Source organism: Mustelus asterias, unplaced genomic scaffold (assembly GCF_964213995.1).
Source record: "Mustelus asterias unplaced genomic scaffold, sMusAst1.hap1.1 HAP1_SCAFFOLD_2233, whole genome shotgun sequence".
Taxonomy (NCBI): Eukaryota; Metazoa; Chordata; class Chondrichthyes; order Carcharhiniformes; family Triakidae; genus Mustelus; species Mustelus asterias.
The window spans coordinates 1-61606 of NW_027592178.1; the positions used below are offsets into that span (position 1 = coordinate 1).

The window sequence follows — 61606 nt, forward strand, 5'->3', positions numbered from 1 at the left end:
AAACCCCTCCTTATCTCTGTAACCTCTTCCAGCCCCTACAATCCTCCCTATCTCTGTAACCTCCTCCAGCCCCCTAAACTCTTCCCTATCTCTGTAACTGCCTCCAGCCCGTACACCTCCTCCCTATCTCTGTGACCTCCCCCAGCCCTACACCCCCTCCCTATCTCTCTAACCTCCTCCAGCCCCGACAACCCCCCTCCCTATCTCTGTAACCTCCTCCAGCCCCTACAATCCTCCCTAATCTCTGCAACCTTCTCCAGCCCCTACACCCCTCCCTATCTCTGTAACCTCCTCCAGCCCCCTACATCCCTCCCTATCTCTGTAACCTCCTCCAGCCCCTACACCCCTCCCTATCTCATTAACCTCTCCCAGACCCTACACCCCCTCCCTATCTCTGTAACCTCCTCCAACCCCTACACCCCCTCCCTATCTCTGTAACCTCCTCCAGCCCCTACACACCCTCCCTATCTCTGTAACCTCCTCCAACCCCTACACCCCCTCCCTATCTCTGTAACCTCCTCCAACCCCTACACCCCCTCCCTATCTCTGTAACCTCCTCCAGCCCCTACACCCCCTCCCTATCTCTGTAACCTCCTCCATTTCCCCTACACCCCCCTCCCATCTCTGTAACCCCCTCCAGCCCCCCTACACCCCCTCCCTATCTCTGTAACTGCCTCCAGCCCCTACACCCCTCCCTATCTCTGTAACCTCCTCCAGCCCCCTACAACCCTCCCTATCTCTGTAACCTCCTCCAGCCCCTACACCCCCTCCCTATCTCTGTAACCCCCTCCAGCCCCCTACACCCCTTCCCTATCTCTGTAACCTCTCCCAGACCCTACACCCCCTCCCTATCTCTGTAACCTCCTCCAACCCCTACACCCCCTCCCTATCTCTGTAACCTCCTCCAGCCCCTACACCCCCTCCCTATCTCTGTAACCTCCTCCAACCCCTACACCCCCTCCCTATCTCTGTAACCTCCTCCAACCCCTACACCCGCTCCCTATCTCTGTAACCTCCTCCAACCCCTACACCCCCTCCCTATCTCTGTAACCTCCTCCAACCCCTACAACCCTCTCCCTATCTCTGTAACCTCCTCCAGCCCCTACACCCCCTCCTTATCTCTGTAACCTCCTCCAGCCCCTACACCCCCTCCCTATCTCTGTAACCTCCTCCAGCCCCTACACCCCCTCCCTATCTCTGTAACCTCCTCCATCTCCCCTACACCGCCTCCCTATCTCTGTAACCTTCTCCATCTCCCCTACACCTCCCTCCCCATCTCTGTAACCCCCTCCAGCCCCCCTACACCCCCTCCCTATCTCTGTAACTGCCTCCAGCCCCTACACCCCTCCCTATCTCTGTAACCTCCTCCAGCCCCCTACAACCCTCCCTATCTCTGTAACCTCCTCCAGCCCTTAGACCCCTCCCTATCTCTGTAACCTCTCCCAGACCCTACACCCCCTCCCTATCTCTGTAACCTCCTCCAACCCCTACACCCCCTCCCTATCTCTGTAACCTCCTCCAGCCCCTACACCCCCTCCCTATCTCTGTAACCTCCTCCAACCCCTACACCCCCTCCCTATCTCTGTAACCTCCTCCAACCCCTACAACCCTCTCCCTATCTCTATAACCTCCTCCAGCCCCTACACCCCCTCCCTATCTCTGTAACCTCCTCCAGTCCCTACACCCCCTCCCTATCTCTGTAACCTCCTCCAGCCCCTACACCCCCTCCCTATCTCTGTAACCTCCTCCATCTCCCCTACACCGCCTCCCTATCTCTGTAACCTCCTCCAGCCCCTACACCCCCTCCCTATCTCTGTAACCTCCTCCATCTCCCCTACACCCCCTCCCTATCTCTGTAACCTCCTCCAACCCCTACACCCCCTCCCTATCTCTGTAACCTCCTCCAACCCCTACACCCCCTCCCTATCTCTGTAACCTCCTCCAACCCCTACACCCCCTCCCTATCTCTGTAACCTCCTCCAACCCCTACAACCCTCTCCCTATCTCTGTAACCTCCTCCAGCCCCTACACCCCCTCCCTATCTCTGTAACCTCCTCCAGCCCCTACACCCCCTCCCTATCTCTGTAACCTCCTCCAGCCCCCTACACCCCCTCCCTATCTCTGTAACCTCCTCCAGCCCCCTACACCCCCTCCCTATCTCTGTAACCTCCTCCAACCCCTACACCCCCTCCATATCTCTGTAACCTCCTCCAACCCCTACAACCCTCTCCCTATCTCTGTAACCTCCTCCAGACCCTACACCCCCTCCCTATCTCTGTAACCTCCTCCAACCCCTACAACCCTCTCCCTATCTCTGTAACCTCCTCCAGACCCTACACCCCCTCCCTATCTCTGTAACCTCCTCCAGCCCCTACACCCCCTCCCTATCTCTGTAACCTCCTCCATCTCCCCTACACCGCCTCCCTATCTCTGTAACCTCCTCCAGCCCCTACACCCCCTCCCTATCTCTGTAACCTCCTCCAGCCCCTCTACACCCCCTCCCTATCTCTGTAACCTCCTCCAACCCCTACAACCCTCTCCCTATCTCTGTAACCTCCTCCAGACCCTACACCCCCTCCCTATCTCTGTAACCTCCTCCAGCCCCTACACCCCCTCCCTATCTCTGTAACCTCCTCCAGCCCCCTACACCCCCTCCCTATCTCTGTAACCTCCTCCAGCCCCCTACACCCCCTCCCTATCTCTGTAACTGCCTCCAGCACCTACAACCCTCCCTATCATTGTAACCTCTTCCAGACCCGACACCCCCTCCCAATCTCTGTAACCTCCTCCAGCCCCCCTACACCCCCTCCCTATCTCAGTAACCTCCTCCAGCCCCTCTACACCCCCTCTCTATCTCTGTAACCTCCTCCAGCCCCCTACACCTCCGCCCTATCTCTGTAACCTCCTCCAGCCCCTACACCCCTCTCTATCTCTGTAACCTCCTCCAGCCCCTACAATCCTTCCTATCTCTGTAACCTTCTTCAGCCCCGACACCCCCTCCCTATCTCTGTAACCTCCTCCAGCACCTACAACCCTCCCTATCATTGTAACCTCTTCCAGGCCCTACACCCCCTCCCTATCTCTGTAACCTCCTCCAGCCCCTCTACACCCCCTCCCTATCTCTGTAACCTCCTCCAGCCCCTCTACACCCCCTCCCTATCTCTGTAACCTCCTCCAGCCCCTCTACACCCCCTCCCTATCTCTGTAACCTCCTCCAGCCCCTCTACACCCCTCCCTATCTCTGTAATGTCTCCCAGACCCTATAATCCTCCCTCTCTTTGTGTTCTTACCTGGAAGGCTCCCTAGAAACAGCAAGGTGTCTTTCTTGAACCAGGATGTTTTCAGGGCGGCGAAGGCGGTGGCGTCCACGCTCTGATGCCCGCTCTGATCCCCGATTTGCAATGTTGCCTCGCTCTCCGTGATGGTAATGTTGAGGATTTGCCCATTGCACAGCCTGGAGGGCCCACGGATGTCGATGAGCGTGGTGGCTCCCAGGATCAGTTTGAAGTTCTGAGGAGTTAACAGAGACTGGGGTTGGTCAGCGCGGGGGGAAATGGAGAGTGGCCTGCAGGGTTGGAGCTGCAACGCCGAGTGTTGGGACATCCATGGATTAGATCGCCAACTGTGATTGGTCCCAATCTTAGAGATTTCCTCACATGGCTGCCATTGCATCCCCTTTCCTCTGACCCCCACCCCCCACCCTCCCCCCAACCCCACCCCCACCCTCCCCCCAACCCCACCCCCCACCCCCTCCCCAACCCCACCCCCCCACAACCCCACCCAGCACCCGCCATTTTGTATCGCCAACATGCCCACCACCACAGCAACGCAGCTTCCTACTGGCTTAATTGGAAAGCAAATAAAAGCTCCCTTCCCTGATTGGTTAATGTCACTTGGCGGTCATCCCCCTTATGAAAGTTCCGCCCCCTTCATGCAGCGCCTTCCAGACCACAGCGACTCATAGATTCCCTACAGTGCAGATAGGGGCCACTGGGCCCATTGCGTCAGCACCAACTCTCCGACAGGGCATCCCACCCAGGCCCCCTTCCCCGTAACCCCACCTATTTATCCCGCTAATCCCCCCCTAACCCACCCATAGAGTCATAGAGTATTAGTCATAGAGGTTTACATCATGGAAACAGGCCCTTCGGCCCAACTTGTCCATGCCGCCCTTTTTTTTTAAACCCCTAAACTAATCCCAATTGCCCGCGTTTGGCCCATATCCCTCTATACCCATCGTACCCATGTAACTGTCTAAATGCTTTTTAAAAGACAAAATTGTACCCGCCTCTACTACTGCCTCTGGCAGCTCGTTCCAGACACTCATCACCCTCTGTGTGAAAAATTTGTCCCTCTGGACACTTTTGTATCTCTCCCCTCTCACCTTAAACCTATGCCCTCTAGTTTTAGACTCCCCTACCTTTGGGAAAAGATATTGACTATCTAGCTGATCTGTGCCCCTCATTATTTTATAGACCTCTATAAGATCACCCCTCAGCCTCCTACGCTCCAGAGAAAAAAGTCCCAGTCTATCCAGCCTCTCCTTATAACTCAAACCATCAAGACCCGGTAGCATCCTAGTAAATCTTTTCTGCACTCTTTCTAGTTTAATAATATCCTTTCTGTAATAGGGTGACCAGAACTGTACACAGTATTCCAAGTGTGGCCTTACCAATGTCTTGTACAACTTCAACAAGACGTCCCAACTCCTGTATTCAATGTTCTGACCGATGAAACCAAGCATGCCGAATGCCTTCTTCACCACTCTGTCCACCTGTGACTCCACTTTCAAGGAGCTATGAACATCTTTGGACACTAAGGGGCAATTTAGCATGGCCAATCCACCTAACCCGCACATCTTTGGACACGAAAGGGCAATTTAGCATGGCCAATCCACCTAACCTGCACATCTTTGAACACTAAGGGGCAATTTAGCATGGCCAATCCCCCTAACCTGCACATCTTTGGACACTAAGGGGCAATTTGGTATGGCCAATCCCCCTAACCTGCACATCTTTGGACACGAAGGGGCAATTTGGCATGGCCAATCCCCCTAACCTGCACATCTTTGGACACTAAGGGGCAATTTAGCATGGCCAATCCCCCTAACCTGCACATCTTTGGACACGAAGGGGCAATTTGGCATGGCCAATCCCCCTAACCTGCACATCTTTGGACACTAAGGGGCAATTTAGCATGGCCAATCCCCCTAACCTGCACATCTTTGGACACTAAGGGGCAATTTAGCATGGCCAATCCACCTAACCTGCACATCTTTGGACACTAAGGGGCAATTTGGCATGGCTAATACCTAACCTGCACATCTTTGGACACTAAGGGGCAATTTGGCATGGCTAATACCTAACCAATGTGCCACCCTCACTCCCTGAAGTCGACCAACAAGCGAGGGACAGTCTGGGGTACCTCTGCTGTGAGAAGGAGGGTAGTTAGTCCCCTCTACCATTCAATGAGGCTTTCCTCTCCAGGTTTACTGGGAGATGGTGGTGCAGTGGAATTGTCACTGGACTATTAACCCAGAGGTCCATGTTAGTGCTCCAGGGACCCAGGTTCGAATGCCTGGTGGAGTTTAAATTTGGTTGATAAAAACTGGAATTGGAAACCAGGGCGGGATTTTCCAACCACGCTGACTCCAAAGCTGGAAAATCCTGCCCGAGGTCAACAGCATGGTCCATCCCCCCCTCCGCCCGCTACGACTCCCGTGGTGGGTGGGACGGGAAAACTCCACCCCCGACAGTGACAACTATCATCAATTGTCGGAAAAACCCATCTGGGTCACTAATGTCCCTTTAGGGAAGGAAATCTGCCGTCCTTACCCGGTCTGGCAGACATGTGACTCCAGAGCCACAGCCAATGGGGTTGACTCTCAGCTGCCCTCTGAAATGACCGAGTGAGATGCTCATAAGACCATAAGACATAGGAGCAGAATGAGGCCACTCGGCCCATCGAGTCTGCCCCGCCATTCACTCAAGGCTGATATTTTTCTCATCCCCATTCTCCTGCCTTTTCCCCATAACCCCTGATCCCCTTATTAATCAAGAACCTATCTATCTCTGTCTTAAAGACACTCAATGACCCGGCCTCCACAGCCTTCTGAGGCAAAGAGTTCCACAGATTCACCACTCTCTGGCTGAAGAAATTCCTCCTCATCTCTGTTTTAAAGGATCGTCCCTTTAGCCTGAGGTTGTGCCCTCTGGTTCTAGTTTTTCCTACTCGTGGAAACATCCTCTCCATGTCCACTCCATCCAGGCCTCGCAGTATCCTGTAAGTTTCAATAACATCCCCCCCTCATCCTTCTAAACTCCATCGAGTACAGACCCAGAGTCCTCAACCGTTCCTCATACGACAAGCTCTTCATTCCAGGGATCATTCTTGTGAACCTCCTCTGGACCCTTTCCAAGACCAGCGCATCCTTCCTTAGATACGGGGCCCAAAACTGCTCACAATACTCCAAATGGGGTCTGACCAGAGCCTTATACAGCCTCAGAAGTCCATCCCTGCTCTTGTATTCTAGCCCTCTTGACATGAATGCTAACATTGCATTTGCCTTCCTAACTGCTGACTGAACCTGCACGTTAACCTTAAGAGAATCTTGAACAATGACTCCCAACTCCCTTTGTGTTTCTGATTCCCTAAGCACTTCCCCATTTTAGAAAATAGTCTATGCAGTTCAAGGAGCAATAGATAGAACAGTACAGCACAGAACAGGCCCTTCGGCCCACGATGTTGTGCCGAGCTTTATCTGAAACCAAGATCAAGCTATCCCACTCCCTATCATCCTGGTGTGCTCCATGTGCCTATCCAATAACCGCTTAAATGTTCCTAAAGTGTCTGACTCCACTATCACTGCAGGCAGTCCATTCCACACCCCAACCACTCTCTGCGTAAAGAACCTACCTCTGATATCCTTCCTGTATCTCCCACCACGAACCCTATAGTTATACCCCCTTGTAATAGCTCCATCCACCCGAGGAAATAGTCTTTGAAGATAGGCCACACCTGGAGTATTGTGTGTACTTTTGGTGACATTATCTGAGGAAGGATGTCCTTGCTATAGAGGGAGCGCAGCGAAGGTTTACCAGGCTGATTCCTGGGATGGCGGGTCTGTCAAATGAGGAGAGACTAAGTGGGTTAGGATTATATTCACTGGAGTTTGGAAGAGTGAGAGGGGGAATCTCATAGAAACTTATAAAATTCTAGCAGGATTAGACAGGGTAGATTCAGAAAGAATGTTCCCGATGGTGGGGGGAGTCCAGAACTAGGGGTCATAGTTTGAGGATAAGGGGTAAACCTTTTAAGACTGAGGTGAGGAGAAATGTCTTCACCCAGAGGGTGGTGAATGTGTGGAATTCACTCCCACAGAAAGGCCAAAACGTTGTGTGATTTCAAGAAGGAATTAGATATCGCTCTTGGGGCTAAAGGGAGCGAGGGATATGGGGGGAGAGGGATCAGGATATTGGATTTGATGATCAGCCATGATCAGAATGAATGGTGAAGCAGGATCAAAGGGCCGAATGGCCTCCTCCTGCTTCTAGTTTCTCTGTTTCTAAATGCTGGCCCTTTTAGTGGTGCCCACATCCCCCCCGCCGCCCCCGCCCCCCCGCCCCCCCCCCCCCCCCCCCCCCGCCCCCCCCCCCCCCCCCCCGCTGAGAGAGTTTACAGGAAGGGTTACCCACCTCGTGTCTGTCCTGCTGAGTGAAGTGTAGCTTCACAAGGGGGTCGTGGTCTCCTGTCAATAAGGCCATGACTTGGCCACTGTGCTTCCTGGGACGTATCAGCACTGAGAAGCTCAGAGACCAGCTCTGGGGATCCGTGTCGTTGTGGATATCTGCAAACGGCAAATCAGACGCATGTTGTGTTGGGGGGTCTGAGCCAGAAGGCGTGGTAACGACCGCACTGTGCACCCGTACAACCCCGGCCAAGACCTCATGGACACCTCAAAATGTGTCACAGCCGATGTAGGGTTCAGCCTCCCCCACCCCTCCCCCGCCCCCGACCCCCCGCCATGCCCCACACTTTCCCCTGAAGAGTAATCACTGTTGCGGTGTAGAAATTGCGGGAGCCAATTTGTGCACAGCATGATCCCACAAGCAGCAATGGGATCAGGTGCAAAGCATCTGCTTTTATTTTGCGCCGTTGAGGTGAGCGGTAGGTATCAGCCCCAGGACATCCGGGGAGAAGACCAGCTCCCCCCCACCCCCCACTCCCCCACAACCAACACCCCCCACCATCATCCCACTCCCCCCCCATCACTCACCCACTCCCCCACAACCAACACCCCCCCCATACTCCCCCATCACTCTCCCACCCCCCCCACAACCAACACCCCCCACCATCATCCCACTCCCCCCTATCACTCACCCACCCCCCCACAACCAACGCCCCCCACCATCATCCCACTCCCCCCTATCACTCACCCTCTCCCCCACAACCAACACCCCCCACCATCATCCCACTCCCCCCCTATCACTCTCCCACCCCCCCACAACCAACACCCCCCACCATCATCCCACTCCCCCCCACCCCCCACTCCCCCACAAACAACACCCCCCCCACCATCACCCCACTCCCCCCCCATCACTCACCCACCCCCCCACAACCAACGCCCCCCCATACTCCCCCATCACTCTCCCACCCCCCCCACAACCAACACCCCCCACCATCATCCCACTCCCCCCCTATCACTCTCCCACCCCCCCCACAACCAACACCCCCCACCATCATCCCACTCCCCCCCACCCCCCACTCCCCCACAAACAACACCCCCCCACCATCACCCCACTCCCCCCCCATCACTCACCCACCCCCTCACAACCAACGCCCCCCCATACTCCCCCATCACTCTCCCACCCCCCCCCACAACCAACACCCCCCACCATCATCCCACTCCCCCCCATCACTCACCCACCCCCCCACAACCAACGCCCCCCCATACTCTCCCATCACTCTCCCACCCCCCCCACAACCAACAGCACCCCCCCCACCTACACCCCCCCATCACTCTCCCAACCCCCCACAACCAACACCCCCCACCATCACCCCACTCGCCCATCGCTCACCCATTCCCCCCACAACCAACACCCCCCCCACCATCACCCCACTCCCCCATCGCTCTCCCACCCCCCCCCCCACAACCAACAGCAAACCCCCACCTACACCCCCCCATCTCTCTCCCAACCCCCCACAACCAACACCCCCCACCATCACCCCACTCCCCAATCGCTCTCCCACCCCCCACAACCAACACCCCCCCACCATCACCCCACTCCCCCATCGCTCACCCATTCCCCCCACAACCAACGCCCCCCCACCATCACCCCACTCCCCCATCGCTCACCCATTCCCCCCCACAACCAACACCCCCCGCCATCATCCCACTCCCCCATCGCTCACCCATTCCCCCCACAACCAACACCCCCCCACCATCACCCCACTCCCCCATCGCTCACCCATTCCCCCCCAACCCACAGCCCCCCCACCCAACCCCTTTCCTCCCTGTTGGAATATAACCAGTGACAACTTTGTATTGGATGTAATGTGACCAATGGGAGCAGGATGTGAGGGTCAGCTGACCCAGTGAACCATGGAACCAATGACAGAGTGATGTCATAGTCAGCTGACCAGCTGATTCATGACAAATGAGGAACTATGGTGGATTGTGGGGAGCTTGGAGTGGCCCAGAGCGAGGCCCCAAGTTTGGAGTAATGAAGTTTCATTTTTAAACCCTTGCTTTGATTCATAAGTTGGAGTAAGTTTTGTTGTATTTTCATTAGCTTAATTTTGAAGAATTCCTTCTGAAGAAACATTTCCACCCCATCCCTCACATTGGCCTAGTGGTATAATCGCTGGACTATTAATCCAGAAACTCAGCTAATGTTCTGGGGGACCCGGGTTCGAATCCCGCCACGGCAGACGGTGGAATTTGAATTCAATAAAAAATATCTGGAATTAAGAATCTACTGATGACCCATTGTCGGAAAAAGCCATCTGGTTCCTTTAGGGAAGGAAATCTGCCGTCCTTACCCGGTCTGGCCTACATGTGACTCCAGAGCCACAGCCAATGGGGTTGACTCTCAACTGCCCTCCAAGGGCAACTAGGGATGGGCAATAAATGTTGGCCCAGCCCAGTGACGCCCATGTCCCAGGAATGAATTAAAAAACCCATCTCCTTCCAATGGGAGACTCAAGGGGAAGGTTTGGGGGGGGAGATGTGTGGGGTGGTTGGGCGAAGGTGGGGGGCTCTTACCGCTGCATCTGAAGACAGCCATTCCCGTTCCCGAGAAGAAGGATCCGGGCATGATCTTGTCAGGACACTGCAGGTTGGGGTTCTGGGCCACTTTGTCCATGATCCAGGAAGTGTTCTGATGCAGCCAGTTCCAGTTTGTGATACAGGCGTCCAATGGGTGTTTGAGCTGGATGGGATTGAGAGGAAGGTTCGTCACCTCACCCGGGAAGTCCGTCACCCCCACGCCCCCACCCCCCCACCCCCCAACCCCCACCCCGACCCCACTCGCAGAGACCCCCATCTCGGAACTGCCCTGGATCACAAACGCCAGCCTGGGAGAAAATTCACCACCGAGTCCCCAGCGCAGGAGCAGACCATTCACCCACTGCGCCAATTCTAGCTCCGAGTCCCCACTCCCACTCTGCGTTCCCACCACCGCCCCCCCCCGCGCCCCCCCCCCCCCCCCCCCCCCTCCGCCCCCACCCCCTCACAGCTTTGCAAACCTTTCCCCCGTCTCTTATTATCCAATTGCTTTTGGAAAGTTCCGGTTGAATCTGCTTCCGCTGCCCTTTCAGGCAACGCCTTCCCGACCACAACAACCCGCCCGTGTAAATAAAATACTCTCCCCTGTCCCGTCATAGAAACTAGCAGCAGGAGGAGGCCATTCGGCCCTTCCAGCCTGCTCCACCATTCATTATGAATTCACGGCTGATCATCAAATCCAATATCCTGATCCCCCCTTCCCCCCCCCATATCCCTCGATCCCTTTAGCCCCAAGAGCGAAATCTAATTCCTTCCTGAAATCACACAACGTTTTGGCCTCAGCTACTTTCTGTGGGAGTGAATTCCACACATTCACCACCCTCTGGGTGAAGAAATTTCTCCCCACCTCAGTCCCAAAAGGTTTATCCCTTATCCTCAAACTGTGACCCCCTAGTTCTGGACTCCCCCCACCATCGGGAACATTCTTTCTGAATCTACCCTGTCTAATCCTGTTAGAATTTTATACGTTTCTATGAGATCCCCTCTCTTCTAAACTCCAGTGAATACAATCTTAACCAATGCTGTCTGAAATTAGATGTAGCTCTTGGGGCTAAAGGGATCGAGGGATTGGGGGGGAAGGGGGGGGTCAGGATATTAAATTCGATGATCAGCCATGATCAAAATGAATAGCAGAGCAGACTGGGCCCTACATGTTTCCATGTAACTTAGTCTCTCCTCATATGACAGACCTGCCATCCCAGGAATCAGCCTGGTAAACCTTCGCTGCGCTCCCTCTATAGCAAGGACATCCTTCCTCAGATAAGGACACCAGAACTGCACACAATACTCCAGGTGTGGCCTCACCAACGCCCTGTACAATTGCAGCAAAACATCCCTATCCCGATACTCAAATCCTTTCGCTATTTTTCTTTATTCATTGGTGGGACCTGGGCGTCGCCGGCTGGGCCCAGCATTTATTGCCCATCCCTAGTTGCCCCTTGAGAAGGTGGTGATGAGCCGCCATCTTGAATCGCTGCAGTCCGCGTGCTGTGGGTTGACCCACAATGCCGTTAGGGAGGGAATTCCAGGATTTTGACCCAGTGACTAAACATAGAACATAGAACATAGAACAGTACAGCACAGAACAGGCCCTTCGGCCCACGATGTTGTGCCGAGCTTTATCTGAAACCAAGATCAAGCTATCCCACACCCTATCATCCTGGTGTGCTCCATGTGCCTATCCAATAACCGCTTAAATGTTTCTAAAGTGTCTGACTCCACTATCACTGCAGGCAGTCCATTCCACACCCCAACCACTCTCTGCGTAAAGAACCTACCTCTGATATCCGTCCTGTATCTCCCACCACGAACCCTATAGTTATGCCCCCTTGTAATAGCTCCATCCACCCGAGGAAATAGTCTTTGACTGCGAAGGAACGGCCGATATATTTCCAAGTCAGGATGGTGAGTGGCTCGGAGGGGAACTTGCAGGTAGCCCAGGTATCTGCTGCCCTTGTCCTTCTAGATGGAAGTGGTGGTGGGTTTGGAAGGTGCTGCCTAAGGAGCCTTGGTGAGTCGCTGCGGTGCATCTTGTAGATGGGACACACGCTGCTACTGAGCGTCGGTGGTGGAGGGAGTGAGTGTTTGTGGATGGGGGGCCAATCAAGCGGGGCTGCTTTGTCCTGGATGGTGTTGAGCTTCTTCAGTGTTGTTGGAGCCGCACCCATCCAGGCGAGTGGGGAGTGTTCCATCACACTCCTGACTTGTGCCTTGTAGATGGTGGACAGGCTTTGGGGAGTCAGGAGGTGAGTTACTCACCGCAGGATTCCCAGCCTCTGACCTGCTCTGGGAGCCACTGTGTTTATACGGCTGGGTCCAGCTCAGTTTCTGGTCAATGGTGACCCCCAGGATGTTGGCAGTGGGGGGTTCAGTGATGGTAACCCCCAGGATGTTGGCAGTGGGGGGTTCAGTGATGGTAACCCCCAGGATGTTGACAGTGGGGGATTCAGTGATGGTCACCCCCAGGATGTTGACAGAGGGGGGGATTCAGTGATGGTTACACCATTGAATGTCAAGGCTATGAAGGCCAACAGACCACTTGCCTTCTTTACCACCTGCTGAAACTGGATGCTTACTTTGATGCACGGGAACACCAAGATCTCGCTGAGTATCCACCTCTCCGAATTTACACCAATCCTTGCCGTTCCCCCCGCCCCGCCACCACCCCCCCTCGTTGTCTAACGCGCGCCCCAGCTTGATATCGACACAGGTTGTGAAATTAAACCCAAACTGGGCCACCAATGTTGAGCGTACAGACCCGAGGGCCCCACACCGGGGAGACAGAGCTGTGTGTGAGTAACTCACTGGCCTCAGCAAGCTGGACTCATTGATCAGAAGGCCTCCCATGGCGATTCTCATGTCGATCATGTCGGTATCCAGACCCACGCTTGGGAAGATGGCAATGGCCAGAGACACTTTCTGATCCACGGTGAGGGTTATCTCGTTCGCATGGCTCTTCACCTCGATCTGCACAGAGAGAGAGAGAGAGAGAGTGGGTGAGACGGAACACACACAACCACATCCCACATCGTGGCGGCAACAAAGAAGGTGCTAGACCCACAGGAGGAGGCCATTCGGCCCATTCTGTTCAGCGCTGCCCAGTCTTATCCCACCTCCCAGCGACTGCTCTGTAATCCCACAGGTTACTGAATCTCGTGTGGGCGCGCAGATTCCACAGAATGGTCCCAGGGAGGAAGGAGGCCATTCAGCCCATCGTTTCTGAAAGGGCAATGCACCTTGCCTGCTGTCCATTCTGCAGAATCTACAGGTTCTCCCCGTGTCTGCGTGGGTTTCCTCCGGGTGCTCCGGTTTCCTCCCACACTCCAAAGATGTGCGGGTTAGGTGGATTGGCCATGCTAAATTGCCCCTTAGTGTCCAAAGATGTGTAGGTTAGGTGGATTGGCCATGCTAAATTGGCCCTTAGTGTCCAAAGATGTGCGGGTTAGGTGGATTGGCCATGCTAAATTGCCCCTTAGTGTCCAAAGATGTGTAGGTTAGGTGGATTGGCCATGCTAAATTGCCCCTTAGTGTCCAAAGATGTGTAGGTTAGGTGGATTGGCCATGCTAAATTGGCCCTTAGTGTCCAAAGATGTGTAGGTTAGGTGGATTGGCCATGCTAAATTGCCCCTTAGTGTCCAAAGATGTGTAGGTTAGGTGGATTGGCCATGCTAAATTGGCCCTTAGTGTCCAAAGATGTGCGGGTTCGGTGGATTGGCCATGCTAAATTGCCCCTTAGTGTCCAAAGATGTGCAGGTTAGGGGGATTGGCCATGCTAAATTGCCCCTTTGTGTCCAAAGATGTGTAGGTTAGGTGGATTGGCCATGCTAAATTGCCCCTTAGTGTCCAAAGATGTGTAGGTTAGGTGGATTGGCCATGCTAAATTGGCCCTTAGTGTCCAAAGATGTGCGGGTTAGGTGGATTGGCCATGCTAAATTGCCCCTTAGTGTCCAAAGATTTGTAGGTTAGGGGACTTAGTGGGGTAAATACGTGGGGCTACGGGGATAGCCGGGGGCGGGGAGGGGGGGTGGGGGGTGCGGTGGAGGAGTTACAACACAGTTCATCAAAATGATGGGCTGAAAGGGTTAAATTGGAGGTCAGGTTGTACATGCAGGCGATGTTTGTGCTCCCTCGGGTATCAGAGGTGATGGAGTGACTTTACTGAGGTGCTTAAGACGACTAAGATCAGAGCTCAGGGAGAAGTTATGTTGAAGTTTATTTATGAGTCACTGGTAGGCTTACATTAACACTGCAATGAAGTTACTGTGAGAATCCCCTAGTCGCCCACACTCCGGCGCCTGTTCGTGTAACACTAAGGGGCAATTTAGCACGGCCCAATGCACCCTAACCAGTACATCTTTCAGACTGTGGGAGGAAACCGGAGCACCTGGAGGAAACCCACGCAGACACGGGGAGAACGTGCAGACTCCACACAGACAGCGACCCGAGCCGGGAATGGAACCCTGGTCCCTGGCGCTGTGAGGCAGCAGTGCTAACCACTGTGCCACCGTGTCGCTGGGATTGAACCCGGGTCCCTGGCGCTGTGAGGCAGCAGTGCTAACCCACTGTGCCACCGTGCCGCTGGGATTGAACCCGGGTCCCTGGCGCTGTGAGGCAGCAGCGCTAACCCACTGTGCCACCGTGCCGCTGGGATTGAACCCGGGTCCCTGGCGCTGTGAGGCAGCAGTGCCAACCCACTGTGCCACCGTGCCGCTGGGATTGAACCCGGGTCCCTGGCGCTGTGAGGCAGCAGCACTAACCCACTGTGCCACCGTGCCACTGGGATTGAACCCGGGTCCCTGGCGCTGTGAGGCAGCAGTGCTAACCCACTGTGCCACCGTGCCGCTGGGATTGAACCCGGGTCCCTGGCGCTGTGAGGCAGCAGTGCTAACCCACTGTGCCACCGTGCCACTGGGATTGAACCCGGGTCCCTGGCGCTGTGAGGCAGCAGTGCTAACCCATTGTGCGGGGAGATCGCGCAGATGGTGTTAAACTTTGTGGGATTTTCTCGCTCAGAGCGCTGGGGCGCAGTTCATCGATTTGAGGCCGAGATGGATCGATGTTGGTCGGCCAAACAGACGTAGGGGTAAAGGTCGGGGGTCGCAGGTCAGCCGTGGCCTCTCTCTGAGTTAAGGTGAAAGGGGGTGGCGCCTCCCCCAGTGCCACCGCATCCCTCCTCAAGTAAGGAGACCAAATACTAGACACAAAACTCCAGATGTGGTCTCACCAACACCCTACACAACCGTAACAACACTTCTCTCCGTTTATACTCCAGTCCCTTTGCGATAAATGCCTAGATTCCATTTCCTTTTTTTATTGAGTGCTGCACCTGCATACCGACTTTCTGCGATTTGTGTACAAGGACACCCAGATCCCTCCTGCACCGATGCACTTTGGATCTGCTTCCCATTTAGATAATAATTGGCCGTGGGTGGCACAGTGGGCACAGCGGGTTAGCACTGCTGCCTCACAGCGCCTGGGACCCGGGTTCGATTCCCAGCCTCGGGTCACTGTCTGTGCGGAGTCTGCACGTTCTCCCCGTGTCTGCGTGGGTTTCCTCCGGGTGCTCCGGTTTCCCCCCACAGTCCGAAAGACGTGCTGGTGAGGTGTGCGTTGGGCTGTGCTAAATTCTCCCTCGGTGTTACCCGAACAGGCGCCGGAGTGTGGCGACTCGGGGATTTCAGACAGAAGACCATAAGACATAGGAGGCCACTCGGCCCATCGAGTCTGCCCCGCCATTCAATCATGGCTGATATTTTTCTCATCCCCATTCTCCTGTCTTTTCTCCATAACCCCTGATTAATCAAGAACCTATCTATCTCCGTCTTAAAGACACTCAATGACCCGACCTCCTCTGTGGCAATGAATTCCACAGATTCACCACCCTCTGGCTGAAGGAATTCCTCCTCATCTCGGTTCTAAAGGGTCGTCCCTTTAGCCTGAGGTTGTGTCCCTGACGCACCATCAACCGAGCAAAGACTAGTTTGTAGGCAAGAACAAATAGGCTTTTATTCGCAAAAGACTTGGAGCACACCCATGCCGATGAACTGGTCCAGAGACTGAGGCGGAGGGGGGGGGGGGGGGGGTGGGGAGCAGTCGCCTTTATACCTGGACCGGGGGGGAGGAGTCTCGGGTAGGGCCGGCAGGGATGTGTCCAGGCATGTCACATATGCAGGCAATAAGCTAACGGGGGGGCGCGAGGGAACTTACCTTCTTCCACTTCCCGTCACTTAGGATGTCACTGGATGACACGACGAGATGGCAGTGTTCATTCGCGATTTGAATCTCGGGCCTGCCATCCCTGAGCGCCAGGAGAAACCACTTGCTGCCAGCGTTCGCGTCTCCATAAAACACAACTCCCTCCGGGTCGTAGGTTCGCAGATCAAATTCCGACTCAAAGCTGAGGCAGAGGGAGAAAGAAACTGGGAGATTTTATCCAGGCCGAAGACGGGGGTTACGGAGAACCCACACTGAGGCCTCGCTGCAAGGTCCAAACTTATTTCCCATCCCCAATTTTCCATCGGCACCCGGTCCACAACCATTCACCCCCCCTCCGCCACCCACGCACCGTGGCAGCCGTGTGTACCAGAGAATCACAGAATCCCGACAGCGCAGAGGGATTCGGCCCATCGAGTCCGCACCTACTGACGCACCATCAACCGAGCAAAGACTAGTTTGTACGCAAGCACAAATAGGCTTTTATCAGCAAAAGACTTGGAGCTCACCCATGCCGATGAACTGGTCCAGACTGAGGCACGGGGGGGTGGGGAGCAGTCGCCTTTATACCTGGACCAGGGAGGGGGAGGAGTCTCGGGCAGGGCTGGCAGGGGCGTTTCCAGGCATGTCACATATACAGGTAATAAGCTAACAGTGGTTTACCACACACACCACAATCCCACCCAGGCCCTATCCCCGCAACCCCACACATTTACCCTCCTAATCCCCCTCACACTACGGGACAATTTAGCATGGCCAATCCTCCTAACCCACACATCTTTGGACACTAAGGGGCAATTTAGCACGGCCAATCCTCCTAACCCACACATCTTTGGACACTAAGGGACAATTTAGCATGGCCAATCCATCTAACCTACACATCTTTGGACACTAAGGGGCAATTTAGCACGGCCAATCCTCCTAACCCACACATCTTTGGACACTAAGCGGCAATTTAGCATGGCCAATCCACCAAACCTACACATCTTTGGACACTAAGGGGCAATTTAGCATGGCCAATCCACCTAACCTGCACATCTTTGGACACTAAGTGGGAATTTAGCATGGCCAATCCATCTAACCTACACATCTTTGGACACTAAGGGGCAATTTAGCATGGCCAATCCACCTAACCTGCACATCTTTGGACACTAAGTGGGAATTTAGCATGGCCAATCCATCTAACCTACACATATTTGTACACTAAGGGGCAATTTAGCATGGCCAATCCACCGAACCTACACATCTTTGGACACTAAGTGGGAATTTAGCATGGCCAATCCATCTAACCTACACATCTTTGGACACTAAGGGGCAATTTAGCACGGCCAATCCACCTAACCTACACATCCTTGGACTGTGGGCGGAAACCGGAGCACCCGGAGGAAACCCACACAGACACGGGGAGAACGTGCAGACTCCACACAGACAGTGACCCGAGGCCGGGAATCGAACCCGGGTCCCAGGCGCTGTGAGGCAGCAGCGCTAACCCACTGTGCCACCGTGCCGCTGGGATTGAACCCGGGTCCCTGGCGCTTTGAGGCTGCAGTGCTAACCCACTGTGCCACCCACAAGATGCCATCGAGGTGAGTCGCTGCAAGTGCATCTTGTACCATCGATAAGATGCACTGCAGCAACTCACCAAGGCTCCATCGACAGCACCTTCCAAACGCATTGGACGGAACCTTACCGCCATTCACACTGGCGGGATTTCCCATCCTGCCACAGTAAACGGAGATTTGGTTGGGTGGCAAATTCTCCGACCTCACTGCTGCGGGAGAATGGTATGAACGGCCGGTAAGAACTTGCCACCACCTGGACCATGCAGAGGGACAAGGGCAGCAGAAGCCTCGGAGTGTAGCACTCCCTCAGCACTGACCCTCGGACAGTGCGGCACTCCCTCAGCACTGACCCTCTGACAGTGCGGCACTCCCTCAGCACTGACCCTCTGACAGTGCGGCACTCCCTCAGTACTGACCCTCTGACAGTGCAGCACTCCCTCTGCACTGACCCTCTGACAGTGCGGCACTCCCTCAGTACTGACGCTCTGACAGTGCGGCACTCCCTCAGCACTGACCCTCTGACAGTGCGGCACTCCCTCAGCACTGACCCTCTGACAGTGCGGCACTCCCTCAGTACTGACCCTCTGACAGTGCGGCACTCCCTCAGCACTGACCCTCTGACAGTGCGGCACTCCCTCAGCACTGACCCTCTGACAGTGCAGCACTCCCTCAGCACTGACCCTCTGACAGTGCAGCACTCCCTCAGCACTGTCCCTCTGACAGTGCGGCACTCCCTCAGCACTGACCCTCTGACAGTGCAGCACTCCCTCAGCACTGACCCTCTGACAGTGCGGCACTCCCTCAGCACTGACCCTCTGACAGTGCAGCACTCCCTCAGCACTGACCCTCCGACAGAGCGGCACTCCCTCAGCACTGACCCTCTGACAGTGCAGCACTCCCTCAGCACTGACCCTCTCACAGTGCAGCGCTCCCTCAGCACTGACCGTCTGACAGTGCGGCACTCCCTCAGCACTGAACCTCTGACAGAGCGGCACTCCCTCAGTACTGACCCTCTGACAGTGCGGCACTCCCTCAGCACTGACCCTCTGACAGTGCAGCACTCCCTCAGTACTGACCCTCTGACAGTGCGGCACTCCTCAGCACTGAACCTCTGACAGTGCGGCACTCCCTCAGTACTGACCCTCTGACAGTGCGGCACTCCCTCAGCACTGACCCTCTGACAGTGCAGCACTCCCTCAGCACTGACCCTCTGACAGTGCGGCACTCCCTCAGTACTGACCCTCTGACAGTGCAGCACTCCCTCAGCACTGACCCTCTGACAGTGCGGCACTTCCTCAGCACTGACCCTCTGACAGTGCGGCACTCCCTCAGCACTGACCCTCTGACAGCGCGGCACTCCCTCAGCACTGACCCTCTGACAGTGCAGCACTCCCTCAGCACTGACCCTCTGACAGTGCGGCACTCCCTCAGCACTGACCCTCTGACAGTGCAGCACTCCCTCAGCACTGACCCTCTGACAGTGCGGCACTCCCTCAGCACTGACCCTCTGACTCAATGGTAAAATCGGGCCCCTTACCTGAGAACTCTCTCCAGCTGCACCGTTAGCACCTCGGAAGGAATTGGTTCTAACCAGTGTTGAGCCAGTGACAGGAGGTTGGGATTCTTGTTGTTCGACCAGTAGAAGCAGTGATTGTGGATCTGTCGGCGATTCGGGTGAAATCGGGAGAAAAACGCAACACAGAAAAGGAGTCAAAATTGTTAGCTCCACAACGAGCAGATTGAAGGAACATGCAGTACATTTGAGTATTCGTGACACAAAGGGACATGCTGTCGAAACTTTCCACCCCTGCACTCATCAGGACCTTCCACAGGAAACAGATTCCGCTGGGAGCAACGATTTATATTGCAGGGCTGTGAAGGCATCAGGGAGCAGTTAACTGCCAAGCTTAGTTTCAATAGGAAGCAGGCAGGGCAGCGTGGGTAGGTCACGGCATTGCCCTGGTTGCTGAAGTAGGGGTTCAAATCCCCAAAACTAGCCTCAAGTTCCAAAACGGCACAATCAGAGAAGATGCAATTTCAATCGACAAAACACAAAGGTAGCAGCCTTCGACACATCACTCATACCAACCACATCAATCACATCAAACACAACATTATAACTACATTCACATCAAACATCTGATCGCATCAACCTGATTAGATAGAACATCCGATATCAACATCAGACAATATAAAACACCTGATAATATAAAACTGATAATATAAACCTGATAATATAAACCTGATAATATAAACCTGATAATATAAAACTGATAATATAAACCTGATAATATAAACCTGATAATATAAAACTGATAATATAAACCTGATAATATAAAACTGATAATATAAAACTGATAATATAAACCTGATAATATAAAACGAATAATATAAAACTGATCATATAAAACTGATAATATAAAACTGATAATATAAAACTGATAATATAAAACACCTGATAATATAAACCTGATAATATAAACCTGATAATATAAAACTGATAATATAAACCTGATAATATAAAACTGATAATATAAAACTGATAATATAAAACTGATAATATAAAACACCTGATAATATAAAACTGATAATATAAAACTGATAATATAAAACTGATAATATAAAACACCTGATAATATAAACCTGATAATATAAACCTGATAATATAAAACTGATAATATAAAACTGATAATATAAAACTGATAATATAAAACACCTGATAATATAAACCTGATAATATAAACCTGATAATATAAAACGAATAATATAAAACTGATAATATAAAACTGATAATATAAACCTGATAATATAAAACTGATAATATAAAACTGATAATATAAACCTGATAATATAAACCTGATAATATAAACCTGATAATATAAAACTGATAATATAAACCTGATAATATAAAACACCTGATAATATAAACCTGATAATATAAAACTGATAATATAAAACTGATAATATAAACCTGATAATATAAAACTGATAATATAAAACTGATAATATAAAACTGATAATATAAAACTGATAATATAAAACTGATAATATAAACCTGATAATATAAAACTGATAATATAAACCTGATAATATAAACCTGATAATATAAAACTGATAATATAAAACTGATAATATAAACCTGATAATATAAAACTGATAATATAAAACTGATAATATAAAACTGATAATATAAACCTGATAATATAAAACTGATAATATAAACCTGATAATATAAAACACCTGATAATATAAAATTGATAATATAAAACTGATAATATAAAACTGATAATATAAAACACCTGATAATATAAAACTGATAATATAAAACTGATAATATAAAACTGATAATATAAACCTGATAATATAAAACACCTGATAATATAAAACTGATAATATAAAACACCTGATAATATAAAACTGATAATATAAAACTGAGAATATAAACCTGATAATATAAACCTGATAATATAAAACACCTGATAATATAAAACTGATAATATAAAACTGATAATATAAAACTGATAATATAAACCTGATAATATAAAACACCTGATAATATAAAACTGATAATATAAAACTGATAATATAAAACTGATAATATAAACCTGATAATATAAAACACCTGATAATATAAACCTGATAATATAAAACACCTGATAATATAAAACTGATAATATAAAACTGATAATATAAACCTGATAATATAAACCTGATAATATAAAACACCTGATAATATAAAATTGATAATATAAAACTGATAATATAAAACTGATAATATAAAACTGATAATATAAAACACCTGATAATATAAAACTGATAATATAAAACTGATAATATAAACCTGATAATATAAACCTGATAATATAAAACACCTGATAATATAAAACTGATAATATAAAACTGATAATATAAACCTGATAATATAAACCTGATAATATAAAACACCTGATAATATAAAACTGATAATATAAAACTGATAATATAAAACTGATAATATAAACCTGATAATATAAACCTGATAATATAAAACACCTGATAATATAAAACTGATAATATAAAACTGATAATATAAAACTGATAATATAAACCTGATAATATAAAACACCTGATAATATAAAACTGATAATATAAAACTGATAATATAAACCTGATAATATAAACCTGATAATATAAAACACCTGATAATATAAAACTGATAATATAAACCTGATAATATAAAACACCTGATAATATAAAACTGATAATATAAAACTGATAATATAAAACTGATAATATAAAACACCTGATAATATAAAACTGATAATATAAAACTGATAATATAAAACTGATAATATAAACCTGATAATATAAAACACCTGATAATATAAAACTGATAATATAAAACACCTGATAATATAAAACTGATAATATAAAACTGAGAATATAAACCTGATAATATAAACCTGATAATATAAAACACCTGATAATATAAAACTGATAATATAAAACTGATAATATAAAACTGATAATATAAACCTGATAATATAAAACACCTGATAATATAAAACTGATAATATAAAACTGATAATATAAACCTGATAATATAAACCTGATAATATAAAACACCTGATAATATAAAACTGATAATATAAACCTGATAATATAAAACACCTGATAATATAAAACTGATAATATAAACCTGATAATATAAAACTGATAATATAAAACTGATAGTATAAACCTGATAATATAAACCTGATAATATAAAACACCTGATAATATAAAACTGATAATATAAAACTGATAATATAAAACTGATAATATAAAACACCTGATAATATAAAACTGATAATATAAAACTGATAATATAAACCTGATAATATAAAACACCTGATAATATAAAACTGATAATATAAAACTGATAATATAAAACTGATAATATAAACCTGATAATATAAAACTGATAATATAAACCTGATAATATAAACCTGATAATATAAAACTGATAATATAAAACTGATAATATAAACCTGATAATATAAAACTGATAATATAAACCTGATAATATAAACCTGATAATATAAAACTGATAATATAAAACTGATAATATAAAACTGATAATATAAACCTGATAATATAAAACTGATAATATAAACCTGATAATATAAAACTGATAATATAAACCTGATAATATAAAACTGATAATATAAAACACCTGATAATATAAAACTGATAATATAAAACTGATAATATAAACCTGATAATATAAAACTGATAATATAAACCTGATAATATAAAACTGATAATATAAAACACCTGATAATATAAAACTGATAATATAAAACTGATAATATAAACCTGATAATATAAAACTGATAATATAAAACACCTGATAATATAAAACTGATAATATAAAACTGATAATATAAAACTGATAATATAAAACACCTGATAATATAAAACTGATAATATAAAACTGATAATATAAACCTGATAATATAAAACTGATAATATAAACCTGATAATATAAAACTGATAATATAAAACTGATAATATAAACCTGATAATATAAAACTGATAATATAAAACTGATAATATAAAACTGATAATATAAAACTGATAATATAAAACACCTGATAATATAAAACTGATAATATAAAACTGATAATATAAACCTGATAATATAAAACTGATAATATAAACCTGATAATATAAAACTGATAATATAAAACACCTGATAATATAAAACTGATAATATAAAACTGATAATATAAACCTGATAATATAAAACTGATAATATAAACCTGATAATATAAACCTGATAATATAAACCTGATAATATAAAACTGATAATATAAAACACCTGATAATATAAAACTGATAATATAAAACTGATAATATAAACCTGATAATATAAAACTGATAATATAAAACTGATAATATAAAACTGATAATATAAAACTGATAATATAAAACACCTGATAATATAAAACTGATAATATAAACCTGATAATATAAACCTGATAATATAAAACTGATAATATAAACCTGATAATATAAAACTGATAATATAAAACACCTGATAATATAAAACTGATAATATAAAACTGATAATATAAACCTGATAATATAAAACTGATAATATAAACCTGATAATATAAAACTGATAATATAAAACACCTGATAATATAAAACTGATAATATAAAACTGATAATATAAACCTGATAATATAAAACTGATAATATAAAACACCTGATAATATAAAACTGATAATATAAAACTGATAATATAAACCTGATAATATAAAACTGATAATATAAACCTGATAATATAAAACTGATAATATAAAACACCTGATAATATAAAACTGATAATATAAACCTGATAATATAAACCTGATAATATAAACCTGATAATATAAAACTGATAATATAAAACTGATAATATAAACCTGATAATATAAAACACCTGATAATATAAAACTGATAATATAAAACTGATAATATAAACCTGATAATATAAAACTGATAATATAAAACACCTGATAATATAAAACTGATAATATAAAACTGATAATATAAACCTGATAATATAAAACTGATAATATAAACCTGATAATATAAACCTGATAATATAAAACACCTGATAATATAAAACTGATAATATAAAACTGATAATATAAACCTGATAATATAAAACACCTGATAATATAAAACTGATAATATAAACCTGATAATATAAAACACCTGATAATATAAACCTGATAATATAAACCTGATAATATAAAACTGATAATATAAAACTGATAATATAAAACTGATAATATAAACCTGATAATATAAAACTGATAATATAAAACCTGATAATATAAAACTGATAATATAAAACTGATAATATAAACCTGATAATATAAAACTGATAATATAAAACACCTGATAATATAAAACTGATAATATAAAACTGATAATATAAACCTGATAATATAAAACACCTGATAATATAAAACTGATAATATAAACCTGATAATATAAAACACCTGATAATATAAAACTGATAATATAAAACTGATAATATAAACCTGATAATATAAAACACCTGATAATATAAACCTGATAATATAAACCTGATAATATAAAACTGATAATATAAAACACCTGATAATATAAAACTGATAATATAAAACTGATAATATAAACCTGATAATATAAAACACCTGATAATATAAACCTGATAATATAAACCTGATAATATAAAACTGATAATATAAACCTGATAATATAAAACTGATAATATAAACCTGATAATATAAAACTGATAATATAAACCTGATAATATAAGCCTGATAATATAAAACTGATAATATAAAACTGATAATATAAAACTGATAATATAAACCTGATAATATAAAACTGATAATATAAACCTGATAATATAAGCCTGATAATATAAAACTGATAATATAAAACTGATAATATAAAACTGATAATATAAACCTGATAATATAAGCCTGATAATATAAAACTGATAATATAAACCTGATAATATAAACCTGATAATATAAGCCTGATAATATAAAACTGATAATATAAAACTGATAATATAAAACTGATAATATAAAACTAATAATATAAACCTGATAATATAAAACTGATAATATAAAACACCTGATTTTATAAAACTGATAATATAAAACTGATAATATAAACCTGATAATATAAAACTGATAATATAAACCTGATAATATAAAACCTGATAATATAAACCTGATAATATAAAATACCTGATAATATAAAACTGATAATATAAACCTGATAATATAAAACCTGATAATATAAACCTGATAATATAAAATACCTGATAATATAAAACTGATAATATAAACCTGATAATATAAAACACCTGATAATATAAACCTGATAATATAAACCTGATAATATAAACCTGATAATATAAACCTGATAATATAAAACTGATAATATAAACCTGATAATATAAAACTGATAATATAAACCTGATAATATAAAACTGATAATATAAACCTGATAATATAAACCTGATAATATAAAACTGATAATATAAACCTGATAATATAAAACACCTGATAATATAAACCTGATAATATAAACCTGATAATATAAACCTGATAATATAAAACTGATAATATAAACCTGATAATATAAAACTGATAATATAAACCTGATAATATAAAACTGATAATATAAACCTGATAATATAAACCTGATAATATAAACCTGATAATATAAAACTGATAATATAAACCTGATAATATAAACCTGATAATATAAACCTGATAATATAAAACACCTGATAATATAAAACTGATAATATAAACCTGATAATATAAAACACCTGATAATATAAACCTGATAATATAAACCTGATAATATAAACCTGATAATATAAACCTGATAATATAAACCTGATAATATAAACCTGATAATATAAAACTGATAATATAAACCTGATAATATAAAACTGATAATATAAACCTGATAATATAAACCTGATAATATAAACCTGATAATATAAACCTGATAATATAAAACTGATAATATAAACCTGATAATATAAAACTGATAATATAAACCTGATAATATAAACCTGATAATATAAACCTGATAATATAAACCTGATAATATAAACCTGATAATATAAACCTGATAATATAAAACACCTGATAATATAAACCTGATAATATAAACCTGATAATATAAACCTGATAATATAAACCTGATAATATAAAACTGATAATATAAACCTGATAATATAAACCTGATAATATAAACCTGATAATATAAAACTGATAATATAAACCTGATAATATAAACCTGATAATATAAACCTGATAATATAAAACTGATAATATAAACCTGATAATATAAAACTGATAATATAAACCTGATAATATAAAACTGATAATATAAACCTGATAATATAAAACTGATAATATAAAACTAATAATATAAACCTGATAATATAAAACTGATAATATAAAACTGATAATATAAAACCTGATAATATAAACCTGATAATATAAACCTGATAATATAAAACCTGATAATATAAACCTGATAATATAAAACCTGATAATATAAACCTGATAATATAAACCTGATAATATAAAACCTGATAATATATACCTGATAATATAAAACACCTGATAATATAAACCTGATAATATAAAACACCTGATAATATAAACCTGATAATATAAACCTGATAATATAAAACCTGATAATATATACCTGATAATATAAAACACCTGATAATATAAACCTGATAATATAAAACACCTGATAATATAAACCTGATAATATAAACCTGATAATATAAACCTGATAATATAAAACACCTGATAATATAAACCTGATAATATAAAACCTGATAATATAAAACACCTGATAATATAAACCTGATAATATAAACCTGATAATATAAAACCTGATAATATAAAACACCTGATAATATAAACCTGATAATATAAAACACCTGATAATATAAACCTGATAATATAAACCTGATAATATAAACCTGATAATATAAAACACCTGATAATATAAAACCTGATAATATAAACCTGATAATATAAAACCTGATAATATAAACCTGATAATATAAAACCTGATAATATAAACCTGATAATATAAAATACCTGATAATATAAAACTGATAATATAAACCTGATAATATAAACCTGATAATATAAAACTGATAATATAAACCTGATAATATAAAACTGATAATATAAAACACCTGATAATATAAAACTGATAATATAAAACACCTGATAATATAAAACTGATAATATAAAACACCTGATAATATAAAACTGATAATATAAAACTGAGAATATAAACCTGATAATATAAACCTGATAATATAAAACACCTGATAATATAAAACTGATAATATAAAACTGATAATATAAAACTGATAATATAAACCTGATAATATAAAACACCTGATAATATAAAACTGATAATATAAAACTGATAATATAAACCTGATAATATAAACCTGATAATATAAAACACCTGATAATATAAAACTGATAATATAAACCTGATAATATAAAACACCTGATAATATAAAACTGATAATATAAAACTGATAATATAAAACACCTGATAATATAAAACTGATAATATAAAACTGATAATATAAACCTGATAATATAAACCTGATAATATAAAACACCTGATAATATAAAACTGATAATATAAAACTGATAATATAAAACTGATAATATAAAACACCTGATAATATAAAACTGATAATATAAAACTGATAATATAAACCTGATAATATAAAACACCTGATAATATAAAACTGATAATATAAAACTGATAATATAAACCTGATAATATAAAACTGATAATATAAAACACCTGATAATATAAAACTGATAATATAAAACTGATAATATAAACCTGATAATATAAAACTGATAATATAAACCTGATAATATAAACCTGATAATATAAAACTGATAATATAAAACTGATAATATAAAACTGATAATATAAACCTGATAATATAAAACTGATAATATAAACCTGATAATATAAAACTGATAATATAAAACTGATAATATAAAACTGATAATATAAACCTGATAATATAAAACTGATAATATAAAACTGATAATATAAACCTGATAATATAAAACTGATAATATAAAACACCTGATAATATAAAACTGATAATATAAAACTGATAATATAAACCTGATAATATAAAACTGATAATATAAACCTGATAATATAAAACTGATAATATAAAACACCTGATAATATAAAACTGATAATATAAAACTGATAATATAAACCTGATAATATAAAACTGATAATATAAAACTGATAATATAAACCTGATAATATAAACCTGATAATATAAAACACCTGATAATATAAAACTGATAATATAAAACTGATAATATAAACCTGATAATATAAAACTGATAATATAAACCTGATAATATAAAACTGATAATATAAAACACCTGATAATATAAAACTGATAATATAAAACTGATAATATAAACCTGATAATATAAAACTGATAATATAAAACACCTGATAATATAAAACTGATAATATAAAACTGATAATATAAAACTGATAATATAAAACACCTGATAATATAAAACTGATAATATAAAACTGATAATATAAACCTGATAATATAAAACTGATAATATAAACCTGATAATATAAAACTGATAATATAAAACTGATAATATAAACCTGATAATATAAAACTGATAATATAAAACTGATAATATAAAACTGATAATATAAAACTGATAATATAAAACACCTGATAATATAAAACTGATAATATAAAACTGATAATATAAACCTGATAATATAAAACTGATAATATAAACCTGATAATATAAAACTGATAATATAAAACACCTGATAATATAAAACTGATAATATAAAACTGATAATATAAACCTGATAATATAAAACTGATAATATAAAACTGATAATATAAACCTGATAATATAAAACTGATAATATAAAACACCTGATAATATAAAACTGATAATATAAAACTGATAATATAAACCTGATAATATAAAACTGATAATATAAACCTGATAATATAAAACTGATAATATAAACCTGATAATATAAAACTGATAATATAAAACTGATAATATAAAACTGATAATATAAAACACCTGATAATATAAAACTGATAATATAAAACTGATAATATAAACCTGATAATATAAAACTGATAATATAAAACTGATAATATAAAACTGATAATATAAAACTGATAATATAAAACACCTGATAATATAAAACTGATAATATAAACCTGATAATATAAACCTGATAATATAAAACTGATAATATAAACCTGATAATATAAAACTGATAATATAAAACACCTGATAATATAAAACTGATAATATAAAACTGATAATATAAACCTGATAATATAAAACTGATAATATAAACCTGATAATATAAAACTGATAATATAAAACACCTGATAATATAAAACTGATAATATAAAACTGATAATATAAACCTGATAATATAAAACTGATAATATAAAACACCTGATAATATAAAACTGATAATATAAAACTGATAATATAAACCTGATAATATAAAACTGATAATATAAACCTGATAATATAAAACTGATAATATAAAACACCTGATAATATAAAACTGATAATATAAACCTGATAATATAAACCTGATAATATAAACCTGATAATATAAAACTGATAATATAAAACTGATAATATAAACCTGATAATATAAAACACCTGATAATATAAAACTGATAATATAAAACTGATAATATAAACCTGATAATATAAAACTGATAATATAAACCTGATAATATAAAACACCTGATAATATAAAACTGATAATATAAAACTGATAATATAAAACTGATAATATAAACCTGATAATATAAAACTGATAATATAAACCTGATAATATAAAACTGATAATATAAACCTGATAATATAAAACTGATAATATAAAACTGATAATATAAACCTGATAATATAAAACTGATAATATAAACCTGATAATATAAAACTGATAATATAAAACACCTGATAATATAAAACTGATAATATAAACCTGATAATATAAACCTGATAATATAAACCTGATAATATAAAACTGATAATATAAAACTGATAATATAAACCTGATAATATAAAACACCTGATAATATAAAACTGATAATATAAAACTGATAATATAAACCTGATAATATAAAACTGATAATATAAACCTGATAATATAAACCTGATAATATAAAACACCTGATAATATAAAACTGATAATATAAAACTGATAATATAAACCTGATAATATAAAACACCTGATAATATAAAACTGATAATATAAACCTGATAATATAAAACACCTGATAATATAAACCTGATAATATAAACCTGATAATATAAAACCTGATAATATAAAACTGATAATATAAAACTGATAATATAAACCTGATAATATAAAACTGATAATATAAAACACCTGATAATATAAAACTGATAATATAAAACTGATAATATAAACCTGATAATATAAAACACCTGATAATATAAAACTGATAATATAAACCTGATAATATAAAACACCTGATAATATAAAACTGATAATATAAAACTGATAATATAAACCTGATAATATAAAACACCTGATAATATAAACCTGATAATATAAACCTGATAATATAAAACTGATAATATAAAACACCTGATAATATAAAACTGATAATATAAAACTGATAATATAAACCTGATAATATAAAACACCTGATAATATAAACCTGATAATATAAACCTGATAATATAAAACTGATAATATAAACCTGATAATATAAAACTGATAATATAAACCTGATAATATAAAACTGATAATATAAACCTGATAATATAAGCCTGATAATATAAAACTGATAATATAAAACTGATAATATAAAACTGATAATATAAACCTGATAATATAAAACTGATAATATAAACCTGATAATATAAGCCTGATAATATAAAACTGATAATATAAAACTGATAATATAAAACTGATAATATAAACCTGATAATATAAGCCTGATAATATAAAACTGATAATATAAACCTGATAATATAAACCTGATAATATAAGCCTGATAATATAAAATACCTGATAATATAAAACTGATAATATAAAACTGATAATATAAAACTGATAATATAAAACTAATAATATAAACCTGATAATATAAAACTGATAATATAAAACACCTGATAATATAAAACTGATAATATAAAACTGATAATATAAACCTGATAATATAAAACTGATAATATAAACCTGATAATATAAAACCTGATAATATAAACCTGATAATATAAAATACCTGATAATATAAAACTGATAATATAAACCTGATAATATAAACCTGATAATATAAACCTGATAATATAAACCTGATAATATAAACCTGATAATATAAACCTGATAATATAAAACACCTGATAATATAAACCTGATAATATAAACCTGATAATATAAACCTGATAATATAAACCTGATAATATAAACCTGATAATATAAACCTGATAATATAAACCTGATAATATAAACCTGATAATATAAACCTGATAATATAAACCTGATAATATAAACCTGATAATATAAACCTGATAATATAAACCTGATAATATAAACCTGATAATATAAAACACCTGATAATATAAACCTGATAATATAAACCTGATAATATAAACCTGATAATATAAACCTGATAATATAAACCTGATAATATAAACCTGATAATATAAACCTGATAATATAAACCTGATAATATAAACCTGATAATATAAACCTGATAATATAAAACTGATAATATAAACCTGATAATATAAAACTGATAATATAAACCTGATAATATAAAACTGATAATATAAACCTGATAATATAAACCTGATAATATAAACCTGATAATATAAACCTGATAATATAAAACTGATAATATAAACCTGATAATATAAACCTGATAATATAAACCTGATAATATAAAACTGATAATATAAAACTGATAATATAAACCTGATAATATAAACCTGATAATATAAACCTGATAATATAAAACTGATAATATAAACCTGATAATATAAAACACCTGATAATATAAACCTGATAATATAAACCTGATAATATAAACCTGATAATATAAAACTGATAATATAAACCTGATAATATAAAACTGATAATATAAACCTGATAATATAAAACTGATAATATAAACCTGATAATATAAACCTGATAATATAAACCTGATAATATAAAACTGATAATATAAACCTGATAATATAAAACTGATAATATAAACCTGATAATATAAAACTGATAATATAAACCTGATAATATAAAACTGATAATATAAAACTAATAATATAAACCTGATAATATAAAACTGATAATATAAAACTGATAATATAAAACCTGATAATATAAACCTGATAATATAAACCTGATAATATAAAACCTGATAATATAAACCTGATAATATAAAACCTGATAATATAAACCTGATAATATAAAACACCTGATAATATAAACCTGATAATATAAACCTGATAATATAAAACCTGATAATATAAAACACCTGATAATATAAAACCTGATAATATAAAACCTGATAATATAAAACCTGATAATATAAAACACCTGATAATATAAACCTGATAATATAAAACACCTGATAATATAAACCTGATAATATAAACCTGATAATATAAAACCTGATAATATAAAACCTGATAATATAAAACCTGATAATATAAAACCTGATAATATAAAACCTGATAATATAAAACACCTGATAATATAAAACACCTGATAATATAAACCTGATAATATAAAACACCTGATAATATAAACCTGATAATATAAACCTGATAATATAAAACACCTGATAATATAAAACCTGATAATATAAACCTGATAATATAAAACACCTGATAATATAAACCTGATAATATAAAACTGATAATATAAACCTGATAATATAAAATACCTGATAATATAAAACCTGATAATATAAAACCTGATAATATAAAACCTGATAATATAAACCTGATAATATAAAACACCTGATAATATAAAACCTGATAATATAAAACCTGATAATATAAAACCTGATAATATAAAACACCTGATAATATAAACCTGATAATATAAAACACCTGATAATATAAACCTGATAATATAAACCTGATAATATAAAACCTGATAATATAAAACCTGATAATATAAAACACCTGATAATATAAAACACCTGATAATATAAACCTGATAATATAAAACACCTGATAATATAAACCTGATAATATAAACCTGATAATATAAAACACCTGATAATATAAAACCTGATAATATAAACCTGATAATATAAAACACCTGATAATATAAACCTGATAATATAAAACTGATAATATAAACCTGATAATATAAAATACCTGATAATATAAAACTGATAATATAAACCTGATAATATAAACCTGATAATATAAACCTGATAATATAAAACCTGATAATATAAACCTGATAATATAAAATACCTGATAATATAAAACTGATAATATAAACCTGATAATATAAACCTGATAATATAAACCTGATAATATAAAACTGATAATATAAAACTGATAATATAAACCTGATAATATAAAACTGATAATATAAAACTGATAATATAAACCTGATAATATAAAACTGATAATATAAACCTGATAATATAAAACTGATAATATAAACCTGATAATATAAACCTGATAATATAAACCTGATAATATAAAACTGATAATATAAAACTGATAATATAAACCTGATAATATAAAACTGATAATATAAAACTGATAATATAAACCTGATAATATAAACCTGATAATATAAAACTGATAATATAAAACTGATAATATAAACCTGATAATATAAAACTGATAATATAAAACTGATAATATAAAACTGATAATATAAACCTGAAAATATAAAACTGATAATATAAAATTGATCATATAAAACTGATAATATAAAACTGATAATATAAAACTGAAAATATAAAACTGATAATATAAAACTGATAATATAAAATTGATCATATAAAACTGATAATATAAAACTGATAATATAAAATTGATCATATAAAACTGATAATATAAAACTGATAATATAAAACTGATAATATAAAATTGATCATATAAAACTGATAATATAAAACTGATAATATAAAACTGAAAATATAAAACTGATAATATAAACCTGATAATATAAAACTGATAATATAAAACTGATAATATAAACCTGATAATATAAAACTGATAATATAAACCTGATAATATAAAACTGATAATATAAACCTGATAATATAAACCTGATAATATAAAACACCTGATAATATAAAACTGATAATATAAACCTGATAATATAAACCTGATAATATAAAACTGATAATATAAACCTGATAATATAAACCTGATAATATAAAACACCTGATAATATAAAACTGATAATATAAACCTGATAATATAAACCTGATAATATAAAACTGATAATATAAACCTGATCATATCAACCTGATAATATAAACCTGATAATATAAACCTGATAATATAAACCTGATAATATAAAACTGATAATATAAAACTAATAATATAAAACACCTGATAATATAAAACTGATAATATAAAACTGATAATATAAAACTGATAATATAAAATTGATCATATAAACCTGATAATATAAAACTGATAATATAAAACTAATAATATAAAACACCTGATAATATAAAACTGATAATATAAAACTGATAATATAAAACTGAAAATATAAAACTGATAATATAAACCTGATAATATAAAACTGATAATATAAAACTGATAATATAAAACTGATCATATAAAACTGATAATATAAAACTGATAATATAAAACTGATAATATAAACCTGATAATATAAAACTGATAATATAAAACTGATCATATAAAACTGATAATATAAAACCGATAATATAAAACTGATAATATAAACCTGATAATATAAAACTGATAATATAAACCTGATAATATAAAACTGATAATATAAAACACCTGATAATATAAAACGAATAATATAAAACTGATCATATCAACCTGATAATATAAAACGAATAATATAAAACTGATCATATAAAACTGATAATATAAAACTGATAATATAAACCTGATAATATAAAACTGATAATATAAACCTGATAATATAAAACTGATAATATAAAATTGATCATATAAAACTAATAATATAAAACACCTGATAATATAAAACTGATAATATAAAACTGATAATATAAAACTGAAAATATAAAACTGATAATATAAACCTGATAATATAAAACTGATAATATAAAACTGATAATATAAACCTGATAATATAAAACTGATAATATAAAACTGATAATATAAAACTGATAATATAAACCTGATAATATAAACCTGATAATATAAAACTGATAATATAAACCTGATAATATAAAACTGATAATATAAAATTGATCATATAAAACTAATAATATAAAACACCTGATAATATAAAACTGATAATATAAAACTGATAATATAAACCTGATAATATAAACCTGATAATATAAAACTGATAATATAAAACTGATAATATAAACCTGATAATATAAAACTGATAATATAAAACTGATAATATAAACCTGATAATATAAACCTGATAATATAAAACTGATAATATAAAACTGATAATATAAACCTGATAATATAAAACTGATAATATAAAACTGATAATATAAAACTGATAATATAAACCTGAAAATATAAAACTGATAATATAAAACTGATAATATAAAACTGATAATATAAACCTGAAAATATAAAACTGATAATATAAAACTGATAATATAAACCTGATAATATAAAACTGATAATATAAACCTGAAAATATAAAACTGATAATATAAACCTGATAATATAAAACTGATAATATAAACCTGATAATATAAAACTGATAATATAAAACACCTGATAATATAAAACGAATAATATAAAACTGATCATATAAAACTGATAATATAAAACTGATAATATAAACCTGATAATATAAAACTGATAATATAAAATTGATCATATAAAACTGATAATATAAAACTGATAATATAAAACTGAAAATATAAAACTGATAATATAAACCTGATAATATAAAACTGATAATATAAAACTGATAATATAAACCTGATAATATAAAACTGATAATATAAACCTGATAATATAAAACTGATAATATAAACCTGATAATATAAACCTGATAATATAAAACACCTGATAATATAAAACTGATAATATAAACCTGATAATATAAACCTGATAATATAAAACTGATAATATAAAACTGATCATATCAACCTGATAATATAAACCTGATAATATAAACCTGATAATATAAACCTGATAATATAAAACTGATAATATAAAACTAATAATATAAAACACCTGATAATATAAAACTGATAATATAAAACTGATAATATAAAACTGATAATATAAAATTGATCATATAAACCTGATAATATAAAACTGATAATATAAAACTAATAATATAAAACACCTGATAATATAAAACTGATAATATAAAACTGATAATATAAAACTGAAAATATAAAACTGATAATATAAACCTGATAATATAAAACTGATAATATAAAACTGATAATATAAAACTGATCATATAAAACTGATAATATAAAACTGATAATATAAAACTGATAATATAAAACTGATAATATAAAACTGATCATATAAAACTGATAATATAAAACCGATAATATAAAACTGATAATATAAACCTGATAATATAAAACTGATAATATAAACCTGATAATATAAAACTGATAATATAAAACACCTGATAATATAAAACGAATAATATAAAACTGATCATATCAACCTGATAATATAAAACGAATAATATAAAACTGATCATATAAAACTGATAATATAAAACTGATAATATAAACCTGATAATATAAAACTGATAATATAAACCTGATAATATAAAACTGATAATATAAAATTGATCATATAAAACTAATAATATAAAACACCTGATAATATAAAACTGATAATATAAAACTGATAATATAAAACTGAAAATATAAAACTGATAATATAAACCTGATAATATAAAACTGATAATATAAAACTGATAATATAAAACTGATAATATAAACCTGATAATATAAAACTGATAATATAAAACTGATAATATAAAACTGATAATATAAACCTGATAATATAAACCTGATAATATAAAACTGATAATATAAACCTGATAATATAAAACTGATAATATAAAATTGATCATATAAAACTAATAATATAAAACACCTGATAATATAAAACTGATAATATAAAACTGATAATATAAAACTGAAAATATAAAACTGATAATATAAACCTGATAATATAAAACTGATAATATAAAACTGATAATATAAAACTGATCATATAAAACTGATAATATAAAACTGATAATATAAAACTGATAATATAAACCTGATAATATAAAACTAATAATATAAAACACCTGATAATATAAAACTGATAATATAAAACTGATAATATAAAACTGATAATATAAAATTGATCATATAAAACTAATAATATAAAACACCTGATAATATAAAACTGATAATATAAAACTGATAATATAAAACTGAAAATATAAAACTGATAATATAAACCTGATAATATAAAACTGATAATATAAAACTGATAATATAAAACTGATCATATAAAACTGATAATATAAAACTGATAATATAAACCTGATAATATAAAACTGATAATATAAAACTGATAATATAAAACACCTGATAATATAAAACTGATAATATAAACCTGATAATATAAAACTGATAATATAAAACTGATCATATAAAACTGATAATATAAAACCGATAATATAAAACTGATAATATAAACCTGATAATATAAAACTGATAATATAAACCTGATAATATAAAACTGATAATATAAAACTAATAATATAAAACACCTGATAATATAAAACTGATAATATAAAACTGATAATATAAACCTGATAATATAAACCTGATAATATAAACCTGATCATATAAACCTGATAATATAAACCTGATCATATAAACCTGATAATATAAACCTGATAATATAAAACTGATAATATAAAACTGATAATATAAAACTGATCATATAAAACACCTGATAATATAAAACTGATAATATAAACCTGATCATATAAACCTGATAATATAAACCTGATCATATAAACCTGATAATATAAACCTGATAATATAAACCTGATAATATAAACCTGATAATATAAAACTGATAATATAAAACTGATAATATAAAACTGATCATATAAAACACCTGATAATATAAAACTGATAATATAAACCTGATAATATAAACCTGATCATATAAACCTGATAATATAAAACTGATAATATAAACCTGATAATATAAACCTGATCATATAAAACACCTGATAATATAAACCTGATAATATAAACCTGATAATATAAACCTGATAATATAAACCTGATAATATAAAACTGATAATATAAAACTGATAATATAAAACTGATAATATAAAACTGATAATATAAAACTGATAATATAAAACTGATCATATAAAACACCTGATAATATAAACCTGATAATATAAACCTGATAATATAAACCTGATAATATAAAACTGATAATATAAAACTGATAATATAAACCTGATAATATAAACCTGATAATATAAACCTGATAATATAAACCTGATAATATAAACCTGATAATATAAAACTGATAATATAAACCTGATAATATAAAACTGATAATATAAAACTGATCATATAAAACACCTGATAATATAAACCTGATAATATAAACCTGATCATATAAACCTGATAATATAAACCTGATAATATAAAACTGATAATATAAACCTGATAATATAAAACTGATAATATAAAACTGATAATATAAAACTGTTCATATAAAACACCTGATAATATAAACCTGATAATATAAAACTGATAATATAAACCTGATAATATAAAACTGATAATATAAACCTGATAATATAAACCTGATAATATAAACCTGATAATATAAAACTGATAATATAAACCTGATAATATAAAACTGATAATATAAACCTGATAATATAAAACTGATAATATAAACCTGATAATATAAACCTGATAATATAAACCTGATAATATAAAACTGATAATATAAACCTGATAATATAAAACTGATAATATAAACCTGATAATATAAACCTGATAATATAAACCTGATAATATAAAACTGATAATATAAACCTGATAATATAAACCTGATAATATAAACCTGATAATATAAACCTGATAATATAAACCTGATAATATAAACCTGATAATATAAACCTGATAATATAAAACTGATAATATAAACCTGATAATATAAACCTGATAATATAAAACTGATAATATAAAACTGATAATATAAACCTGATAATATAAAACTGATAATATAAAACTGATAATATAAAACTGTTCATATAAAACACCTGATAATATAAACCTGATAATATAAAACTGATAATATAAACCTGATAATATAAACCTGATAATATAAACCTGATAATATAAAACTGATAATATAAACCTGATAATATAAACCTGATAATATAAACCTGATAATATAAACCTGATAATATAAAACTGATAATATAAAACTGATAATATAAACCTGATAATATAAACCTGATAATATAAACCTGATAATATAAAACTGATAATATAAAACTGATAATATAAACCTGATAATATAAAACTGATAATATAAACCTGATAATATAAACCTGATAATATAAAACTGATAATATAAAACCTGATAATATAAACCTGATAATATAAACCTGATAATATAAAACTGATAATATAAACCTGATAATATAAAACTGATAATATAAACCTGATAATATAAAACTGATAATATAAACCTGATAATATAAAACTGATAATATAAACCTGATAATATAAAACTGATAATATAAACCTGATAATATAAACCTGATAATATAAAACTGATAATATAAACCTGATAATATAAAACTGATAATATAAACCTGATAATATAAAACTGATAATATAAAACTGATAATATAAAACTGTTCATATAAAACACCTGATAATATAAACCTGATAATATAAAACTGATAATATAAACCTGATAATATAAAACTGATAATATAAACCTGATAATATAAAACTGATAATATAAAACCTGATAATATAAACCTGATAATATAAACCTGATAATATAAACCTGATAATATAAACCTGATAATATAAACCTGATAATATAAACCTGATAATATAAACCTGATAATATAAAACCTGATAATATAAAACTGATAATATAAACCTGATAATATAAAACTGATAATATAAAACTGATAATATAAAACTGATAATATAAACCTGATAATATAAAACACCTGATAATATAAAACTGATAATATAAAACACCTGATAATATAAAACTGATAATATAAACCTGATAATATGAACCTTATGATATGAAACCGTTTCCTCGGGCTTTGTGCTCACCAGAATTTACACTGATAAAGATCTTTTTTAGGCCAAGAGTTTGCTTTGGATTGCAGAATGATTTTGTCACTCGAACCCTTCACTCACAGTGTTGCGAGCAGGGGGTGGCGAGGGCTCCTCGAACCTTGACTGATGCACAAGTTACTGCTGCAGGCCGCTGTTGCGCATTACCTGCTCTGATTGCATGAATCCTCTTCGTTGGTACAGGTTTAAGTCTCCGATGGCAGCCACATGGACAGCGAGTAAAGTCAGCAGACTGAAGCAGAACATTGTCGGCGCGGATGGTGAGAGGGTGAGAAGTGGCAGACTCCGGGATTCAGACCTAGCTGTCCCGATGATGGGCGGAAAAAGCTGGCAAATGTATGGGGCTTCTTGGCAGCTGGGTTTTATATGGGTCTGCTATCCATTGAAGTGATTTCTCAAGCACACCAGTGCAGGAACAGTAAACTTTGTTCCAATAAACTTCAGTCTCTACTTATTAATGCCGCTGATTGGTACAGGGGCTGTTATTGAACAGGGGAAGTGTGTGGGAAGCCAAAATTGCCAAATCCAAAACCAGTTCCAATCCCTCCAAACACTGTGGCCGTTCTCAGGCTTATCAGAGATCGCTTCACACAGAGAGGACTGGCAAGAATCAGAAGTCACAACCCAGCCTGATCCACCCAGGATTCCAAACACCAAGGAGCTGAACTCGGGGTCGATTGCAATCTGCCTGGGCCTCCCGTTGGGATTCTGTCTGGTTAGCAGAGAGGAAGCAAAGAGTTGGCATAAATGGGTCTTTTTTCTGATTGGCAGGCAGTGACTAGTGGGGTTCCTCAGGGGTCTGTGCTCGGACCCCAACTGCCCACATTATATATTAATGATCTGGAAGAGGGAACTGAATGTATCATCTCCAAATTTGCAGATGATACAAAGTTGGGTGGGAGGGTGAGCTGTGAGGAGGATACAGAGATGCTTCAGCGTGATTCGGACAGGCTGAGTGTGTGGGTATCTGCAGGGCAGATGCAGCGTAATGTGGATAAATGTGAGGTTATCCACTTTGGTAGCAATAATAGGAAGATAGATTATTACTCGAATGGGTGTAAATTGAGAGAGGCGGATACTCAACGAGACCTTGGAGTCCTCGTGCATCAGTCGCTGAAAGTAAGCGTGCAGGTACAGCAGGCAGTAAAGAAGGCAAATGGTATGTTGGCCTTCATAGCGAGAGGATTTGAGTACAGGGATAGGGATGTTTTGCTGCAATTGTACAGGGTGTTGGTGAGGCCACATCTGGAGTATTGTGTACAGTTTTGGTGTCCTTGGGCCCGATTTCGCCATCAAGTTGCGCCCGTTTCCGGGCGCGAAAACGTGGTAAAGTCGGGCGTGAGGCGAGTAGCGCGATCCATGCCCGCCTCTGCGCCCATTCCCCCTTTACCAATGGCCGAAAATGGCGGCGATCGGGACTGCGCCCAAAAAATGGCATTGAAATTGAATTAACGGGCAGCACATCCAACTTTATCGACACTTCCCCCTTTACCACCGCGTCCAGATTCGGCACGAAGCAGACCTGTTCGGCAAAGTTCCGATTCGAACGCTCCAGCTTCTGAGGAGGGAAGTTCAGAGCTCCCGGCGGAAGATCGGTGGTGGGGTGGTGGGGGGAGTGGGGGGGAGGAGGTGGGTCAGTTGGCTTTCTGCTGGGGACGGGGAGGGAAGAGTGAACAATGAGGTGGGAACTAAAACATCAGTTTCAGAGAAACATGGGAATTAGGAGCAGAAGTAGGCCATTCAACCCTTCAAGCCTGCTACCCCATTCATGGCTGATCTCTCCCTGATCTCAAGTCCACCTCCCCAACTGTTCCCCATATCCCTTTAACCCGTTCCTTGAATCAGAAATTTACCTATTCCCGACAGTGGCAGCGGGGACTTGCGTCCCCCTCACATCACGGTGGCAAGCTATTCCCGCCAGACGCCAATCTGGAAAACCATTCCGCCTCTTGTTGGTAGAACACAGGCGAAGGCCTATTGGTTCTCCGGCCCCCTTTCCCGCTCCCCGACTGGGGGTTCAGGACGCCCGAGATCACATCAGGGTCCAGGACCCACAGGGACACCATGGTGGGGAATTACCTGAAGGAGGCCTACACAGATTGGGTCCCCCAAACCAAGAGTGTGGACATTGGAATAAGCAGCAGTGGGCGAGGGGGGAGGGAAGGGAGGGGGGAGAGTGGGTGGTGGGGGGGGGGGGCGCACGGGCAATGGGGGAGCATCTTCCAGTCTCAGAGTATTCCAAGAGGCCCGTCTTCCATCTTCAACGTTGGCCCATTGAATTCTGGACGTGTTTCCAATATGGCCGCCCAATCCGCCTCCACCCCACCAGCTGAAATGTTGGGAAACTTCCAAGTGCATATCTAATGAGGATGGCTTCACATGACACACGCAAATTGCTACCCCATTCCCCCTCCCCAAGGGGGGAAACATTCTCCCGTCCTGGGCACGGCCACAGGACTTTGACTGGAGTTCTCCCACCTTTCACACCCAATTATCATCAGCGAGAACAGGGAATTTAGTGCACAGCCAGTGCTGAGGGAGTGCCGCACTGTCAGAGGGTCAGTGCTGAGGGAGTGCCGCACTGTCAGAGGGTCAGTGCAGAGGGAGTGCCGCACTGTCAGAGGGTCAGTGCTGAGGAAGTGCCGCACTGTCAGAGGGTCAGTGCTGAGGGAGTGCCGCACTGTCAGAGGGTCAGTGCTGAGGGAGTGCCGCACTGTCAGAGGGTCAGTGCTGAGGGAGCGCCGCACTGTCAGAGGGTCAGTGCTGAGGGAGTGCCGCACTGTCAGAGGGTCAGTGCTGAGGGAGTGCCACACTGTCAGAGGGTCAGTGCTGAGGGAGCACCGCACTGTCAGAGGGTCAGTGCTGAGGGAGCACCGCACTGTCAGAGGGTCAATGCTGAGGGAGCGCTGCACTGTCAGAGGGTCAGTACTGAGGGAGTGTCGCACTGTCAGAGGGTCAGTAGTGAGGGAGTGCCGCACTGTCAGAGGGTCAGTGCTGAGGGAGCGCCGCACTGTCAGAGGGTCAGTGCTGAGGGAGCGCCGCACTGTCAGAGGGTCAGTGCTGAGGGAGCGCCGCACTGTCAGAGGGTCAGTGCTGAGGGAGTGCCGCACTGTCAGAGGGTCAGTGCTGAGGGAGTGCCGCACTGTCAGAGGGTCAGTACTGAGGGAGTGCCGCACTGTCAGAGGGTCAGTGCTGAGGGAGTGCCGCACTGTCAGAGGGTCAGTGCTGAGGGAGTGCCGCACTGTCAGAGGGTCAGTGCTGAGGGAGTGCCGCACTGTCAGAGGGTCAGTAGTGAGGGAGTGCCGCACTGTCAGAGGGTCAGTACTGAGGGAGTGCCGCACTGTCAGAGGGTCAGTAGTGAGGGAGTGCTGCACTGTCAGAGGATCAGTGCTGAGGGAGTGCTGCACTGTCAGAGGGTCAGTGCTGAGGGAGTACCGCACTGTCAGAGGGTCAGTGCTGAGGGAGTGCCACACTGTCAGAGGGTCAGTACTGAGGGAGTGCCGCACTGTCAGAGGGTCAGTGCTGAGGGAGTGCCGCACTGTTAGAGGGTCAGTGCTGAGGGAGTGCCGCACTGTCAGAGAGTTAGTGCTGAGGGAGTGCCGCACTGTCAGAGGGTCAGTGCTGAGGGAGTGCCGCACTGTCAGAGGGTCAGTGCTGAGGGAGTGCTGCACTGTCAGGGGGTCAGTGCTGAGGGAGTGCCGCACTGTCAGAGGGTCAGTGCTGAGAGAGTGCCGCACTGTCAGAGGGTCAGTGCTGAGAGAGTGCCGCACTGTCAGAGGGTCAGTGCTGAGGGAGTGCCGCACTGTCAGAGGGTCAGTACTGAGGGAGTGCCGCACTGTCAGAGGGTCAGTGCTGAGGGAGTGCCGCACTGTCAGAGGGTCAGTGCTGAGGGAGTGCCGCACTGTCAGAGGGTCAGTAGTGAGGGAGTGCCACATGGGGGAATTGGCTCGACATCCAGCAACACTGGAACAGACGATGGGGTCATTCTCAGGGGGCTATTTGTGGGATCTTGCTGTGCAAGAAATCATCTGCTGGGTTACCACAATTTAGAAAGTGTCCTGGCGGCTCTGAGGCTGCCTGCGGGGGAGGTGGGAGGTGTGGGGGGTGGGAGGTGCAGGGGGGAGGGGAGGGGGGGGTGGGGGGCGATGACTGGGGAGTTCGGGGGGAGGCGTCCTCAGGTTGGTGACAGGGCGTCAGTCAAACGCAAAGTTCTTTTTAACCATTCCTGAGGCGGTGGGAGCTGAGGGGAAACAGGAAATCCCCAGCGATGATTACCCAGTGCCCCTTATCCCCAACCCCCCCGCCCCTACCCTCCCTCTCCCCCCTCCCCACCCCATCCCCTTGGCCCCGGCAGCGATTGGGGAAAGAGTTGAGGCGCGAGCTTCTGCCCACAGATGGGATCGAATCTCCGTCGGGTCAGTGGACGGTTCACTCGGCGAGTTGTTGTCGGAAATTCTTCGCATCCTTGACTAAGTGCAGAGTTAGCAAGGACCTCTCTCCACTGCCCACGAGTCCAGCGAGCAGGTACAAGGGTGAGAGAGCGAGCAAATACTTTTCCTATTAATAAATGATTTCCATCCTGGGTTGGATCTAAATGTGGGTACAATTCTCAGGGGTGGAGGGAGAGGGGGGGGCGGGTGGCCTCAGATGGCCAGCGCTGGTGGCGGAGTGGCCATAGCCCTCCCCCCTCCCTCTGTCTCGTAGCCCAGAGACCCCAAAGCTCGGGGGGGGGGGGGGGGGGGGGGGGGGGGGGGAGTGGGGGAGGGGGCACAGGTTCAAATGCCACCGTAGCAGTTGGTGAATGTCAATTAATAAAACTGGAATTATTACCGTAAAACTCTCACCCAGATCCTATCTCCATAACCCCACACATTTACCCTAGCTAGTCCCCCGACACTAAGGGACAATTTAGCACGGCCAATCCCCCTAACCTGCACATCTTTGGACACTAATGGATAATTTAGCATGGCCAATCCACCTAACCTACACATCTTTGGACACTAAGGGACAATTTAGCATGGCCAATCCACCTAACCTGCACATCTTTGGACACTAATGGATAATTTAGCATGGCCAATCCTCCTAACCTGCACATCTTTGGACACTAATGGATAATTTAGCATGGCCAATCCACCTAACCTACACATCTTTGGACACTAAGGGACAATTTAGCATGGCCAATCCCCCTAACCTGCACATCTTTGGACACTAAGGGACAATTTAGCATGGCCAATCCCCCTAACCTGCACATCTTTGGACACTAAGGGGCAATTTAGCATGGCCAATCCACCTAACCTGCACATCTTTGGACACTAAGGGGCAATTTAGCATGGCCAATCCCCCTAACCTGCACATCTTTGGACACTAAGGGACAATTTAGCATGGCCAATCCCCCTAACCTGCACATCTTTGGACACTAAGGGGCAATTTAGCATGGCCAATCCACCTAACCTGCACATCTTTGGACACTAAGGGGCAATTTAGCATGGCCAATCCACCTAACCTGCACATCTTTGGACACTAAGGGGCAATTTAGCATGGCCAATCCACCTAACCTGCACATCTTTGGACACTAAGGGACAATTTAGCATGGCCAATCCACCTAACCTGCACATCTTTGGACACTAAGGGGCAATTTAGCATGGCCAACCCTAACCTACACATCTTTGGATACTAAGGGGCAATTTAGCACGACCAATTCCCCTACCCTGCACATCTTTGAACTGTGGGAGGAAACCGGAGCACCCGGAGGAATCCCACGCAGACACGGGGAGAACGTGCAGACTCCACACAGACAGTGACCCAAGGCTGGGATTGAACCCGGGTCCCTGGCGCTGTGAGGCAGCAGCGCTAACCCACTGTGCCACCGTGCCTCTGTGCCCGCCCCCAAAAAATAAAGCACAGAAGGAGGCCATTTGGCCGACCTTGTCCTTTCCAAGCCCACCTTCCTGCACCCGACGCGGAGCCATGAACTGAAAGCACTGAGGATGATGCAGTATAATTTGGATAAGTGTGAGGTTATTCACTTTGGAAGCAAAAACAAGGCGGCAGATTCCTACCTGAATGGGTGTAAATTGGGAGAGGGGAGTGTGCAGAGGGACCTGGGTGTCCTTGTGCACCAGTCGCTGAAGGTAAGCATGCAGGTGCAGCAGGCGGTAAAGAAGGCAATGGAATGTTGGCCTTCATTGCGAGAGGTTTCGAGTACAGGAGCAGGGATGTGTTGTTGCGATTATACAGGGTCTTGGTGAGGCCACACCGAGAGTATTGTGTGCAGTTTAGGTCTCCTTTTCTGAGGAAGGATGTTCTTGCTCTGGAGGGAGTGCAGCGAAGGTTTACCAGGCTGATTCCGGGGATGGCGGGACTGATGTACGAGGAGAGATTGACTAGGTTAGGATTGTTTTCACTGGAGTTCAGACGAATGAGGGGGGTTCTCATAGAGACTTATAAAATTCTAACAGGACTAGACAGGGTAGATGCAGGGAGGATGTTCCCGATGGTGGGGGGAGTCCAGAACCAGGGGTCACAGTCTGAGGATTCAGGGTGGACCATTTAGGACGGAGGTGAGGAGACATTTCTTCACCCGTTGAGCCTGTGGAATTCATTACCACAGGAAGTAGTTGATGCCAAAACATTGAATGTATTCAAGAGGCGGCTGGATATCGCACTGGGGGGCGAATGGGGTCAAAGGTTATGGGGAGAAAGCAGGATGATGCTATTGAGTTGGATGATCAGCCATGATGGTGATGAATGGGGGAGCAGGCTCGAAGGGCCGAATGGCCTCCTCCTGCTCCTATCCTCTATGTTTCTATGCTTCTATGGGGTCTTGGGGTCCATATCCACACATCTCTCAAGGTTGCCACTCAAGTGGATAGAGCTGTGAAGAAGGCCTATAGTGTGTTAGCTTTTATTAACAGGGGGTTGGAGTTTAAGAGCCGTGGGGTTATGCGGTGCATCTTGTAGATGGTACACACGCTGCTACTGAGCGTCGGTGGTGGAGGGAGTGAGTGTTTGTGGATGGGGGGCCAATCAAGCGGGGCTGCTTTGTCCTGGATGGTGTCGAACTTCTTGAGTGTTGTTGGAGCCGCTCCCATCCAGGCAAGTGGGGAGTGTTCCATCACACTCCTGACTTGTGCCTTGTAGATGGTGGACAGATCCAGTTTATCAATCTTCTTTTGCATTGTATACACCTCGATTAGATCCCCTCTCATCCTTCTGTGACACTGTGCCGTCATTTAATGGCACCCCGATGAGTGTGGTTCTTGGAGAGTTATTGAGCATCTCGATGCAGCTGTGTTGAGGTCTGTTGTCTGGGTCGGTTTACAGATAGTTATCAGGACTAGCCTTGGCATTCTTCCAACAATGGGCACCCTTCAATGCCCCCCATGCTGTAAACCTCTATGACACCCGGAGGAAACCCACGCAGACACAGGGAGAACGTGCAAACTCTGCACAGACAGTGACCCAAGCTGGGAATCGAACCCAGGTCCCTGGCGCTGTGAGGCAGTAATACTAACCCACTGTGCCACCGTGCCCCCCCCAGGGGAATGCGGGGTTGAAGTTACAATCAGGTCGGTCAGTGATCTTATCGAATGGTGGAGGAGGGCTCGAGGGGCTGAATGGCCTACTCCTGCTCCCAATTCGTATGTCCGTCTGCCTCAGACAACAGAGAGTCAGTCCAAATCAAATGTTGCACAAGGCGTGATGGACTCTGGAATGAATGTGCTTCATCAGTTACGCTGTCAAGGTCCTTCAACTCTCATCTGACACATATTGACAGCTCTCGGTTAAGCTGTGGTCTGCATGTCCTGCGTCGATGATTATTTGGGTGTTCTTTCAATCAGTCCACAGCTCCAGTTGTTGAGAGCTCCCACATGTCCTCAGACTCACCCCCACAGTGTGATCATTCAACTCAGTCACTCCAAGGTCTTGACCATCTTTGGGGTGGGGGTTTGCAGGGATTTGGGTGGGGGGTTCGCAGTGGTCTGCCTGGGTGACCAACTTCTAAAGCTTCCCCCCACCACCCCCTACCCCCACTTATTGCCCAAGTCCCTGCTGTCCTCCTCTACCCCCTCACCCCATCCCCCTGTTACCCTGGAGCCAAACTTTCTTACAGATATCCCTGTCCTTCTCCCCATCTCCCGATCCATTTCATCGAATCATAGAATCCCCACAGTGCAGCTGGAGGCCATTCGGCCCATCGCGTCTGCACTGACTCTCTGACAGAGCATCTTACCCAGGCCTTCTCCTCGCCCTATCCCCATCACTCAACATTCTTACCCCACTAATCCCCCTAACCTGCACATCTTTGGACACTAAGGGGCAATTTAGCATGGCCAATCCACCTAACCCGCACATCTTTGGACACTAAGGGACAATTTAGCATGGCCAATCCAACTAACCTGCACATCTTTGGACACTAAGGGGCAATTTAGCATGGCCAATCCAACTAACCTGCACATCTTTGGACACTAAGGGGCAATTTAGCACAGCCAATCCACCCTAACCTACACATCTTTGGACAATAAGGGACAATTTAGCATGGCCAATCCCCCTAACCCGCACATCCATTATCAAGGACTTTATAGCGGAGCATTTAGAAAGCAGTGGCAGGATCAGACAGAATCAGCGTGGATTTATGAAGGGGAAATCATGCTTGAAGAATCTGCTGGAATTGTTTGGAGATGTAACTAGTGGAGTTGACAAGGGGCAGCCAGTTGATGTGGTATATTTGGACTTTCAGAAAGCGTTTGACAAAAGTCCCGCACAAGAGATTACCGTGCAAGATTAAAGCGCATGGGATTGGGTGAAGTGTATTGAGATGGATAGAAAACTGGTTGGCCGAGAGGAAACAAAGAGTAGGAATTAATGGGTGCTTTCCAAATTGGCAGGCAGTAACTAGTGGGGTGCCACAGGGATCGGTGCTGGGACCCCAGCTATTCACAATATATATTAATGATTCGGATGAGGGAACAGAATGTAACATCTCAAAAAGTTTGCAGATGATACCAAGTGGGAGGATGAACTGTGACGAGGATGCAGAGATCCTTCAGAATGATCTGGACAGGTTGGGTGAGTGGGCTAATCAATGGCAGATGCAGTATGATTTGGATAAGTGTGAGGTTATTCACTTTGGAAGCAAAAAGAAGACGGCAGATTACTATCAGAATGGCTGTAGATTGGGAGAGGGGAGTGTGCAGCGGGACCTGGGTGTCCTTGTGCACCAGTCGCTGAAGGTAAGCATGCAGGTACAGCAGGCGGTAAAGAAGGCAAATGGTATGTTGGCCTTCAGTGCGAGAGGTTTCGAGTACAGGAGCAGGGATGTGTTGTTGCAATTACACAGGGCCTTGGTGAGGCCACACCGAGAGTATTGTGTGCAGTTTTGGTCTCCTTTTCTGAGGAAGGATGTTCTTGCTCTGGAGGGAGTGCAGCGAAGGTTTACCAGGCTGATTCCGGGGATGGCGGGACTGATGTATGAGGAGAGATTGACCAGGTTAGGATTGTTTTCACTGGAGTTCAGATGAATGAGGATAATGAGATGTTCAGACATCTTTGGACATTAAGGGGCAATTTAGCACGGCCAATCCCCTTAAGTTACACATCTTTGGACACTGAGGGGGCAATTTAGCACGGCCAATCCCCCAAACCCGCACATCTTTCAGACTGTGGGAGGAAACCGGAGCACCCGGAGGAAACCCACGCAGACATGGGGAGAATGTGCAGACTCCGCACAGACAGTGACCCGAGCCGGGTATCGAACCCGAGTCCCTGGCGCTGTGAGGCAGCAGCGCTAACCCACTGGGCCACTGTGAAAGCAACCCCCCCCCTCGCCCCTCTGCCCCTCTCCCACTGCCGGTCAGTCTCTCCAAGTGTCCCAGCGAGAGTTCGTTCACAAACTCCCAGTCGCTGAGCTCTGTACACAACAGAGGTTGTGTTGACGCTGGGTAAACATTACACCCCCCCTCCCGCCGGCCTCAGACAACAAGTAGTTAAAAATTAAACAGCTCGAGTACCTGGATTGGCCTCCGCAATGTCCCCAGCCTGAAGTGTTGGTCAATTCGAAATGTCTACCCGGCCAAACAAGATCAGCATCAAATCCACCTTTAAACCCTGCCGCACGTGGACAGGATCGGGCCAGCGCGGTTCGTGTTCAGGGGGACACGGAGCGAGGGAGGGCGGGGGGAGTGGGGTTCGGAAATCACCCCAATTCTCAGCATTATTCCCTCCCCCCTAACCCCCCCGTCTTCCCCCTACCCACCCACAGACACACACACACGCGGTTACATCAGAATCCAGACTGGGCACAGCCGTGTAGACAGTGCGGCTGCCAGAACAGGTCAGAGGCTGGGAATCCTGCAGTGAGTAACTCAACTCCTGACTCCCAGCAAACTCCCCGTTCCCCCCCACGCCACCCCCCACCTTCCACCCCCCCTCCCCCCGCCCCCCTCCCCCCGCCCCCCACCCCCCCTCCCCCCCCCCCCCTCCCCCCACCCGCCTCTCTGCCACCCACCCGCCTCTCTGCCCCCCACCCCCCACCACCCACCCGCCTCTCTGCCCCCCACCCCCCACCACCCACCCGCCTCTCTGCCCCCCGCACCACTCAAGGTTCTCAGACCACAATTGGCACTTCTGTAGCACCCGACACCTAACCCCGGATCATCCCAACGCCCAATGGAAGCACCTTCTCCGCAGTGCAGGCGATTTGCAGCAGCCTCCCAGGAACGGGGATCAGAGGGAATCTGACCATGTTCGGAGATATCACAGAATCACAGAATCCCAACAGTGCAGATGAGGGCTATTCAACCCATCGAGCCTGCACCGATACCAATCCCACCCAGGCCCTATCCCCGGAACCCTGCATATTTATCCTGCTAATCCCAGGGGCAATTTAGCATGGCCAATCCCCCTAACCTGCACATCTTTGGACAAGGTGACCTTAAGTTCAGTCCAAGAGCTTTTAAGGAACGATTACAAAAGTTGGGGGGGTGTTGGTGAGATGTGTAGAGAGGGAATTCCAGAGATTAGGGCAGCACCCCCGCCCCCTCCCTCCCCCCGGGCAGCTGAAAGCACGGGAACCAATGGTGGAATGATAGGAATCGTGGGATGCTCGAGAGGCCAGAAATGGAGGAGCGCAGAGATCACGGAGAGTGGTAGGGGCTACAGAGGTAGGGAGGGTGCAGAGGCAGGAGCAGGTTACAGAGATAGGGATGGGTGTAGGGACTGCAGGAGATTACAGAGATAGGGATACTTTCGATCATCAGTGCTGAGGGAGTGCCGCACTGTCAGAGGGTCAGTGCTGAGGGAGTGCCGCACTGTCAGAGGGTCAGTGCTGAGGGAGTGCCGCACTGTCAGAGGGTCGGTGTTGAGGGAGTGCCGCACTGTCAGAGGGTCGGTGTTGAGGGAGTGCCGCACTGTCAGAGGGTCGGTGTTGAGGGAGTGCCGCACTGTCAGAGGGTCAGTGCTGAGGGAGTGCCGCACTGTCAGAGGGTCAGTGCTGAGGGAGTGCCGCACTGTCAGAGGGTCAGTGCTGAGGGAGTGCCGCACTGTCAGAGGGCCGGTGTTGAGGGAGTGCCACACTGTCAGAGGGTCAGTGCTGAGGGAGTGCCGCACTGTCAGAGGGTCAGTGCTGAGGGAGCGTTGCACTGTCAGAGGGTCAGTGCTGAGGGAGCGCCGCACTGTCAGAGGATCAGTGCTGAGGGAGTGCCGCACTGTCAGAGGGTCAGCGCTGAGGGAGTGCCGCATTGTCAGAGGGTCAGTACTGAGGGAATGTCCCCATGTCAGAGGGTCAGTGCTGAGGGAGTGCCACACTGTCAGAGGGTCAGTGCTGAGGCAGTGCTGTACTGTCAGAGGGTCAGTACTGAGGGAGTGCCGCACTGTCAGAGGGTCAGTACTGAGGGAGTGCCGTACTGTCAGAGGGTCAGTGCTGAGGGAGTGCCGCACTGTCAGAGGGTCAGTCCTGAGGGAGTGCCGCACTGTCAGAGGGTCAGTGCTGAGGGAGTGTCACACTGTCAGAGGGTCAGTGCTGAGGGTGTGCCGCACTGTCAGAGGGTCAGTGCTGAGGGAGTGCCGCACTGTCAGAGGGTCGGTGCTGAGGGAGTGCCGCACTGTCAGAGGGTCAGTGCTGAGGGAGTGCCGCACTGTCAGAGGGTCGGTGTTGAGGGAGTGCCGCACTGTCAGAGGATCAGTGCTGAGGGAGTGCCGCACTGTCAGAGGGTCAGTGCTGAGGGAGTGCCGCACTGTCAGAGGGTCAGTGCTGAGGGATAGCCGCACTGTCAGAGGGTCAGTGCTGAGGGAGGGCCGCACTGTCAGAGGGTCAGTGCTGAGGGAGTGCCGCACTGTCAGGGGGTCAGTGCTGAGGGAGTGCCGCACTGTCAGAGGGTCAGTGCTGAGGGAGTGCCGCACTGTCAGAGGGTCAGTGCTGAGGGAGTGCCGCACTGTCAGATTCCCCTCCCTCAAATGGAAATTAGAACAAGCTTCCTCCCTCTTACAAGTTGAATGCAGCACATTCCAGAGCTTGCTTTGCACAACGCCAACATTACAACACTTGAGAAAATCTGTCATTGGGCACAAAGATGGTGACAGTCGCTATGTAAATGCATTTACTTTGGGGAGGCGATAGCCTACTGAGAGTATCGCTAGACTATTAATCCAGAAACCCAGCTAATGTTTCTGGGGGACCCGGGTTCGAATCCCGCCACGGCAGATGGTGGAATTTGAATTCAATAAAAAATATCTGGAATTAAGAATCTGCTGATGACCCATTGTCGGAAAAACCCATCTGGTTCCTTTCGGGAAGGAAATCTGCCATCCTTACCCGGTCTGGCCCACATGGGGTGGCACAGATCCGGAACAGCAGGAGGTCATCCAGCCCCTCGGGTGTGTTCAACCATTCGATAAGATCATTGCCAACCTGGATGCAACTTCATTCCCCGCCATTCCCCCGGGCGGCATGGTGGTACAACAGGTTAGCGCTGCTGCCTCACAGCGCCAGGGACCCGGCTTCGATTCCCGGCTCGGGTCACTGCCTGTGCGGAGTCTGCGCGTTCTCCCCGTGTCTGCGTGGGTTTCCTCCGGGTGCTCCGGTTTCCACCCACTGTCCCGCAGAAAGACGTGCTGCTGAGGTGCTGACTTCGCCCTCAGTGTTACCCGAACGGGCGCCGGAGTGTGGCGACTGGAGGAATTTCACAGTAACTTCATCGCAGTGTTAATGTAAGCCTGCTTGTGACACTGATCAATAATTAACAAAATGAAATGTGACTCCAGAGCCACAGCAATGTGTCCTCTGAAATGACCGAGCGAGACTCGCAGTCCAAGGACCACCAGGAATGGGCAATAAACGTAGGCCCATCGAGTGAGTTACAGCCTGGAATCTAATCGAGGGGTTCGGGGTGGTTTATATATAGAATAACAGATACCCGGGAGTGAGTTACAGACTGGAATCTAATCGAGGGGTTCCGGGTGGTTTATATATAGAATCACAGATACGCAGGAGTGAGTTACAGACTGGAATCTAATCGAGGGGTTCGGAGTGGTTTATATATAGAATAACATAAAGCCGGGAGTGAGTTACAGACTGGAATCTAATCGAGGGGTTCGGGGTGGTTTATATATAGAATAACAGATACCCGGGAGAGAGTTACAGACTGGAATCTAATCGAGGGGTTCGGGGTGGTTTATATATAGAATAACAGATACCCGGGAGTGAGTTACAGACTGGAATCTAATCGAGGGGTTCGGGGTGGTTTATATATAGAATAACAGATACCCGGGAGAGAGTTACAGACTGGAATCTAATCGAGGGGTTCAGGGTGGTTTATATATAGAATAACAGATACCCGGGAGTGAGTTACAGACTGGAATCTAATCGAGTGGTTCGGGGTGGTTTATATATAGAATAACAGATACCCGGGAGTGAGTTACAGACTGGAATCTAATCGAGGGGTTCGGGGTGGTTTATATATAGAATAACAGACACCCGGGAGTGAGTTACAGACTGGAATCTAATCGAGGGGTTCGGAGTGGTTTATATATAGAATAACAGATACCCGGGAGTGAGTTACAGACTGGAATCTAATCGAGGGGTTCCGGGTGGTTTATACATAGAATAACAGATACCCGGGAGTGAGTTACAGACTGGAATCTAATCGAGGGGTTCGGGGTGGTTTATATATAGAATAACAGATAACCGGGAGTGAGTTACAGACTGGAATCTAATCGAGGGGTTCGGGGTGGTTTATATATAGAATAACAGACACCCGGGAGTGAGTTACAGACTGGAATCTAATCGAGGGGTTCCGGGTGGTTTATATATAGAATAACAGATACCCGGGAGTGAGTTACAGACTGGAATCTCATCGAGGGGTTCAGGGTGGTTTATATATAGAATAACAGATACCCGGGAGTGAGTTACAGACTGGAATCTAATCGAGGGGTTCAGGGTGGTTTATATATAGAATAACAGATACCCGGGAGTGAGTGACAGACTGGAATCTAATCGATGGGTTCAGGGTGGTTTATATATAGAATAACAGATACCCGGGAGTGAGTTACAGGCTGGAATCTAATCGAGGGGTTCAGGGTGGTTTATATATAGAATAACAGAATCCCGGGAGTGAGTTACAGACTGGAATCTAATCGAGGGGTTTGGGGTGGTTTATATAGAGAATAACAGATACCCGGGAGTGAGTTACAGACTGGAATCTAATTGAGGGGTTCGGGTGGTTTATATACAGAATAACTGATACCCGGGAGTGAGTTACAGACTGGAATCTAATCGAGGGGTTCGGGGTGGTTTATATATAGAATAACAGATACCCGGGAGTGAGTTACAGACTGGAATCTAATCGAGGGGTTCAGGATGGTTTATATATAGAATAACAGATACCCGGGAGTGAGTTACAGACTGGAATGTAATCGAGGGGTTCGGGGTGGTTTATATATAGAATAACAGATACCCGGGAGTGTGTTACAGGCTGGAACCTAATCGAGGGGTTCAGGGTGGTTTATATATAGAATAACAGATACCCTGGAGTGAGTTACAGACTGGAATCTAATCGAGGGGTTCAGGGTGGTTTATATATAGAATAACAGATACCCGGGAGTGAGTTACAGACTGGAATCTAATCGAGGGGTTCGGAGTGGTTTATATATAGAATAACAGATACCCGGGAGTGAGTTACAGACTGGAATCTAATCGAGGGGTTCAGGGTGGTTTATATATAGAATAACAGATACCCGGGAGCGAGTTACAGGCTGGAATCTAATCGAGAGGTTCAGGGTGGTTTATATATAGAATAACAGATACCCGGGAGTGAGTTACAGACTGGAATCTAATCGAGGGGTTTGGGGTGGTTTATATAGAGAATAACAGATACCCGGGAGTGAGTTACAGACTGGAATCTAATTGAGGGGTTCAGGGTGGTTTATATACAGAATAACTGATACCCGGGAGTGAGTTACAGACTGGAATCTAATCGAGGGGTTCAGGGTGGTTTATATACAGAATAACTGATACCCGGGAGTGAGTTACAGACTGGAATCTAATCGAGGGGTTCGGGGTGGTTTATATATAGAATAACGGATACCCGGGAGTGAGTTACAGACTGGAATCTAATCGAGGGGTTCGGGGTGGTTTATATATAGAATAACAGATATCCCGGGAGTGAGTTACAGGCTGGAATCGAATCGAGGAGTTCGGGGTGGTTTATATATAGAATAACAGACACCCGGGAGTGAGTTACAGACTGGAATCTAATCGAGGGGTTCGGGGTGGTTTATATATAGAATAACAGACACCCTGGAGTGAGTTACAGACTGGAATCTCATCGAGGGGTTCGGGGTGGTTTATATATAGAATAACAGATACCCGGGAGTGAGTTACAGACTGGAATCTAATCGAGGGGTTCAGGGTGGTTTATATACAGGATAACTGATACCCGGGAGGGAGTTACAGACTGGAATCTAATCGAGGGGTTCGGGGTGGTTTATATATAGAATAACAGATGCCCGGGAGTGAGTTACAGACTGGAATCTAATCGAGGGGTTCAGGGTGGTTTATATATAGAATAACAGAATCCCGGGAGTGAGTTACAGACTGGAATCGAATCGAGGGTTTTGGGGTGGTTTATATATAGAATAACAGAATCCCGGGAGGGAGTTACAGACTGGAAGCTAATCGAGGGGTTCGGGGTGGTTTATATAGAGAATAACAGATGCCCGGGAGTGAGTTACAGACTGGAATCTAATCGAGGGGTTCAGGGTGGTTTATATATAGAATAACAGAATCCCGGGAGTGAGTTACAGACTGGAATCTAATCGAGGGGTTCAGGGTGGTTTATATATAGAATAACAGATACCCGGGAGTGAGTTACAGACTGGAATCTAATCGAGGGGTTCAGGGTGGTATATATAGAGAATAACAGATACCCGGGAGTGAGTTACAGACTGGAATTTAATCGAGGGGTTCGGGGTGGTTTGTATAGAGAATAACAGATACCCGGGAGTGAGTTACAGACTGGAATCTAATCGAGGGGTTCAGGGTGGTTTATATAGAGAATAACAGATACCCAGGAGTTACAGACTGGAATCTAATCGAGGGGTTCAGGGTGGTTTATATATAGAATAACAGAATCCCGGGAGTGAGTTACAGACTGGATACTAATCGAGGGGTTCAGGGTGGTTTATATATAGAATAACAGAATCCCGGGAGTGAGTTACAGACTGGAATCTAATCGAGGGGTTCGGGGTGGTTTATATACAGAATAACAGATACCCGGGAGTGAGTTACAGACTGGAATCTAATCGAGGGGTTCAGGGTGGTTTATATATAGAATAACAGATACCCGGGAGTGAGTTACAGACTGGAATCTAATCGAGGGGTTCGGGGTGGTTTATATATAGAATAACAGATACCCGGGAGTGAGTTACAGACTGGAATCTAATCGAGGGGTTCGGGGTGGTTTATATATAGAATAACAGATACCCGGGAGTGAGTTACAGACTGGAATCTAATCGAGGGGTTCATGTCCCATGAATTAATTTTTTTTTAAATTGTGCAACTTCTCCCAGGGAATCCCATCTCGAGATGAAACTAAAACAGAACACAGGAGCCGATCTCTTGCTTGTGAAGGTTATACTTTATTTTTGTGATGTTTATTTATAGTTAAGACACACACGCACGCACACACACGCACACACACACACACACACACATATATATATAATATATATCTTAGCAATCTGCCAGTTTAATCTATACACAGGTTTGACACAGACAGAAGCCTCATCAGAAACAATGACCAGAAGCCTGCTACTAATACAGCTGAGTAATGTGACAGCTTCTATAAAATACCAAATACATTCAGTAGCAAATACAACGGACATCTGAGGCTTCCGTTGCAAAGTGCAAGTTACTTCGAATTTTTGAAACAAATTTTAAAAATAAAACGAATGATCTTTCTACTGCAATCTATCTGTGTGCGTGTGTGTGTGCGTGTGCGTGTGTGTGTGAGTGTCTGTGCGCTGACACGCACGCACGCACACACATACACACATACATACATGGAAATCTGGATACGCGTTGGTCTATTAGAGGCCCCAGTTCACACAAGTATTACGTGTCTCTCCCCGCCGCTCTCCCATGACTGGCTTGGCTCCAATCAGTCTGCAGGCCCTGCCAAACACTAGCATTCCCTTTGAGGATCTATCAAGGGCAGGATTTCTTTCTGGATCGCGAGGTAACTTCCGGAGGAGCTTCAAGTCCTTTGTATAATGCAGCAGTAAAGGTTAAAGTCCCAGCCCTCGTTCATACAGCACACCTCATGTCAGGCACCCCCGGGAGAGGGTTACAGAGCGAAATCTAATCGAGGGGTTCAGGGTGGTTTATATAGAGAATAACAGATACCCGGGAATGAGTTACAGACTGGAATCTAATCGAGGGGTTCGGGGTGGTTTATATATAGAATAACAGGTACCCGGGAGTGAGTTACAGACCGGAATCTAATCGAGGGGTTCGGAGTGGTTTATATATAGAATAACAGACAACTGGGAGTGAGTTACAGACTGGAATCTAATCGAGGGGTTCAGTGTGGTTTATATATCGAATAACAGATACCCGGGAGTGAGTGACAGACTGGAATCTAAACGAGGAGTTCGGGGTGGTTTATATATAGAATAACAGATACCCGGGAGTGAGTTACAGACTGGAATCTAATCGAGGGATTCAGGGTGGTTTATATATAGAATAACAGATAACCGGGAGTGAGTTACCAACTGGAATCAAATCGAGGAGTTTGAGGTGGTTTATATATGGAATAACAGATACCCAGGAGTGAGTTACAGACTGGAATCTAATCGAGGGGTTTGGGGTGGTTTATACATAGAATAACAGATACCCGGGAGTGAGTTACAGACTGGAATGTAATCGAGGGGTTCAGGGTGGTTTATATATAGAATAACAGATGCCCGGGAGTGAGTGACAGACTGGAATCTAATCGAGGGGTTCAGGGTGGTTTATATATAGAATAACAGATACCCAGGAGTGAGTTACAGACTGGAATCTAATCGAGGGGTTCGGGGTGGTTTATATGTAGAATAACAGATGCCCGTGAGTGAGTTACAGACTGGAATCCAATCAAGGGGTTCGGGGTGGTTTATATATAGAATAAAAGAGACCCGGGAGTGAGTTACAGACGGGAATCTAATCGAGGGGTTCAGGGTGGTTTATATATAGAATAACAGATACCCGGGAGTGAGTTACAGACTGGAATCTAATCGAGGGGTTCAGGGTGGTTTATATATCGAATAACAGATACCCGGGAGTGAGTTACAGACTGGAATGTAATCGAGGGGTTCAGGGTGGTTTACATATAGAATAACAGATACCCGGGAGTGAGTTACAGACTGGAATCTAATCGAGGGGTTCAGGGTGGTTTATATATCGAATAACAGATACCCGGGAGTGAGTTACAGACTGGAATGTAATCGAGGGGTTCAGGGTGGTTTACATATAGAATAACAGATACCCGGGAGTGAGTTACAGACTGGAATCTAATCGAGGGGTTCAGGGTGGTTGATATATAGAATAACAGATACCCGGGAGTGAGTTACAGACTGGAATCTAATCGAGGGGTTCGGGGTGGTTTATATATAGAATAACAGATTCCCGGGAGTGAGTTACAGACTGGAATCTAATCGAGGGTTTTGAGGTGGTTTATATATCGAATAACAGATACCCAGGAGTGAGTTACAGACTGGAATCTAATCGAGGGGTTCGGGGTGGTTTATATATAGAATAACAGATACCCGGGAGTGAGTTACAGACTGGAATCTAATCGAGGGGTTTGGGGTGGTTTATATATAGAATAACAGATACCCGGGAGTGAGTTACAGACTGGAATCTAATCGAGAAGTTCGGGGTGGTTTATATATAGAATTACAGATACCCGGGAGTGAGTTACAGACTGGAATCTAATCGAGGGGTTTGGGGTGGTTTATATACAGAATAACAGATACCCGGGAGTGAGTTACAGACTGGAATCTAATCGAGGGGTTCGTGGAGGTTTATATATAGAATAACAGATACCCAGGAGTGAGTTACAGACTGGAATCTAATCGAGGGGTTCGGGGTGGTCTATATTTAGAATAACAGATACCCGGGAGTGAGTTACAGACTGGATTCTAATTGAGGGGATCGGGGTGGTTTATATATAGAATAACAGATACCCGGGAGTGAGTTACAGACTGGAATCAAATCAAGGGGTTCAGGGTGGTTTATATATAGAATAACAGATACCCGGGGGTGAGTTATCAACTGGAATCTAATCGAGGGGTTCGGGGTGATTTATATATGGAATGACAGATACCCGGGAGTGAGTTACCAACTGGAATCTAATCGAGGGGTTTGAGGTGGTTTATATATCGAATAACAGATACCCAGGAGTGAGTCACAGACTGGAATCCAATCGAGGGGTTCGGGGTGGTTTATATATAGAATAACAGATACCCGGGAGTGAGTTACAGACTGGAATCCAATCGAGGGCTTCGGGGTGGTTTATATATAGAATACCAGATACCCGGGAGTGAGTTACAGACTGGAATCTAATCGAGTGGTTTGAGGTGGTTTATATATCGAATAACAGATACCCAGGAGTGAGTTACAGACTGGAATCTTATCAAGGGGTTTGGGGTGGTTTATATATAGAATTACAGATACCCGGGTGTGAGTTACAGACTGGAATGTAATCGAGGGGTTCGGGGTGGTTTATATATAGAATAACAGATACCCCAGAGTGCGTTACAGACTGGAATCTAATCGAGGGGTTTGAGGTGGTTTATATATCGAATAACAGA

General features: G+C 41.3%; 1 protein-coding gene across 1 annotated transcript; it reads right to left on the reverse strand.

Moving 5' to 3' along the window:
- Positions 1 to 3259: 3259 nt before the first annotated feature.
- On the reverse strand, positions 3260 to 41676 carry LOC144489487 (sex hormone-binding globulin-like; the record flags this gene model as incomplete). The annotated part of the gene is made up of 7 exons (XM_078207349.1): positions 41408 to 41676; positions 19598 to 19719; positions 16493 to 16682; positions 13091 to 13252; positions 10265 to 10430; positions 7695 to 7846; positions 3260 to 3510 (listed from the first exon to the last, which is right to left on the reverse strand). Coding segments are annotated over exons 1-7 (1142 nt in total), but the record flags the coding sequence as incomplete, so codon positions are not given.
- Positions 41677 to 61606: the final 19930 nt, after the last annotated feature.